Source organism: Oncorhynchus nerka, linkage group LG7 (genome assembly GCF_034236695.1).
Source record: "Oncorhynchus nerka isolate Pitt River linkage group LG7, Oner_Uvic_2.0, whole genome shotgun sequence".
Classification (NCBI taxonomy): domain Eukaryota; kingdom Metazoa; phylum Chordata; class Actinopteri; order Salmoniformes; family Salmonidae; genus Oncorhynchus; species Oncorhynchus nerka.
This window is the reverse complement of record NC_088402.1, coordinates 53,763,278-53,831,907: the sequence shown is the minus strand read 5'-3', so window position 1 is coordinate 53,831,907 and position 68,630 is coordinate 53,763,278. Positions and strand designations below refer to the sequence as shown.

General features: G+C 42.7%; 3 protein-coding genes across 4 annotated transcripts; 1 reads left to right on the top strand and 2 right to left on the bottom strand.

Moving 5' to 3' along the window:
• Positions 1–9,448: 9,448 nt before the first annotated feature.
• LOC115131941 (charged multivesicular body protein 4c-like) lies at positions 9,449–16,350 on the bottom strand. The gene is made up of 5 exons (XM_029664051.2): positions 16,042–16,350; positions 11,179–11,356; positions 10,962–11,076; positions 10,721–10,847; positions 9,449–10,511 (listed from the first exon to the last, which is right to left on the bottom strand). The coding sequence occupies exons 1-5, from the start codon at positions 16,223–16,225 to the stop codon at positions 10,447–10,449; spliced, it is 669 nt and encodes a 222-aa protein (XP_029519911.1). The 5' UTR covers positions 16,226–16,350; the 3' UTR covers positions 9,449–10,446.
• A 1,285-nt stretch (positions 16,351–17,635) lies between these two features.
• Positions 17,636–22,158, top strand: LOC115131940 (vesicle-associated membrane protein-associated protein B-like). The gene is made up of 6 exons (XM_029664050.2): positions 17,636–17,910; positions 19,087–19,239; positions 19,395–19,498; positions 19,811–19,891; positions 20,147–20,323; positions 20,553–22,158. Exons 1-6 carry the CDS (start codon positions 17,823–17,825, stop codon positions 20,715–20,717), a joined length of 768 nt encoding a protein of 255 aa, XP_029519910.1. The 5' UTR covers positions 17,636–17,822; the 3' UTR covers positions 20,718–22,158.
• Positions 22,159–25,192: 3,034 nt separating this feature from the next.
• On the bottom strand, positions 25,193–60,136 carry LOC115131939 (guanine nucleotide-binding protein G(s) subunit alpha). Of its 2 annotated transcripts, none has more exons than XM_029664048.2 (12): positions 58,799–60,136; positions 56,982–57,054; positions 54,165–54,219; positions 53,840–53,959; positions 48,783–48,880; positions 42,476–42,530; positions 33,309–33,382; positions 33,071–33,129; positions 32,681–32,801; positions 27,847–27,977; positions 27,595–27,680; positions 25,193–27,332 (listed from the first exon to the last, which is right to left on the bottom strand). In XM_029664048.2, the coding sequence occupies exons 1-12, from the start codon at positions 58,935–58,937 to the stop codon at positions 27,186–27,188; spliced, it is 1,158 nt and encodes a 385-aa protein (XP_029519908.1). In that variant the 5' UTR covers positions 58,938–60,136; the 3' UTR covers positions 25,193–27,185. The 2 variants fall into 2 exon arrangements, with proteins under 2 accessions (XP_029519908.1, XP_029519909.1); XM_029664049.2 differs by having other exon boundaries at positions 27,595–27,662; positions 58,799–60,134.
• Positions 60,137–68,630: the final 8,494 nt, after the last annotated feature.

Below are 68,630 nucleotides of genomic sequence, written 5' to 3'. Positions count from 1 at the left end.
AGTTCAAATTGACGGACTTATTTATTCAACATGAATAGCAAGGAGATTTCAAGAAGTGTTTCCAATAGCCTGTTGAAATAGGCTACTGAGGATGGGGGTCGTAATTTCCATCACTGATTTAAATATGAATAATGTGTTGGCTATATGAACTTAATATTCTTGTCAACAACAGCCAGTGTAATTTTTTTTAACCTGTAGCCTAATCTGACTGATTGTTACCATCAATCTAATGTGTTCTAACAGATTATCGGCAATTGCGATAGAGCTTTGTTAACTTCCAATTTAATGAACTAAACATGGCCATTAATAAGGCAAAACAACAATAAACTGAAATTATACACAATTTATTAAATCAGTTTGCCCGCTCCAGGTAGGCTACACAAGTGGCACAAATTGATTTGCAATGACTATAGTAATCTAAAATGGCATAGAAATTAATAGGCTACTTCTAACATGCTAATATGCTTTATGGAAAAAGGCTTGGAAAATAAAATAGTTGTCTCCATAATGACAAATAGCCTACCTACAACTGACAAAAAGTTATCACAACATGTGCACTTGCTACTCTGTCTCCTCTCCAGTGGCGATGTTAGCATGTAAATCTTGGTGGGGCAAACCCCCCAAAAGTTTTGGGATGCATGCCAGCAAAGCCACTACACAACACAACACTAAACCATACATTAATTTCACTATAACAGTGACAAACGGTCCCACAAACTGTTAGGACCTAACAGCAGTCCCAACACCTTACCACTGCTACACCTGGCTATCAGCGGAGCTTGGTCTGACAGTGAAACAGTTAGTTCAGCTTAATTTACTGCCTTTAAAAAAACATAGCTGATATGGTTGACTTGCTTAAACAAATGTGGTTTCTACTGACAATTGAGATATACAAACTATGGCATAAGGGGACGACAATCAGATAAGAGGCCATCCGTAATTTTGATTAAGACATTAATGAGCGAGCTAGGACGGCCATAGTCAATATAGCTATTTGTTCAGCACTTTTGAAATATACAGCAACATAATTCAGAACATGTGCTGTTCTTACAGTATTATCCCTGTACACCAAGTCAGAACTGTGGGATAAATAAAGGGGGCATACTGTATAAGCAGACAATGAAAGCTCTTACAACATTCAATAATTACATTTCTCTAAAACAGTTTATAGGCTACATGTGCACCAGCAAGTCAGAACAGTAAGCGAAATTAAGAGGGGAAAATATACTCAATTTTTGGCTGAGGCACATGGGCTACTGAAGGCTTACTACATAACATACAGAGTATTACTTTCTTAGCTACAGTATACATATCTCCCTGGCATATGACATCATTTATGCAGCAGCATACAATACATTTTTGGACTCACCTTGTTGTGTTGTACTCACTTGAACAGGAAGATTTCATCAAACTTTGTTATCAAAGTCTGGCATTCTCTGGATTTAAGGTGCTTTCAAGACAACTGAGAACTCGTGGCCTAGTGTCGTCCGGGTTAGGCCGGTGGGGATATCCTTGTCTCATCGCACACTAGCGACTCCTGTGGCGGGCCGGGCGCAGTGCACGCCGACCAGGTCGCTAGGTGTACGGTGTTTTCTCCAACATATTGGTTCGGCTGGCTTCCGGGTTGGATGCGCGCTGTGTTTAGAAGCAGTGCGGCTTGGTTGGGTTGTGTTTCGGAGGACGCATGGCTCTCGACCTTCGTCTCTCCCGAGCCCATACGGGAGTTGTAGCGATGAGACAAGACAGTAACTACTAACAATTGGATACCACGAAATTGGGGAGAAAAGGGAGTAAAAAATTAATTTAAAATAATGCCATTAAATGTGCTACAGTATTATTTATTTCATTGATGAATTAAATTGTAAATGGGGATGGGTAGGTTACTTAATTTAGTGAATACTGAATGTCTTTGGCTTTTCAGCTGTTGAACTATGGCAATGTCGAACTAATTGCTAAATCTATCTTTATTTTAGTCAAGATGTGATGAACCAGAGCAACTAATCAGCTTCACTGCAGCTGTTCAACCTACCACTCCCACTGCTCTCCCTCCACAAGCAACCACATCCTCTTCTCTTGTTCAACTAATTTGCCGCCACACTGAAAATAACTGTACTGTGTCTGTGCTCATCTCAGTGCAACATGATCCACCCAAAGCTTCAGCTGAATGCCTAAAATGTGAGAAATGTAGTGTGTGCGTGTGTGGAGTTCCAAGAAAATAAGTGAGTGTGATGTGCCCCTCTGTGTCAATGTTGAAATGCCATAAATGCGTATGAAAATAAAGACCCCATGGGATCTAAAATGAGGGTAGAGTGCCCTCTTGTGTCTCATTTTTGTCCGTTTGAGGATGCTACAGTCACCCCTGGTGGAGGATCTTGGAACATGGCTATTTAAGTCAGTAGAGGTTGACAAAAACGTTCAAGGTATTGGTGCTATGTTGGGTGATATCTTGAATACCAGACAGGTGTTGGGGTACAGAATGAAATGGGGTAAACTGAACAGGTTGAACTTGTTGAGCACACTTAAAAAAAGGGGTTCTAAACAGGGTTATTTGGCTGTCACCAAAGGAGAACCCCTTTGGGTTCCACATAGAACCCTCTGTGGAATGGAACCTTGGCACTGAAGGCATTCTACCTGTAACAAAAAAGGGTTCTTTAAAGTGTTCTAATATGGGGACAGCAGAATAATCATTTTAGATTCTAGATACCACCTTTTTTTCTACGAGTGTAGGCCTATATGGTGGTGGTTAAGTTGTTTTCTGTAAAAAATAAAATGGTTAATTGGGGTGGTGAGTTAAGATAATCAGAAATACTATGAAACATCCCCACTTTTAGCACACATTTGCAAGCAGGCAAAGTAGACTACTCCTATGCGTGCTGAGGCATGAGAGATCACTCAATGTTGACAGGACCACCAAAAAAATACATGCTCACATGCAAACAAAAGGCGATAAAGAAATTGACAAAACAATGAAGAAATTGACAACATTCGTAAATGTTATGAGATAAAACAAAACTTGTTGATCACGTGTAGCAGCTTGAATTGCATGAACAGAAATGACCGTAAATCAACATTGTAGATTATAAAAGACGAGTTAACTTTGAACCTTTACTGCTGGTGATATAGATAACGGGGACTGATCAACATGAACAAACAAAGGGTAGCCTAAATAACGATGACACAATAAATATGCACATTTGTCGGGAGACAGAAACATGCCTTTGGTGCGTCTTCACCACACACTCATTCCCTCCCATTTGTTTTATTACACTCAATACATAGCCTAATATTGACAAGGAATAGGCCTAGGGGTAACCTTAACGTTGTGAGGTATAAAGCAATAGTCGTTTGTGGAAAACAAATGAAACATCAAATGGCCCATGCAGGAGCATCGATTTTTATTTTTTTACAGATGCCTGTTTAATTATAAAAACCAGAAGATAGTACATATCATTAATCATAATGGTTAGCCTATGCACACTAATCGGAAAACATTATAACCTTATTAATAGGACTACATTTAGCCTAATTGGGAACACAGGGCTGAGGGGAGAAGTCAAAGGCTATCGTTAGTCAAATCCGGATTAAATATAGGCCCTCGTGTGTATCAAATCTGTGGGCTAAAATGACAAAAATATTCAGGCTTTATCATGATCTGTGATCAAAGTAGTCTGGGATGTTTTTGGTTCCGTTTAAGCTAAGGTTATGCGTAAGAACGCAACTGTACTCAAATGAATAGCCTGATTCAATGCGATTATCCTAAAAAGAATGTGCTCGAATACTCATACCTACTATTTGTGACGTAAATTGAGTATGTAGTGTATTTATTGGTCATAGTATGGCTATATTTAGTATGCCAAAAGTTCCCAGAAATCATACTAAATTCTCCAAGGTAAGAAGAAAACACGCAGTGGACACTATTTCCGTGCTTTTATGGCCCATAATGCAATTCTTCAAAAAATGAACGTGGTTTCACGTTTTCAGATTGGAACAAAATATGCAGCCGAAGTTCCACGAGGGCAGATAAACATTTATTGCTTTAACTAATTATGACAAATGTTAAGAAAATGTTGAGCAATGTTAAAGTAATGTTGGCTGAAAATGGGTTGGCTACGCTATCTTTTACGAACAGCAGTATGTACCGCCTGTATATTACCTATTAATATATCGAACTTGCCAGGCAGTGTTAACTGTGTGCTATCTAACTAATTAACGTTACCCAACGTTTATTGCCTTGATTATTCACGTAATTCTTAGCTAAGTGGTATAGTCGTTTTGAGATCTCAATGGACATAGTTAATTCTGTCTATCTACTTCGATTTCAGAGCACTCTCGTCTGAGTGTGCCAGAGTGCAGAATAACTGATGGATTTGCGTATGCTCCACACCCGTTGAATATGGCGGGTGTCAGTAAACGTCAGCAAAAAAAGCTTAATTAAATTGTTGCCAGCAGCACAGTTACAGTCACCAAAGCTCTGTGAATAACATGAAATCAGCCTAACCAGCTCTGCCAGGGTGAGTAAAATGGTCAGAGTGTTCTCTCATGTGTGTCTGGAAGTAGCTAGCCAATGTTAGCCAGTTAGCTGGGGGTGCTTGACTGCCTTTGTGAGGTCAGAACGCTGAGATCAAAATCTACTCGGTCAGAGCGTCCAGTGTGCGATCCGAGAGCGTACACTTAGTCCATTTAGTAAATTCTATCTGACAACGTTTTGGATTTACGAACGCCCAGAGCTCACTCTGGCACTCTAGATTGAATTTACGAACACACCCGAAATCGTGAAATGTCTAGCTAGTCATTTGTTACGCAAACAAGCTAGCAAGAGGTTGCATAGCAACAGCATCGACTTCCGGGTGACAGGCGAAGCGCTAGTACGCTCAACTGAAATGATACCAATGGTTTACAGTATACTAAACTTAACTAATAGTATGAATTTAGTATGTTAGTATGGGTATTCGAACACAGCTAATGTGTTTATCTGTTAAGATGTTTGGTCTATGAATAGACCCATACCGCTTCTGTCTTGTTGCTATAGGCATAGCCACTAATATTCTACATCGCGGAGCATTTATAACAACCTCATTTTACGTGGGATAATGACACTTGCTTTACATTTAAAAGTGAATGTTTTCATAAGCCTATAGGTCAAAAAAAAATCTGAGTTCCCAGTTGTCTTGATTGCCGAGTTCAGAGTTGTTTTGAACTCGACAGTAGAGACCTAGCCATGTCTTTTTTTAAAGGTGATATGCATATTCTAGCTAAATCGACAAATTCAATTGATTAGATTACTCTGGCAATGAAAAATATATATACAAAATAATGAACTTGTAAACGTTTGTAAGGTGTTCATGGTAAGATATTTAATAATAAGCTAAATTGACAATCAAACTAACACATGATGCGTAAGTGTGGCGTGTACATGACGTGAACGCATGATGTACACGGATATGTTTAAGGCGTTCAAGGTGAGATCTTTCATAATAACACACATACCTACTTGTTAACAAAATTAAGGAAGTTTCCTTTAAAATTATTCATAAATATTATCCTGCCAACCACTATATGAAGAAGTTTAAGGAAAACATCAACTCAAATTGCTCCTTTTGTAATGACCACCCAGAAACAGTTGTGCATCTTTTTTGGCATTGTATGCATGTAAGAAAACTGTGGCAAGACATCAGTAGGTTTATAATTGAACACATTTATGAAGATTTTACACTATTGTGGAGAGATGTACTGTTTGGATTCTTTACATACAAAGAAATAAGCGGAATCATTTTTATGTAATTAATTTCATTATTCTTTTGGCCAAATTTCATATACACAAATGTAAATTTACAAACATAAAACCACATTTTCGTACCCTACAAAAATAAATTGAACTGTATTTTAAGACGGTTAAATGCTCTACTAACAAAAAAGCTGTTAGAATTGTAAGTATATGCATGTCCCTTAAGGTCCTTGTGTAATTGTAATGTGATATTGTACCCCCTAGCTCGATTGTCTATTGTTTGTAATCTATGTATGCTTGTGTTCCCTCATGTGCTTTATGTATTGATTTGATATTAATAAATAAAAAGAGATCTTTCATAATAGACTTACATGCAAACTGACACGTGATGTGTCAGTGTCACGTGATATGAACGTGATGTGAACACGTTAGAAGAAAACTTGTCTCCATTGACAGTCCATGTTAATTCATTGCGGTATCTTATGTCGCTAGGAATAAGTTAGGTGACTTGGTGAGACGTTTCAGTAGCTTCACTAGGCTGAATTCTGGCCTGAGTCACTCCCCATACACACCACTTACTAACACAACCTGATAGTCAGCAGAAGGTCACAGCTAAATACTGTATATATATTTTTAAGAAAAATGCCATGTTGGCCGCGGTGCAACTTTGAAGTCGCCCAAAAACAAGCGACCTGCGACATCTTTTTCAAAGTAGCCAAATTAATCAGGAAAATCACAGACAAGACAACTCTGTCGATTTTACAGTTTTTTTTCAAATACTTTTGTGCAATTTTCACAAGTATGTGGTATATTTCCAAAATGCTTACAACATTCAAAACAGATCTTTACAAAGGCAGTTGTTTCAAGTACAACACACACTATCATGAAGTCAGTTTTTCACCAAACTTAATCAGTTTCATCTAGAAATACATGTTCATATAAGGCAATGATGGGCAACTTTGATGGGAGTGGGCGTCACAAAAAATCTGAACTCATCATGGGCAGCATGAATCTAACACTAGATTTAGTTGTGTTGAAGCCACCATGCCTCCATCTTGGCACTCCCACTTTGTAATTAATTTTTAGGAAGCTATAGCTATGCATTTATTAATGTCTACATTTAGTATATTACAGACACCTTAATGCATACTTTAAGCTAATTTCCTCAATTCCTCTGTGGCTCTCATGCTCTCTGGTGAAGAATTTAGAATGATTTTCTTTCTTTTTGTATAGACAAAAATAATTATATAAATTTTGGCAAATTTATTTCAATTTACTTTAGGGGAAACTTAGCCTATTGGACACACATGGTGTTTGGGAGCGCATGGGCACCACCATTGAGGCCATCTCCGTTTTCTTTGTCTATTCCTATGAGTTGGTAAACAAACTGAAAATGTGCATACTGCCACCAGGAGTGTGTTGTTTGAACAGGTATAAAGCCATGGTTGGTGATGTACTGACACCTGTAGTACTGGGATGTTTGCTCACAAGTATAATTCATTGGCTGGTCCATCATGATGACCTGGATGGAATTATGTGATCCTTCCTTAACCAAAAGGAAATCCCACCCAGTTGACTACTTCAAAATGGAGAAAGTTAATGGCTATGACCTTGCTAAAACAGGCTTTCGGGCACTAGAGTACTCTATCATTCTCTATGATCAGGATTCAGATCCACATATGGAGGTGGTGTAACTCAGAAGCCAAGAGATCAGATTGTGTTTTTGTTGTTGCTGTTCACACATTAGGGAAAAGAAACAATAAGTATCAGATATGCAAATAATTTTCAAAAGAATATCTGAATTGGGCTGCCTGTGTAAACTCATCCCTTATGTGTACATGTGTCAGTGGTATCCACTATCAAGAGGCTGCTACTGCTCATGATCTATCCTGTTGTCTAGTCACTTTACCCCATACCTACAAAGCATTCGGAAAGTCCTTCACTTTTTCCACTTTGTTACGTAATATCTTTATTAAAAAAATTGATTAAAAAGTTTTGTTCCTCAATCTACACACAACACCCCATAATGACAAAGCAATAACAGGTTTAAACATTTTAGCACAAAACAAAAAATCATATTTACATACAGTACCAGCCAAAAGTACCTACTTTTTCCAGGATTTTTCAAATAGGGTTATCTTCTGTACACCATCCCTACCTTGTCACAACATAACAGATTTGTCTCAAACACATTAAGAAGTAAATTCCACAAATTAACTTTTAACAAGGCACACCTGGAACCTCATGAACCTGCTTGAGAGAATGCCAAGAGTTTGCAAAGCTGTCATCAAGGCAAAGGGTGGCTACTTTGAAGAATCTCAAATATAAAATGTATTTTGATTTGTTTAACACTTGGTTACTACATGATTCCATATGGTGTTATTTTATAGTTGGCCTTCTATTATTCTACAATGTAGAAAATAGTAAAAAATAAAAACCCTTAAACGTAGGTGTCCAAACTTTTGACTGGTACTGTAAGTATTCTGTACTTTGTTGAAGTCTTCTTGGGTATGGCGTACCTGTATTTGGAGAGTTTCTCCCATTCTTTTCTGTAGATCCTCTTAAGCTCTGTCAGGTTGGATGGGGAGCATAGCTGCACAGCTATTTTCAGGTCTCTCCAGAGATGTTTGATCGGGTTCAAGTCCGGGCTCTGGCTGGGCCACTCAAGGACATTCAGAGACTTGTCCCGAAGCCACTCCTGCGTTGTCCTGTTGGAAGGTGAACCTTTGTCCCAGTCTGAGGTCCTGAGCACTCTGGAGCAGGTTTTCATAAGGATCTCTCTGTACTTTGCTCCATTCATGTTTCCCTCGATCCTGACTAGTCTCCCAGTCCCTGCCGCTGAAAAACATCTCCACAGCATGATGCTGCCACCACCACGCTTCACCGTAGGGATGGTTCCAGGTTCCCTCCAGACGTGACTCTTGGCATTCAGGCTAAGGAGTTCAACCTTGGTTTCATCAGACCAGAAAATCCAGTCTCAGAGCTCTACGGACAATTCCTTCAACCTCATGGCTTAGTTTTTGCTCTGACATGCACTGTCAACTGTGGGACCTTTTTATATAGAGGTGTGTGCCTTTTTAAATCATGTCCAATCAATTTAATTTACTACAGGAGGACTCTAATCAAGATGTAGAAACATCTCAAGGATGATCAATGGAAACTCAATTTTGAGTCTCATAGCAGTCTAAATTCTTATGTAAGTAAGGTATTGTTTAAAAAAAATACTTTTGGAAAACAATTCTAAAAACCTGCTTTCACTATTTCATTATGGGGTATTGTGTGTAGACAGAGATTTGTTTCATAAATTGTAACATAAGAAAATGTGGAAAAAGTCAAGGGGTCTGGATACTTTCCGAATGCACTGTACATTTCTACCACAATAACCTCGTACCCCTGCATGTTGACTCGGTACTGGTTCACTGTGTATATAGCCAAGATGTCGTTACTCATTGTGTATTTATTCCGTTCTATTATTTTTCTATGTTAAAAATCTGCATTGTTGTGAAGGGCCCATAAGCATTTCATACTACACCTGTTGTTTGCAAAGCATGTGACAAATAAAATATGATTGGACTCAAGAATTCCCTACCTGAAATTACAGCAACATCAGACACATTGCAAAACATTAAACTAAAACATCTTAATGATTTCAAAGTAATACAAAAAAAATGCTTTTCTACTTTGAATTCACTGATCCCTAAGCAAGAAAAATCTCACCCACAATAAAATAATCCAAAACTTTAATGATTTTCCAAATAATGTTCTCATCTGGATAAATAAACCATAGGAATGCAAACATGCTTATCCTTGTCTTTTTCCTATGTATTTTTTGTTTTAATTACATTGCTTAAAAAAATTAACTAATCCTCAAATCCAAAATGTTGATACTATATCTACCTTCTAATCTATTCATTACAAAGCATTATCTTATTTTTTGCTGCAGTTAATATGTAGACTTTTTTTCAACATAAAATAAACTTTTTCCAGAAAAGAGACAACAGAACAGGGTGGAGTTTCTCTTTCTCTAAAGCTGTGCGGTGTATTAAGATTTGCCTCATTGCATGCTTTAGCACATGAAGAAAACCCGTGCCAGCAACAATATAAACAATTTAGATATTTCCTTCAAATCACAAGTGTCACATGATGAGGATGCTTTGGAGTTGGAATAGTCCAAATGTTGTAAAACAAAAGTTTCAGAATAACAATCCTGAAAATAGACCATTCTAAACGTTACCATGCTCATATGTCTTCCTATTTTGGTAGAAATGAAACAAAAAGTAAGTACTAATAAAAACATCTAGACCACACCCACTACGCCACACGATAAATATGTTTAAGTCGGAAAAATAGACATTGCAACTCCCATGTATTAAAATGTAAATTTGTCAGTGATGTTCATAACATCCCACAGACAAAGGCAACAGAACAGTTAAGTGATATTACAATAACTGCCCAAATGCAAGAGCGGGTGTTGATTATGCTAAACTTATTTTGAGAATTTTGATTCAAACATCCTGTTTATAGCTTTTATACAGGTTTTTTAACTTCATCTTTTCATGCAAGGCCATGGTACCCTTTCTCTAGTTTTGGGCGGGAAACAGAACCTACAGCATTGGCCTTTGTAGTGATCGTTTTAGGTGGTTGGTTCTCCTCGGACACAAAACAACCATATTCAATAAGTCCTTTCTTTCCCTCTACAGCAGGTGGTGTCAGTAATGCAACTACATGGCCTCCATCGCCCAGCGCTGTAAGTCATCCATGTCAGCATCGTCTTCATCCTCCTTGGCTAAAATTAAATTAAATAAAAAACATATGCAGATAGTGAATTACTTGAGTAAATGTGGTAAATAAATGTTTTATAGTAATAAAGTGGTAAATTACAATAGATCAATTAGTTATTTCATGTTCTGTTGGGACAGTAACCGTGGCATACAATGTTCCCATGGAGGATTTGCTTGTTTTATTGCATATTATTGTATATTCCAAAAGACTCACCTGGTCTGGAGGGTAATGAAGTAGAAGGCACATTGGGTAGATGGGCATCTTCTGTCCCGCCGATCTCCAGCAAGTTTTTGTCCAATTCCTCTTGTTCCAGCTCATCCAATTCTGCCAGGAGTTCATCCTATGGTGCAAGACGATAAGAACATCCCAGTCTCTGTGATATCTGGTCAACTATTGAACTAACAGCACTGATAAGACAAATAAAGAACAATGTGCAATGAACATTGTCACCTACCTCATCAAACTCCTCTCCAAAGCCTACAGGTTTTGAGATGGCATCTGAGATCTCTTGCGCCAGCTCCTGCTGCTCAGTGATGTCTTGCATCAAGTCATCTACTTTGTCTATGTCCCTAACACAACCGGACAGGGGAACAGAGAGATTTGAATAAATACAAGAGCTGTATGACTGCACCTGACCAAAGCTAATAAACAAGTAGTGTGCCCTTGCTTACATGTTTTCATGGGCAGCCTTCATTGCCTTGGCGGCAAAGCCCATGTTTTTGAGCACTTCAGTATTGGTATTGGCATTTTCCAGCGCCTCCCTCTGGAACTCGATGGTGGACAATGTGCCATCGATCTGGGTAAGCTGGTTCTCGTACCGCTTCTTCCTTTTCAAGGCCTGCAGGGCCGCTGTGCGTAGTGAAAGGGGAATTGAAGTGATTAGTGGGTTCGATTCCCGGAACCATGGACAGCGTTTCTGAATCCCCAGGACTATCAATGTGAGTAAATACATAACCTCTAACTACACTGAACAAAAATATTAAATGCAACATGTAAAGAGTTGGTCCCATGTTCTATGAGCTGAAATAAAAGATCCCCAGAAATGTTCAAAATGCAAAAACAGCTCTCTCTCAAATGTTGTGCACAAATTTGTTTACATGCCTCTTAGTGAGCATATCTCATTTGACAAGATAATCCATCCAACTGACAGGTATGGCATATAAAGAAGCTGATTAAACAGCATGATCCCCACACAGGTGCACCTTGTGTTGGGGAAAAAATGCCACTAAAATGTGCAGTTTTGTCACAACAATGACACAGATGTCTCAAGTTGAGGGAGTGTGCAATTGGCATGCTGACCACAGGAATGTCCACCAGAGCTGTTGCCAGAGAATTTAAATGTTAATTTCTCTACCATAAGCCATCTTCTACATTCAACCGGCCTCACAACCGCAGACCACATTCAACCGGCCTCACAACCGCAGACCACGTGTATGGTGTGTCGGCAAGCGGTTTGATGATGTCAATGTTGTGAACAGAGTGCCCCATGGTGGCGGTGGGGTTATGGTATGGGCAGGCTTAAGCTATGTACAACAAATACAATGGCAATTTAATGCACAGAGATACTGTGACAAGATCCTGAGGCCCACTGTCGCGCCATTCATCCACCGCCATCACCTCATGTTCCAGCATGATAATGCATGCCCCCATGTCACAAGGATCTATACAAAATTCCTGGAAGGTGAAAATGTCCCAGTTCTTCCATGGCCTGCATACTCAGCAGACATGTCACCCACCCATTGAGCACGTTTGGGATGCTCTGGGTCGATGTGTATGACAGCGTGTTTAAGTTCCCACCAGTATCCAGCAACTTCGCACAGCCTTTGAAAACGAGTGGAACAACATTCAACAGGCGACAATCAACAGCCTGATCAACTCTATGCAAAGGAGATGTGTCTCGCTACATGAGGCAAATGGTGGTCACACACCAGATACTGACTGGTTTTCTGATCCTTTTCATGGTATGTGACCAACAGCTGCATAGTCACGTGAAATCCATAGATTAGTGCCTCTTGTTTATTTTGACTGATTTCCTTATGAACTGTAACACAGTTAAAATCTTTGAAATTGCTATATGTTGCATTTATATATTTGACCATTATATTATGTCATATCTATGTTTAAGTCATTCATAGATGCCAACTGCATTTAGTGCCTATTAAAGATAGTATATTCTGGCCGGGAGAACGTTAAAACGCATCGCTTGCGGTACGGTTTTGGAAACAATTTTTAAAAATACTGTAAATCGCAACGGTATTAAAACCTGTTAAATTCGCCTCGAAACAGAACATGTAAGGTCCTTGGACTATAAGGACTAACATCAGGCTCCTTAGCCTGTCATGAACACTACTCAATACTTGGGCGTATTCCTCTGCTCAGGCGTTGCTGACGCCTGCCAGATGTTACAACACCTGGATAGGTATTTTATGTATCAGCTAACCTCATCCAATATTAGGGCACTCTGCCAGTCGATAACACACTCAATGACGTCGCACGCAACCACTGGTTAAGGCATGCAACGTCTGAACAGGGGAATGCAACCAATGACAGGAGTCACTTGGAGCCTCTCTGTTGGCACTCAGTATTAGGTTACTATCCTGGAAGGATATTGACCTCATCCCATCAGTAGAGGATGCCTGGTTGTTCTTTTAAAAAGTAATTTCCTCACCATCTTAAAAAAGCATGCCCCTTTCAAAAAATGTAGAACTAAGAACAGATACAGCCCTTGGTTCACTCCAGACCTGACTGCCCTTGACCAGCACAAAAACATCCTGTGGCGGACTGCACTAGCATCGAATAGTCCCCGCGATATGCAACTTTTCAGTGAAGTCAGGAACCAATACACAGTCAGTTAGTCAAGCAAAGGCTAGCTTTTTCGACAGAAATGTGCATCCTGTAGCTCTAACTCAAATGTTTTGGGACACTAAAGTCCATGGAGAATAAAAGCACCTCCTCCCAGCTGCCCACTGCAGAGGTTAGGAAACACTTACCACCGATAAATCCACGACAAACGAGAATTTTAATAAGCATTTCTCTACGGCTGGCCATGCTCTACTCCTGGCTACCGCAACCCCGGCCAACAGCTCCCACACCCCCCGCAGCTACTTGACCAAGCCACCCCAGCTTCTCCTTCACCCAAATAGCTTATGTTCTGAAAGAACTGCAAAACCTGGACCCGTACAAATCAGCTGGGCTAGACAATCTGGACCCTCTCTAAAATTATCCCCCGCCATTGTTGCAACCCCTATTACTAGTCTGTTCAACCTCTCTTTCGTATCGTCCGAGATTTCTAAAGATTGGAAAGCTGCCGCGGTCATCCCCCTCTTCAAAGGGTGTGACACTAGACCCAAACTGTTACAGACCTATATCCATCCTGCCCTGCCTTTCTAAAGTTAGCCAAGTTAACAAACAGATCACTGACCATTTAGAATCCCACCGTACCTTCTCCGCTGTGCAGTCCGGTTTCCGAGCTGGTCACGGTTGCACCTCAGCCACGCTCAAGGTACTAAACGATATCATAACCGCCATCGATAAAAGACAGTACTGTGCAGCCGTCTTCATCGACCTGGCCAAGGCTTTCGACTCTGTCAATCACCATGTTCTTATTGGCAGAGTCAACAGCCTTGGTTTCTCAAATGACTGCCTCGCCTGGTTCATCAACTACTTCTCAGTTAGAGTTCAGTGTGTCAAATCGGAGGGCCTGTTGTCCGGACCTCTGGCAGTCTCTATGGGGGGTACCACAGGGTTCAATTCTCGGGCCGACTTCTCTCTGTGTGTGAGTAATATTTTAAATACACACACATACATACATACATACATACATACATACACGTTGCTCTTGCTGCGGGTGATTCCTTGATCCACCTCTATGCAGACGACACCATTCTGTATACATCTGGCCCTTCTTTGGACACGGTGTTAACAAACCTCCAAACGAGCTTAAATGCCATACAACACTCCTTCCGTGGCCTCCAACTGCTCTTAAATGCTAGTAAAACTAAATGCATTCTCTTCAACCGCTCGCTGCCCGCACCCGCTCGCCCGACTAGCATCACTACTCTAGACGGTTCTGACAGAATATGTGGACAACTACAAATACCTACCTGTCTGGCTAGACTGTAAACTCTCCTTCCAGACTCATATTAAGCAACTCATTGAGCAACTTAAATATAGAATCGGCTTCCTATTTTGCAACAAAGCCTCCTTCACTCACGCTGCCAAACATACCCTCGTAAAACTGACTATCCTACCGATCCTCGACTTCAGCGATGTCATTTACAAAATAGCCTCCAACACTCTACTCAGCAAACTGGATGCAGTCTATCACAGTGCCATCCGTTTTGTCACCAAAGCCCCATATACCACCCACCACTGCGACCTGTATGCTCTCGTCGGTTGGCCCTCGCTACATATTCGTCACCAAACCCACTGGCTCCAGGTCATCTATAAGTCTTTGCTAGGTAAAGCTCCGTCTTATCTCAGTTCACTGGTCACCATAGCAACACCCACCCGTAGCACGCGCTCCAGCAGGTATATCTCACTTGTCATCCCCAAAGCCAACACCTTATTTGGCCACCTTTCCTTAGAGTTCTCTGCTGCCAATGACTGGAACGAATTACAAAAATTGCTGAAGTTGGAGACATATCTCCCTCACTAACTTTAAGCATCAGCTATCTGAGCAGCTTACCGATCGCTGTACACAGCCCATCTGTAAATAGCCCACCCAACTACCTACCTCATCCCCATATTGTTTTTATTTACTTTTTTTTGCTCTTTTGCACACAAGTATTTCTACTTGCATATCTATCACTCCAGTGTTAATTTGCTAAATTGTAATTACCTCGCTACTATGGCCTATTTTGTGTCGCACTGCTTTGCTTTATCTTGTCCAGGTCGCAGTTGTAAATGAGAACTTGTTCTCACCTGGCCTATCTGGTTAAATAAAGGTGAAATAAAAATCACTACAGGCCGTGTAACTTTGTTTAGTCATAAAATAAAGGTGAAAAAATAAATTAATAAGCAGTAACTTAGTCCCTATGAGTCTAGTGTCTCAATTTTAACTGCAACGTTTGTATTTTTGTTTGTATTTAAATTTTATGCACTTTGAGATTATTCTGTATAATGAAAAGCGCTTTACAAATGTAATACATTTTTAAGTAGATACTGTGTCAATGGAAGGGTGGCCCCTTCCCTTCTCTTGACAAACAGGCAAATTCATGACTCACACAAAATCCCCTGACTTGTTGATGGTGTAGACAGAGTTTTGATAGCGGTCACTAACACAGAACGCACCTATACACGGGGATAATGTAATTTAGCTGTTCTAACACAGTTGTGGAAACGAGATAGGGCGAGCCTGGCAACCTGACATTCAGTGACAGCCGTGGCCGCTCGGAAAGTTAGCTGCTTTGACTAGTTAGCCAGCTAGTTGCTAACGTTAATATACAGGAGAACTTTAAGTAGCTAGCTTCATTAGCTAGCCAAGTTAGACAACCATCGTGAATATGTATATGTTATGTTAGTTGGCGACTCACCTCGTTTGTTTTTTGTGCCGTTTTTCTTTGCAGTTATGAGTTCCTGGTCAATCTTTTTCTCTAGAAAGTCCTGTTTCTTCGCTAACATCTGCTCTGTGTCTCGGAGTTTCTGAATCGCATCTTGTGGACTCGGCCCTTTCCCTCCTTTCCCCCCACCGCCGAACAGCTTCCCAAACACGGACATTCTGGGATCTAAACTATATGGAAATAATGTCCTTTTAAAACGTTTCAGACTAACTACAGCCTATGGTGTCACTCTTCTCGCCGATTGTTTTTCCTACTTCCTGGTTAAGGCTGTATGACGTAATATTATTCCATAGTGGGTGGTATTCCATGGGGCTCCACCTGCTGGATAAGAAATGTAATAATATTTTTTTTGTCAATTAACAGACGCTCCTATCCAGAGCAATTTACAGGAGTAAGTAGGGTTAAGTGCCCTGATCAAGATTTTTCACCTAGTCGGCTCAAGGATTCAAACCTGCAACCACTTGGTTACTGGCCCCACGCTCTTAATCTCTAGGCTACCTGCCGCCCTTATAATAATATATACATTTTATATATATTGGGCTTTTCACAGTTGTGTAAAGTAGTTAAGTAGAACTTAAAAGTATTTGTACTTACGTAGTTTTTTGGGGGTATCTGTACTTTACTAATTATATTTGTGACAACGTTTACTCCACTGTATTCCTAAAGAAAATAATGTACTAATTACTCCTTTTCCATGACAGCCAAAAGGACTCGTTACATTTTGAATGATTAGCAGGACGGGAAATGTGTGTAATTCACGCACTTATCAAGAGAACATCCCTGGTCATCCCTACTGCCTCTGATCTGGTGAACTGACTAAATAAAAATGCATCGTGTCCTCTGGTTTGCTTAATATAAGTCATTTTAAATTATATATACTTTTACTTTTGATACTTAAGCATATTTAAAACCAAATACTTTAAAACTTTTACTCAATTAGTATTTTACTGGGTTACTTTTTTTTTTAAGGAATCTTTTCTTTTACTCAAGTATGAAAATTGGGTACTTTTCCCCACCACTGGCTTTTCATTACAAGTAGATTCTCTCCAAGTCGCTTGTGTTGTTCTGATAGGCAGCTCGGAAAAGTAGTGTATTGAGCGGAGGGAGCACTGATGGTGTATCTGATAGATGGGTCCTGGAGCAGTCACAGGAGGCTGCTGAGGGGAGGACGGCTCATAATAATGGCCGGAACGGAGTGAATGGAATGGCATCACTCCTCTCCCAGCCATTACTCCTCCCCAATTAAGGTGCCACCAACCTCCTGTGTTTGAGCTCTTCATCGGGCACCTCGTCATACGAGACGTTCACAGCTCCTCCTTTGTAGGTAGGCTGGATCGTTCACTACCAGAAGTGAAGCACCCTCCTATTACCTGTGCGGCCCTTGGGGCAAAATCAGTTTGACACCCCTGTTCTAAATTAAATTGACTTTACATTCTCAAATAGTTGCCATATCAGAGCAGAGGCTGTTCGGTTTGCTCTTTCATTTGTCCAGGTCATTTAAAAATAACCCTGCAAAAATGTAACAACTCACAGAAAAGATCTTCGCTGACATTCCACAGACCTGCCCTATCCCATGACGTCACACGGAGCCCTTCCTTCCTGCTCTCTGCTTGCTAGCTTAGCTTCAGCTGTTGTTGGCAGTCCAAGTTTTCTTATTTTTATCCTCAGCTATCCCTTACCGAAGTCAGGTCGTATTCAGGAACATTTACAATAGCCATAATAGAAACAGCTGCGACATATAGTCCAGGTAATTTATGTCAGAAAGGCTTACGAACGTCTGTGACATGGCCAGACAAGAACAAGTCCTCCAGCTTGAGCCACCACACGAACTGAAATTTAGAGGTAAGACTAGGGCAGGGCCTGATAGTTTGGTCTGCAAATATTTGACCATCGTTCCTAGATAATGTATTAACAATAGTGTTAACTTAATTGTGAAAAGATGGGTCTGCACACGGTGTATCATATTTCCTATTTGGTTTTTAGAGTGGTAACAAGTGAAGCGACATTGCATACCGACGTCTTCTACCTACCGATGCTAACAGGCTAACGCCTAGCTGTCATTTTCTAGTTTAGCCTGTAACGAGAAAGCAGGCCCGGGTCATTTCCTCAATCAATTGCATGCTATTCAGTTACTATCATAATCACGATCTCCCTGGTTTGTGAGTCGGCTGTTGCCAGCATAAATAAATACTTATTTCAATAGCTACTAATGAAAAAATATCTAACGTTGGTAGCAAACTAGAGACTTTCTATGCGGTCAGGACATTTCCATAAAAAGAAAAACTACCCGAATGGATACAGAGAATAGTGTTTTTCAATCCGTTCCTGGGGCTAACCCTAAACGTGGGCATTTTTGTTTCAGCCCAGCACACAACAACAATCCCTCTGCCTCGATAAATTGAATCGGGATTCCCTAAGAACACGTCACTTCGATACAGCTAGTACCGGAAGTGACTCTTCGTAGTAAGATTGAGCGCATTTTCGCTGAGACTAACCCCTTTCCTAACCTTAGTAATCCTAACTTGTTCCGTTAATTAGCCTAACCTGCTGCATACATTCCCCTAACCGGTTACGAAAAAGTCACTTCCAGTCGTAGGCTCTTTCAAAGTGGCGTGTTTTTTGGGGAATCTCGAGTTGAATCAGGTATGTTATGGATGGGCTGAAACACAAATGTGCACCCCGTAGGAGGAGCCCCAGGAATTGATTGAGAAATACTGCTGTAGAAAAAGGCGACTGTTGACAATTGTTAGGCACGGATCAGTGAGTCCAAGCAGAATGGTAAGATCCGGAGGTGGACCGTTTTACTTCTTCTAATGGAATTATTGAACAGGGACTATATTGATGATTGGTTTTGAGAATTATATCAATAGTCATAACAAAATAGATTATAACAAAAAATATGTGGGGTCATCTCAATAAAATGGTCCTCCCCAACTTTTTTGGGGGAAAAATAATAATAAGATGAGTCAGCTAGCTAGCATTGATATCTATTGTCTGTTCTCTCTCCGTCTTTTCAAGGTCCATTTACAGATGTTGTCACGGCCACCCTGAAGCTAGGCAACCCAACGGATAGAAATGTCTGTTTCAAAGTCAAGACGACCGCGCCCCGTCGATACTGTGTCCGTCCAAACAGTGGCATCATCGACGCAGGCACCTCAATCAATGTGTCTGGTTGGTGTCTTTTTGGTTGATTGCACATTTATTGTAACTGACAAATCTCAAATAGAGGAACTAAAAGTATGTTGAGCTGGTCAAAGTAAGGTAACACGTTGTGCTGTTGCTAAGAGGTTGCTCAGTGGCATTTATCTGTCTGCTTTTTTTCACAGTTATGCTGCAGCCTTTCGACTATGATCCCAATGAAAAGAGCAAACACAAATTCATGGTGCAGTCCGTGCTTGCTCCGTATGACATGACTGACATGGAAGGGGTGGTAAGTGTCCAAATGGAATGTGATGAATCTGAATGTCACTAATTATGATCTGATGATCACAGTAAGTCCATTCAAGCTGCAGTTCTAGTTCAGAGGGACTGGTACTTACTGTCTCAATCCTCTACTTATTTAGGTGTTGCAAGTGGGACAAATGTGCTGTCAAGATATGCTTGTCTTATGAGTGTCATAAGAGTCCCAAGCTGGGTGTGGTCATCTTGGTGTTGCCTTGTGATTCAGTTTTCCGTCAGCCCTCCCCTCTTCTTCTTTTTCTCTCTCTCATTCTTTCTCTCATTCTATCCTTCCCACCGACAGTGGAAAGAGGCAAAGCCAGAGGAGCTGATGGACTCCAAGTTGAGATGTGCATTTGAGCTGCCGCTAGAGAATGACAAAATTGTAAGTCACTATATCTTGTCATATCACTACATCCAACTGCATGTATTTTTCTTAATATTCCTTCCCTCATATATTTCATTTTAGTGTAAGATGCGTTCAGAGCACCTTCATTCCATTCACAAACAGTTCCTGAATGATTGTCATCTCCATTGCATCTCTGAAGCAGCCATTGCCCTTTTTTTTTTTGTATGTTGTCTTCCTCATCCCCATTGTTCTTCATCTGCATAGTTCTGTCTCCTCCACTCCTCCCCACAGCATGCCAGTGAAAGCAACACAAATGTGTCCTCCGCCCCCGTAAAGCCAGAGCTCTCCTCACTCCCTAAGTCGGCCAGCTCCTCCCTGGATGACGGGGAGGTGAAGAAGATCACGGAGGAGTGCAAGAGGCTGCAGATGGAGGTCCAGAGGTTACGGGAAGAGAACAAACAGATCAGGGTGAGTCTCTAATAGCTCTAGGACCCACAACAGTCAGATCTGTTCCACACAATACATTTATCTGCACCATCTGTAACAATGCAGACTTACTTAACAGGCCTCACCTTTCGTTTCTTATTTGTGATTGGTAATTGACTGATTTGAGATCAGTAACGGCTGTTTCACTGTTATTGCCACAAAAAAAAAACACACAAAAAAAAACAGCTGTTCTATATTCAACTTTACCAAGGAGGACGATGGTCTGCGGAAGAGGAAAGTCACCTCCATGGTGTCCTCCCCCCACTCCTCTTCCTCCCAGGCCATGACGAAGGAGGAGGGCCTAAGTACCCGTGTTCTGGCGCTCTGCGTGCTGTTCTTCGTCATCGGAGTCATCATCGGGAAATTGGTCCTGTAGACAGCCAGTGGCAGCGTGCTCGGAGGACCGAACAAAACCACAACGGGATGTATACTTTTTGTTGTTGCGTAATGCAACATCACAAGTTTATTTGAGTAGTGACATTTTTTTAACATAAAGCGAAGGTAATCAAGAGTCGTCTTGCCTTTTTAAAATCACTCTATTCTCCGTCCTTCCACTCCTACTAGCACAGATACAGTACAAATTATTGTGTGGGGGAAGTGGCAACGTTGTGATCTATAAGTAGCAATGTGTTCCGGTAAGGCCAAGGCTTTTCCTACTGCAGGATTAACGTGACAGTTCTGATGTTGTGTGAATGTTTTACTCATTGCTTTTTTTAAGGGAAGGACACTGTATCTTGTGAGTCGAGAGGCTCCCTGTGAGTTTTAGCAAGAATGGGTAATTATGTAAATCCAGTCATCCAAAATTATTCCTTTTATAAAACAGAAAATGGATTTAGGAGGTAACTGAAAATTAAATGTTAACCATTGTTTTGTCCCAAAGAGACCCCTTTCCAATAGTCAAACTTGTAATTGGTTTTCAATATATCACAGAAGCTGTACTGTCTCACCGTGCTGCAGTGAATTAGTTCTATGCACACTTGTTTAGTGACTGAGGTGAAAGTACAGAATGACCGACTTGTCCTTTTGGTCGAAGGCCTGGGATGTGAGTGATATCCTCAGGGTCAGTATGAAATGGCTGTCATCTTCAGAGAGAACAACAGTGATGCAGCTTTTCCAGATGACGGCAAATGGCTTAACCTTAGGTGAAGCCTGGAAGTGATCCAAGTCCTGTATCTGATTGCAGCTGAGTAAGAGAAATATGCAACATCCATTTTTGACATACAGTACACTAAAATATAACGATGGGTTTGGACTCATGACGCTGTATATAGTTTGATAGTACTTTTATGTTCTTGTGCTTTGCTTCAGTTTTCTTTTTTGAGTATCATGTAAAGGCATAATTGTTTTGTAATTATATTTGTACGCACTGTATTCAAATCAAGTTCTCATATAGTGTCTACAAATAGCATGGAAATGACCTCAATAGTTTTCTTTCTACCTGTGTCTTAAACACAGCAGCAAATATGACTGTCTTCTCAAAAGGGACCATCTCGGAACTAGCTATCGGTTGGGGTGTTTTCTCTCTTGGCTTGGTTTCTACTGTCTTAGCTGTCTAAAGAATCAACCGTCCTGTTTGTATTTAAAATCACTTTTTTTTTGTAGCTTGGGGGGCTTGGATTGTGGACGGCTGGATGGAGAATTGAGCTGTGAACACTATATTAAAAACTGCTTTGGCGCTTCAGACCATCACATGTAACCACAATAATTGGGTACAGTTTTGTATGTACATTAAATAAACAAAATATAATGGATTGTGTAGCATCATAGTAATGAATTAAATGCGTAAACCCAAAACATGTTTTTTGGTGGAAAGTTAATTTGCTTCAGTTTTATTCATGGTGCAAGGACAACCAAGCAGAGGTGTAAAGTGCAGCCTTTGGGAGTTTGGAATGGCCCCAGTCAGTATTTTGCATTATTGTTGGGACAGATTTTGTGTTCGAGTGTGTGGCATGCCTGTGTCCACACAGTCTTTCATGCATGCCCTATTTAGTTGATCTAAAGATTGTATGTAAATCCTTTAGTAATACCTTATTCACTTGCTAACACAGCTGTATTCTACAGGAACAAGGTTTCACAAAGCCCCTGCATTACTGAAAGTTGGACCCTCCCTCTATAACTTGTTGATAATCCTTCCACCTTCAGACAGATTTAATCTCGTTCAACTATAAATGCTTGCTTGAACAACTAAATTATTATTCTTACGGAGATGGGGCTGTAAGATTCTGACATGCATGGATTTGTCACCATCTAGTGGTGTAAAGTGGCAGACTAGAGCAGTGGTTCCCAAACTTTCAGTCACTGTACCACCAACTGAAATATCACATTTACATAAGTATTCAGACCCTTTACTCAGTACTTTGTTGAAGCACCTTCAGCAGCAATTAAAGCCTAGAGTCTTCTTGGGTATGATGCTACAAGCTTGGCACACCTGTATTTGGGGAGTTTCTCCCATTCTTCTCTGCAATTACTCTCAAGCTCTGTCAGGTTGGATGGGGAGCCACTCTGCACAGCTTTTTTCAGGTCTCTTCAGAGATGTTTGGTCGGGTTCAAGTCCGGGCTCTGGCTGGAACACTCAAGGACATTCAGAGACTATTCCAAAGCCACTCCTGCGTTGTCTTAGCTGTGTGCTTAGGGTCATTGTCCTGTTGGAAGGTGAACCTTCACCCCAGTCTGAGGTCCTGAGCGCTCTGAATCAGGTTTTCATCAAGGATCTCTCTGTACTTTGCTCCGTTCATCTTTCCTTCGATCCTGACTAGTCTCCCAGTTCCTGCCTCTGAAAAACATCCCCACAGCATGATGCTGCCACCACCATGCTTCACCGTGGTGCCAGGTTTCCTCCAGACATGATGCTTGGCATTCAGGCCAAAGAGTTCGATCTTGTTTCTCATGGTCAGAATCCTTTAGGTGACTTTTGGCAAACTCCAAGCGGGCTGTCATGTGCCTTTTACTGAGGTGTTGCTTCCGTCTGGTCACTCTGCCATAAAGGCCTGATTGGTGGAGTGCTGCAGAGATGGTTGTCCTTCTGGAAGGTTCTCCCATCTCCAAAGAGGAACTCGGGAGCTCTGTCAGAGTGACCATCGGGATCTTGGCCACCTCCCTGACCAAGGCCCTTCTCCCCCAATTGCTCAGTTTGGCTGGGCAGCCAGCTCTAGGAAGAGTCTTGTTGGTTCCAAACTTCTTCCATTTAAGAATGATGGAGGCCACTGTGTTCTTGGATCGTCAATGCTGGAAACATTTGGTACCCTTCCCCAGATCTGTGCCTTGACACAATCCTGTCGACCTCATTGCTTGTTTTTTTTGCTTTGACATGCACTGTCAACTGTGGGACCTTATATAGTGTGCCTTTCCAAATTGTCCAATCAATTGCATTTTCCACAGGTGGACTCCCAAGTTATAGAAACATCAAGGATGGTCAATGGAAATGCACCTGAGCTCAATTTTGAGTTTCATAGCAAAGGGTCTGAATACTTATGTAAATAAGGTATGTTTATTTTTTATAATTTAGCAAAAATGTCTAAAAACCTGTTTTCACTTTGCCATTATGGGGTATTGTGTGTAGATGGATTGAATACATGTTTTCCTCATCAATTTTAGAATAAGGCTGTAACGTAACATGTGGAAATAGTGAAGTTGTCTGAATGCATAGTATATCATATATCAAACAAAGTATGGAGGTCTCTGTTCAATACCCACACTACGAGACAGGAGAAGCTATTCTGATATGGTTGTCACAGAGCATCACAGACCATGAACCCAGCCCTCACCTAGTCACCAGGAATAGCAAGCTATGTCAACCATTCAGGACATAGATAAAAACAAAGTAGACACCGAGTATACAAAACATTGCCTTTTTCCATGACATAGACTAACCCAGGTGAAAGCTATGGTCACTTGTTTAATCCACTCAATACCAGGAAAGTGTTCATAATGTTTGGTATACTCAGTGTAGTTCATGGGTCAACCACCCTGTAAATCTCACTCAATATCATTGAGAATACTTGTCCATCATGCTACATAGGACACCTACCTTCTGCGCGCAGTTGTGTCAATGGCAGTGTTCTCATGTTCAGGAGCATGGCACTGAACGGTGGTCATATGGGGCGGCAGGTTAGCCTAGTGGTTAGCGCGTTGGACTAGCAACTGAAAGGTTGCAAGTTCAAATCCCCAAGGTACAACTGTCATTTTGCCCATGAACAGACCCCACTGTTCCTAGGCCATCATTGAAAATAAGAATGTGTTCGTAACAGACTTGCCTAGTTAAATAAAATGTAAAAATAATTGTTGGGCAGAAACTATCTAACCAGCAGCACTCCTGCCTCTTTCCTCTACACTTCCATTGACCTTGAACTAACGACTTAACTCGTCAATAGATGCAATTGAAACATATTACGTCCCCTCATCTACATAAAATTACTGCAGTTAATTAGCTTGTAATTCCCTAAGCTACACTCCTGACGAGAAATACATTCATCAACCATTGTCATGGTGTAGGTCAACATCACAATGTTTAGGCAAATACCCAAAGACCCATGTTAATATTTTTCAGAAATTAACTGTGCAAAGAAGCTTTGTGGTGAATGCCTGTGTCTGGGTTAAACTGGGAATGACCGTTCTATCGCCTTGGATGGGAAACAAAGACAGAATTGAATAGAGTCGTGTTGCATGTGATAGATGCAGTATAAATGTTCTCTTTGAAAAGCAGTGAAGTAACAGCGAGGAGTTAATAAAAGAGCTGTCTAAGTAAATACAGTGGGCATAACGAGACATGGCTAACGATGGATGAATGAAATGTCACGGGTGTATCTGGTGTAGCTTTGTCCTTGTGGTTGTGTGTAAGGACGGGCCTGTGGCTGTCTGCACCAAAAACCTTTATTTCGCAGAGCTCCTCTTCTGAAAGTAGAGACCCATTTTTGATGTACACAGTAAATGAAAACTAGGGCACTGAAGTGAAAGTGTAATACTGTACAGTCCGTCTGTTGTGCAACACTAGGAAGGACCCCAAAACAATACAATTGTTTGTTATCTTTAGCAAAAGAAAAAAAATTATGTAGAAACAAGCAATGTTTTGCATTTGGATATTTGTCATTACCTTTTACCTTTAAGCTATAAAAAGAAAAAAAAAGGTAAATAAACTCACCCTTCATGTTGTTCGCTAATGAAACAAAACCTGAACAAAACCTGAACGAAAAGAATTTAAGTTACAGCAATAGGCACACTACAAAATGTGTCAAGGTTCTTTGATACTAATAAAATACTTTTTTAAATCCATAGACATTTCATATATTTATATATTTTTTGGTATATGGATCCAAAAATAGACATTTAAATCATATAGGGGAGGGAAATTAAAAATCCAAAGCTACGAATGGTTGTTCCCCTTCCCTGGAGAGAGAGAGGGGGGAGGGGGCAACTGGCCAATCCATACAGCGCAGTATTAACACCCACTTTAGCTCGTTATACACGTACAGTCGTGATCAAGGCACAGGGATCTTCTTAGTAATTTTTCAATTGTACAAAATAATACATTTTACAGTCTGTACAAGAATAATAGTTCAGCAGTAAATTAAAGAGATACAAAGAGCCTGGGAAGGAAGAGGGAGGGGTAGGAGGGAGGGGTAGGAGAGAGGGGTAGGAGAGAGGGGTAGGAGAGAGGGGTAGGGTAGGAGGCAGGGGTAGGGTAGGAGAGAGGGGTAGGGTAGGAGAGAGGGGTAGGGTAGGAGAGAGGGGTAGGGTAGGAGGGAGGGGTAGGGTAGGAGAGAGTGGGGATAAGGGAAATGGAGGAAACCAAGGAGGGGGGGGGGGGGGTTGACGGGAGAGTGACCATATGAGTAAAGATTAGTGTCCCATTTATCGTTATCTTCCTCTTTTTTTAATTTCAGGATATTTTTTCTTTAAAAACATAACAAAGAGCATTGCCAGTAAAGTAACAGTGCATGGTATGTGGTGAAGTTAAGAGAGAGGATAGGGAGGAGTGAAAGAGGCGAGAGAGTGTGTGAGAGCGCACAGGGCACAACAGTCTACACAGACAAAACAAACCGTGGAGACAGAAACGGGGCTGATCAGACTTCTCTTAACTTATATGGTACTGTACTGTATATGAGCTTTGCACTCCGTTGAGTTCTGTGAACGTTGGCCTTTCTCCTTCCGCTGCTGTACCGACAAGGCAAAGTCATGTGACAATCCTGTGGGTGTCATGGTGTCCAAGCTCCACCAAATTCACATAAATATTCCCTTCCCCCAAACCCCGCTCACCATGATGCTTCTCTGGTTCATTGTCCATCATTGAAATTGCTCCTGGTAGGTATCTTGGCTGTGATTCATTGAAAACACTGAGCCAGTCAATCTGTGGCTGCAGCCAGTAAGCAGCTAAGACTCAGGACTTGCTCAGTTCAGGACCAGTGACCATGCAGTCGAGTAAAAGCGTGTGGGGTTATTTTTCTGTATGCAAGCAGTTATGGGTAAACTGAGATTAAGTGTGCCTAAGAGTGTGTCTGTGTGTGTGTCAAAATATGAACGGAGGTTGTGAAAGAAAGACAGTCCGGTGCCATGTCAGTGTGCGTACTCGCGCCCGTGTGTGTGTGTGTGGTGAAATGGGTTCAAGTCTTGAGCACAGTGCTAAAATGCTGTGGAGTTCAGCTGATCTGGCTTGGATGTATTCTGTGTTTTGCAGTATTTCAATAGCAATTTCCATGTTGCGCTGTAGCTCTCATGTCTAGTTTGACTTCAGGAGTCCCCAAGAGCACACAGAGTCAGGGCGACAGGGGTGGGTTCCAGGGAAGGGGGAGTGGGGGTCAGGGAGGGACCGGAGGTCGGGGTTCCGAGTCTGTGTTGCAGTCCCCTCCCATCACAAGAGCTCGTACTGCCGAAGGTGCATCCGCTGAATGATGTCCCGACAGTCGTTGAAGACCCGGCGGATGTTTTCCGTGTCGACGGCGCAGGTAAAATGGGGGTAACAATAGTGCCTGCCATCTCCGCTGGCTGTGCTGATCCTCTGAAGAAGAAGAAAAAAAATCACAGTGAAGCACAATGAGACAAAATGTGCACTACCACCATTCAGGACATCATCCACTTGACTCAATAACAAATCTAACACTTACTGCACGTTAGCCTTCCGGCTAACTTATTCAATATGAGTAAGAGAAAGTCATCTCATTTGTCATCTTTTGTTGCGATTAGATACTATTTTGTAATCAATACCATAAGATTCCACGTAACATTAGCAGGGGAGACGTCGTCGGAATGTCTGCACTTACCAGGAACTCATCTCGTATGAAGTACTTTGCCCTCGTGACACGTGGATCCTCCCCTGCTTCCGGTGTTGCTATAGAAGCGTGAGAGACTGAATGATGAGTGTTATGATTGGATTCTGGTACACGATCACACATTGTCAGTGCCACAGTTCGCTATGGCGATTACTTATCAGCCACAGGAAAGAACATTCAGGAGCCACCTACTGTGGCTAAAATCAGAAGCAGTCTGTGTGTGTGTGTGTGGGTGTGTCTCACCATCATCCGGTGTGGTGTAGCGTGCAAACTCTGGGAAATACTCTTCGATTTTTGATTTCCCAGCCAACACCTTCTCCGCTAGCAGGTCCTGTTTGTTGAGGAATAGGATGACAGAGATGGTCCGCAGCCACCTAAAGAGACAAACACACAAGAGATGCTGGGTAAATACACTGGCAGAAAGCAGTCAGTGGTCCATTAGAGCGAGCAAATTAGATTAATGAGAGCATTTTAATAGAACAGAGGAATAGAATGAATCTTCATTGTTCGTGGATGTCATGGGTTGTGCACGTTTCTCTGTGTGTGTCAGTGGAGGCTCCTCAGAGGAGGAAGGGGAGGACCATCCTACTCAGTAAATTTCATAAGTAAGAAGGGAAACGTAAAAAATAAAAACATTTATAGATAAAACTAGACTAAATATAATCACATCACCAAATAACTGATTAAAACACTGTTTTGCAATGAATGTCTACATTATCCTCAACAGCACCCTCTAGGGTAGCACTTTCGTGTAGCCGGAGGACAGCTATTTTCTGTCCTCCTCTGGGTACATTAACTTCAATACAAAACCTAGGAGGTTCATGGTTCTCACGCCTTCCATAGACGTAAACAGTAATTATGACGACTTCAGGGGACGTACTTCAACCTATCAAAGCTCTATCAGCTGCAGTATGAACTGACATGCTGTCCACCCAATCAAAGGATCAGAAAATGAATCTACTGAAAGCATAAGCTGCAGCTAGCTAAGACTGCAGTGCATAAAGTGCGGTGAGTCGTTGACTCAGAGACAATTGTACAGTTTTGAACAAATTAATTTGTCAAATTAAGGAGAAGCAGCAGAGACAGCTAGATAGCTATATTGCTTTGTATGTTCTTTTCTTCTTAGTTTACCTTTCTTTTAGTTAGAAAATGCATCTAATTTGGCCTACTCAGCAACCTGACTCAGAGAAGAATGCTACAGTGGGGAGAACAAGTATTTGATAACCTGCAAAATCATCAGTGTTTCCTACTTACAAAGCATGTAGAGGTCTAATTTTTTTATCATAGGTACACTTCAACTGTGAGAGACGGAATCTAAAACAAAAATACAGAAAATCACATTGTATGATTTAAGTAATTAATTTGCATTTTATTGCATGACATAAGTATTTGATCACCTACCAACCAGTAAGAATTCTGGCTCTCACAGACCTGTTAGTTTTTCTTTAAGAAGCCCTCCTCTTCTCCACTCATTACCTGTATTAACTGCACCTGTTTGAACTCGTTACCTGTATAAAAGACACCTGTCCACACACTCAAACAAACAGACTCCAACCTCTCCACAATGGCCAAGACCAGAGAGCTGTGTAAGGACATCAGGGGTAAAATTGTAGACCTGCACAAGGCTGGGATGGGCTACAGGACAATAGGCAAGCTTGGTGAGAAGGCAACAACTGTTGGCCCAATTATTAGAAAATGGAAGAAGTTCAAGATGACGGCCAATCACCCTCAGTCTGGGGCTCCATGCAAGATCTCACCTCGTGGGGCATCAATGATCATAAGGAAGGTGAGGGATCAGCCCAGAACTACACGGCAGGACCTGGTCAATGACCTGAAGAGAGCTGGGACCACAGTCTCAAAGAAAACCATTAGTAACACACTACGCCATCCTGCAGCGCACGCAAGGTCCCCCTGCTCAAGCCAGCGCATGTCCAGGCCCATCTTAAGTTTGCCAATGACCATCTGGATGATCCAGAGGAGGAATGGGAGAAGGTCATGTGGTCGGATGAGACAAAAAAATAGCTTTTTGGTCTAAACTCCACTCGCCGTGTTTGGAGGAAGAAGGATGAGTACAACCCCAAGAACACCATCCCAACCGTGAAGCATGGAGGTGGAAATATCAATCTTTGGGGATGCTTTTCTGCAAAGGGGACAGGACGACTGCACCGTATTGAGGGGAGGATGGATGGGGCCATGTATCGCGAGATCTTGGCCAACAACCTCCTTCCCTCAGTAAGAGCATTGAAGATGGGTCGTGGCTGGGTTTTCCAGCATGACAACGACCCGAAACACACACAGCCAGGGCAACTAAGGAGTGGCTCCGTAAGAAGCATCTCAAGGTCCTGGAGTGGCCTAGCCAGTCTCCAGACCTGAACCAAATAGAAAATCGTTGGAGGGAGCTGAAAGTCTGTTTTGCCCAGCTACAGCCCCAAAAACCTGAAGGATCTGGAGAAGGTCTGTATGGAGGAGTGGGCCAAAATCCCTGCTGCAGTGTGTGCAAACCTGGTCAAGAACTACAGGAAACGTATGATATCTGTAATTGCAAACAGAGGTTTCTGTACCAAATATTAAGTTCTGCTTTTCTGATGTATCAAATACTTATGTCATGCAATAAAATGCAAATTAATTACTTAAAAATCATACAAAATCTGGATTTTTGTTTTAGATTCCGTCTCTCACAGTTGAAGTGTACCTATGACAAAAATTAGACCTCTACATGCTTTGTAAGTAGGAAAACCTGCAAAATCGGCAGTGTATCAAATACTTGTTCTCCCCACTGTATTTATGTTAGCTAGCTGGCTAAGACTATCCAACACTGCAACTCCTTCAAGTCAAGGTAAGCTGTCGTTTTTACTAACCTTTTTACTAACCGTTGTGACTACTAAACTGCTTGCTGTACACTACTGTGTGATTGTACACATGGATTGGATTGAGTATACTAACGCCTTAGTTCTAGTTTGTCGACTATAACATTAATACAGTGGAGAACCGTGACTATAGGACCTAGGCCTTCAGAGGAACCAGAAATCTTCCAATACGTTGCATCAAACTCCAAAATAACATTACCTTTCAAACTTATTTCTGTTTCTTAAAAGAGGATGCTAACAAATTAGCAACAACATCCACCTTAAAGTTGAAAACAGCTGCTGCAGCCACCATCGTCTCACTACTACAATACAAGCTAGCTAACGTTACTAGTGTAAAGGCTCTGCATGGTCAATCCGACATCTGAAGTGGCATTTACTGCGATCATGCAGCCTCCACAGACGTCAGGGCTTTATGTTTGTACAGAACGTACCGCCCCCACCTACCGTCAACCAATCATGTCAATGCGGAGCACTCCACATTGTTACAAAATGTGTGCGATGGCGATGCGGTATGGAGCTTGATTTTGCCTCTACGTGCCTCCGGAGGCTCTGCAATTGCATCACACCCTCCATACGAAGCCTCCGACCACATTTTCAGATCAAGCATAAATTGGCTTTTATAGCATGGGAAACTACTGCTTGCGCCACTGATTACTTTCTCTTGTGCTCGTAGTAGTGACATCAAAGATGTTGTAACTAAAACAAGATGGGAACGACAGGCTGTGGTCTAATTGGAACAAAATGAGTCAAAGTGGGCAAACTGAGCCAAGCAGGAGCTAGCGAGATCATATTGGCGTGTTCTAGTATGCATTTTCATATTTCCTGTTAAGGGAACGCCTATTCTGTGACGTGCACATGTGCAATAACTCAATTCACATTTGCACTCCTAAACACTTTAAAAAAATTAAAAAAACATTTTTTACTTTTGTAATCTGTTCATAACAGATTCTAGTTTGGGAACAGAAAACTGTATTGAGATTTTTTTAAAAATTAAATCTATGACAATGTCCAGAATGTTGGCCAAAATCAATCTCGTTCCATCTTCTCCCACTGCCAGCCATTGGGCTTCCTCTCAATACCATATTTGGTAGTGAGTGGAAACGCCAAACGGATGCCGGTGAAATGTCTGTTTTTGTTCTCTTTTTACGGGCCCACCCATTGCAAGTCAAAATATGATTGTTTAATTCCACTGTCACTCCAAAATTCTGCTCTAATACAGTTGTATGGCAGAGGCCTTCTGTCCTAGCCAATGCCTGGCTGAGCAAGCTAGATTTCTCTACCTAAAGATTACCAAAGAAAATCCTGATTATATATCTCCTTTTTTAATTTATTTATTATTTTAAAAGGTAACCTTTATTTAACTAGGCAAGTCAGTTAATTAAGAACAAATTGTTATTTACAATGACGGCCTACCCTGGGCCAAACCCGGACGACGCTGGACCAATTGTACGCCGCCCTATGGGACTCCCAATCACAGCCGGATGTGATACAGACTGGATTCGAACCAAGGACTGTAGTGATGCCTCTTGCACCGAGCTGCAGTGCCTTAGGACCGCTGCGCCACTCTTCACTACCAACCCTTCTCTTTCCAATACAAACTGAAGAGATGAAATCAGAAGATCTTTAAAATGATTGTAAAGCTGAAATAGAAAAACATGAAGTCCACAAGCGACGGGTAAAGGTGAGAGGAGAGCGTGTAGATGCGAGAACAGACAAGTTCCCTACTTTTTCAGCTCTTCCACAACCAAAACGTGTTTACGTTCACTAACAGTCAATTACCGTGAGACTGGCATTCTTCTGCATGACAATAACCCAGCTTTCAAAATCTCATGACCGCCACAGTCCTAGGAGGGACCTACCTGACTTTGTCCAACAGAAGCTCTTGTTTAAGTGGACTAATGATTAACCCCCAAATTAGTCAGATGCAGGCAACGGTATGCGAGGCGTTACTGAATGTGTCACTCACTGTCTGACCACCCTGATTACTCCGATTTGTCTCTCAACCTGTGCACCTACGTTATAAACTTTCATTTTGTAGGCTAGGTTGTAGCAACCTCATGATGGGTATAGGGAAAATCATGTAGTAGCCTAAACCTGAGCTGGGTGAATGGAATGTGAATGACTGACAGTCATCCAATATGCTGTAATAGAAAAGAAGCACTCCGAACGGCACCGACCGCCACTGGTGTGTGCGTGCATTTGTGCGTCACCTGTTGTTCCAAATGTTCTTGAATAGATTGAGAGCCTCCTGTAAACGGTTGGTCTGATTGTCCTCCCGGATCACCATGTTGTAGCTGCTACTGGCCACCACGAAAATAATGGCTGTTACATCTAGTGGGGAAGACAGAGGGAAGAAGGGCACAGGCAAACTGGTTTTGTAAACGGCAATCAATGACACAGTCAAAAGGCACTTCAGGTTTAAGCCTAAGATCGAAACACACAGTCATAGCAGAAAAGCGATAGGAAAATACGGGAAACCTTTAGAGGAACGATAATACAGACTAAGACCCTTCTAGACTAAAAATTATCTATAAAATGAGATCTGAATTGTGAGTTACTCTATTGGGTTGGCCAGATCAAATGGAAAAACAAAATGTTACCATTAAAGCACTGGATCCATTTCCGACGTTCATCCCTTTGCCCACCAACATCAAACATGCTGTTGAAGAAATGGCAAAGTGAGACAAATGCCACACACTACCACCTTGTGGCGTAGTGATGAATCACATGTTCGCTGCACTGTATGGACTCGTAAACGTCTGCAGGGCCGGGTTGGAGATTTCTCTTTGAGCATTGTACTAATAACCGAATGCGACGATAACCCTGGGTTATACTCACTGGAAATTTACTTTGTCCACCTGAAATCTGGTTTCAAAGATCCCAGAGGTGAGCACTCGGCATCTCAGTAGGTCCTGAGAGATGACAAAAGAAAGACTGGAGTCATTCACCTGCTTTATATTTATCAATATCAATCAATATTCTGAAAAGATGATGATGGAGTACAGTAGGCATCTCTCTCCAATTGAGGTCTCTGGCCAAAAGTAGTGCACTATACAGGGAATAGGGTGTAATTATAATGGCGCCGTAGGGGATGGCTGTCATTTCTACAGGCTCCTAACAAACTGTGCTATTTTGTTTTTTTTCCGCATTGTTTTAACTTATTTTGTATATAATGTTGCTGCTACCGTCTCTTATGACGATTACTCGCCTCAAAACAGGACAAAATTGTGTTATTTAATGAGTCATACGTTAAGGACATACTGCTTTCCTGAAACCAGGCCTAAATTCCCATCATTCCCATGAAGAAAAGACGGAAATACAGGGGTCGGGGTGACTTGTGAGAATTCGTCGGCGAGTGGGTAAACTGCCACTACCATGCGTACTATTGGCCAACGTGCAATCATTGGGGGAGAAACTGGGTGATCTACGATCAAGACTATCCTACCAACGAGACATTAAAAACTAATATCTTATGTTTCACTGAGTCGTGGCTGAACGATGATACGGATAATATAGAGGTGTCTGGGTTTTCCGTGCATCGGCAGGACAGAGCAGCTACGTCTGGTAAGATGAAGGACGGGCGTGTGTGTCTATTTGTCAATAACTGCCGGTGCGTGATGTCTAATATCAAAGAAGTCTCAAGGTATTGCTCACCTGAGTACCTCATGATAAGCTGTTGTTCACACAATCTACCAAGAGAGTTCTCATCTATATTACTCGTAGCCGTCCATTTACCACAACAAACCGATGCTGGCACAAAGACCGCACTCAACGAGCTAACAAGAAAATGCTCATCCAGAAGCGGCACTCCCTAGTGGCCGGGGACTTTAATGTAGGCAAACTTAAATCCGTTTAACCTCATTTCTACCAACATGTCATGTGACACCAGAGAGAGAGAAAATAATTATTAAAACATCCCTCTAAACCACCGTTACTCCACACAGAGACACATACAATTCTCTCACTCTCCCTCCAGTTGGCAAATCTGACCATAATTCTATCCTCCTGATTCCTGGAGGAAGTACCAGTGACTCGCTCAATATGGAAGTGGTCAGATGACACGGATGCTACGCTACAGGACTGTTTTGCTAGCACAGACTGGACTATGTTCCGGGGTTCATCTAATGGCATTGAGGAGTATACCACCTCAGTCACTTGCTTCATCAATAATTGCATCGACGACATCGTCCCCACAGTGACCGTACATACATATTCCAACCAGAAGCCATGGATTACAGGCAACATCTGCGGGACACTAATCCGGACGCTTATAAGAAATCTCGCTATAGCCTCAGATGAACCATCAAACAGGCAAAGCGTCAATACAGGACTAAAATGTAATCCTACTACACCGGCTATGACGCTCGTCGGATGTGGTAGGGTCTGCAAACACAGCCGCGAGCTGTCCACTGACGTGAGCCTACCAGACCAGCCAAATGGCTTTTCTGCTCGCTTCTAGGCAAGCAACACTGAAGCATGCATGAGAGCACCAGCTGTTCCGGACGACTGTGTGATCACACTCTCTGTAGCCGATATGAGCAAGACCTTTAAACAGGTCAACATTCACAAGGCCAGACGGATTACCAGGACGTGTACTCAAAGCATGCGCGGACCAATTGGCAAGTGTCTTCACTGACATTTTCAACCTCTCCCTGACCGAGTCTGTAATACTGGCAGACTACCATAGTCCCTGTGCCCAAGAAAGTGAAGGTAACCTGCCTAAATGACTACCGCCCCATAGCACTTACGTCAGTAGACATGGAGTGCTTTGAAAGGCTGGTCATGGCTCACATTAACACCATCATCCCGGAAACCCTAGACGCCAATTCACATACCGCCCCAACAGATCCACAGATGACGCAATCTCAAATCACACTCCACACTGCCCTTTCCCACCTGGACAAAAGGAAGACCTATGTAAGAATGCTGTTCATTGACTACAGCTCAACACCATAGTGCCCACAAAGCTCATCATTAAGCTAAGGACCCTGGGACTAAACGCCTCCCTCTGCAACTGGATCCTGGACTTCCTGGCGGGCCACCCCCAGTTGGTAAGGGAACGCAACAACACGTCTGCCATGCTGATCCTCAACACTGGGGCCCTTCAGAGGTGGGTGCTTAGTTAGCCTGAAGCTAGCTCGGCCAGGGCTCCTGTGCTACCACCGAAGCCCACTCCTGGGCTACAATATCCGGACCCCTTCCACTGCCGGTACGGGGCAATGAACCCCGACGATCCTCTACGACTGGAATCCCGACATAATCTGCCTGAGGATTCCAACAGGCCCCTCAGGCGCGACGCCCGCTGAAGGCCCATTCTGCTAGCCACCTAGAGCTATTTGGAACCCTACCAATTCCACGACTGGTCTATCGACGTCACTGCACGAAGAGGCAAAAACAGACTTACCCCCATTGTGACGTCCCCCAAAGGCTAACTTGCTAGCCCCAGTCTACTAACTGCTAGCTTGCCTGCCCCGGTCTGCTAACTGCTAGCCCCTGCTTACTGCTTGCTTGCTAACCCGGTCTGCTAACTGCTAGCTTGTTTAGCCCCGGCCTACTAACTGTTAGCATCGGCCTGCTAACTGTCAGAATCGCTGTGGTCCCAGTCAGCCCAACCACTCACTGGACCCATATGTTCACTTGGCTACGCATGCCTCTCTCTAATATCAATATGCCTCGTCCATTACTGTCCTGGTTAGTGATTACTGTCTTATTTCAAAGTGGAGCCTCTAGCCCTGCTCAATATGCCTTAACCAACCATGTTGTCCCACCTCCTACATATGCGATGACATCACCTGGTTTAAACGTCTCTAGAGACTATATCTCTCTCATCATTACTCAATGCCTAGGTTTACCGCCAATGTACTCACATCCTACCTTACCTTTGTCTGTACACTATGCCTTGAACCTATGCTATCGTGCCCAGAAACCTGCTCCCTTTACTCTCTGTTCCGAACGTGCTAGACGGCCAGTTCGTATAGCATTTAGCCGTACCCTTATCCTACTTCTCCTCTGGTAATGTGGAGGTTAATCCAGGTCCTGCAGTGCCTAGCTCCACTCCCACTCCCCAGGTGCTCACATTTGTTGACTTCTGTAACCGTAAAAGCCTTGGTTTCATGCATGTTAACATTAGAAGCCTACTCCCTAAGTTTGTTTTACTCACTGCTTTAGAACACTCTGCCAACCCGGATGTCTTAGCCGTGTCTGAATCCTGGCTTAGGAAAACCACCAAAAACCCTGAAATCTCCATCGCTAACTAACATTTTCCGCCAAGATAGAACTGCCAAAGGGGGCGGTGTTGCAATCTACTGCAAAGATAGCCTATAGAGTTCTGTATTACTATCCAAGTCTGTACCCAAACAATTTGAGGTTCTACTTCTAAAAATGCACCTTTCCAGAAACAAGTCTCTCACGGTTGCCGCTTGCTATAGACCTCCCTCTGCCCCAGCTGTGCCCTTGATACCATATGTGAATTGATTGCCCCCAATCTATCTTCTGAGCTCGTACTACTAGGTGACCTAACCTGGGACATGCTTAACACCTCGGCCATCCTACAATCCAAGCTTGATGCCCTCAATCTCACACAAATTATCAATGAACCTACCAGGTACAACTCCAAATCCGTAAACACGGGCACCCTCGCCCTCCAAATACACCTCTGCTGTTTTCAATCAAGCTCTCAGCGACCACTGCCTCATCGCCTGCATCCGTAATGGGTCTGCGACCAAATGACCACCCCTCATCACTGTCAAACACTCCCTAAAACACTTCAGCGAGCAGGCCTTTCTAATTGACCTGGCCGGGGTATCCTGGAATGACATTGACCTCATCCCGTCAGTAGATGATGCCTGGCTATTCTTTAAGAGTGCCTTCCACACTATCTTAAATAAGCATGCCCCATTCAAAAAATGTAGAACTAGTTGTAGATATAGTCCTTAGTTCCCTCCAGACCTGTCTGCCCTTGACCAGCACAAAAACATTCTGTGGCGTTCTGCATTAGCATCGAATAGCCCCCGTGATACGCAACTTTTCAGGGAAGTTAAGAAAGCTAAGGCTAGCTTCGTCAAACAGAAAATTGCATCCTGTAGTACTAACTCAAAAAAGTTCTGGGACACTAAAGTCCATCGAGAATAAGAGCATCTCCTCCCAGCTGCTCACTGCTCTGAAGCTGGGAAACACTGTCACCACCGTTAAATCTACTATAATTGAGAATTTCAATAAGCATTTCTCTACGGCTGGCCATGCTTTCCACCTGGCTACCCCTACCCCGGTCAACTGCCTGGGATCCTACACAGCAACCCACCAAAGCCCCCACCATTTCTCCTTTACCCACATCCAGATAGCTGATGTTCTGAAAGAGCTGCAAAATCTGAACCTCTACAAATCAGCCGGGCTAGACAATCTGGACCCTCTCTTTCTAAAATCTACCCAAATTGTTGCAACCCCTATTACTAGCCTGTTCAACCTCTCTTTCGTATCGTCTGAGATTCCCAAAGATTGGAAAGCTGCCGCGGTCATCCCCCTCTTCAAAGGGGGTGACACTCTAGACCCAAACTTCTACAGACCTATATCTATCCTACCCTGTCTTTCTAAGGTCTTCGAAAGCCAAGTTAACAAACAAATTACCGACCATTTCAAATCCCACGTACCTTCTCCGCTATGCAATCTGGTTTCAGAGCTGATCATGGGTGCACCTCAGTCACGCTCAAGGTCCTAAACAACATCATAACCGCCATGGATAAGAGACATTACTGTGCAGCTGTATTCATCGACCTGGTCAAGGCTTTCGACTCTGTCATTCTTATTGGCAGACTCGACAGCCGTGGTTTCTCAAATGATTGCCTCGCCTGGTTTACCAACTACTTCTCAGATAGATTTCAGTGTGTCAAATCGGAGGGCCTGTTGTCCAGACCTATGGCAGTCTCTATGGGGGTGCCACAGGGTCCAATCCTCAGGCCGACTCTCTTCTCTGTATATATCAATGATGTTGCTCTCTCTGCTGGTGACTCTCTGGTACACCTCTACGCAGACGACACCATTCTGTATACTTCTGGCCCCTCTTTGGGCACTGTGTTAACTAACCTCCAGACAAGCTTTAATGCCATACAACTCTCCTTCCGTGGCCTCCAACTGCTCTTAAAACGCAAGTAAAACTAAATGCATGCTATTCAACCGATCACTGCCCGCACCTGCTCGCCCATCCAGCATCACTACTCTGGACGGCTCGGACTTATACGTGGACAAGTACAAATACCTAGGTGTCTGGTTAGACTGTAAACTCTCCTTCCAGACTCACATTAAGCATCTTCAATCCAAAATTAAATCTAGAATTGGCTTCCTATATCGCAACAAAGCATCCTTCACTCATACCCTCGTAAAACTGACCATCCTACAGATCCTCGACTTCGGTGATGTCATCTATAAAATAGCTTCCAACACTCTACTCAACAAACTGGATGCAGTCTATCACAGTGCCAACCATTTTGTCACCAAAGTCCCATACACTACCCACCGTTGTGACCTGTACGCTCTTATTGGCTGGCCCTCGCTTCATACTCGTCGCCAAACCCACTGGCTACAGGTTATCAACAAGTCTCTGCTAGGTAATGCCTCGCCTTATCTCAGCTCACTAGTCACCATAGCAGCACCCACCCGTAGCACGCGCTCCAGCAGGTATATCTCACTGGTCACCCCCAAAGCCAATTCCTCCTTTGGTTGTCTTTCCTTCCAGTTCTCTGCTGCCAATGACTGGAACGAACTGCAAAATTCTCTGAAGCTGGAGACTCATATCTCCCTCACTAGCTTTAAGCACCAGCTGTCAGAGCAGCTCACAGATCACTGCACCTGTACATAGCCCATCTGTAAACAGCCCATCTACCTACCTACCTCATCCCCATACAGTATTTATTTATTTATCTTGCTCCTTCCCACCCAAGTATCTCTACTTGCACATTCATCTTCTGCACATCTACCATTCGAGTGTTTAATTGCTATATTGTAATTACTTCACCACCATGGCCTATGTATTGCCTTAACTCCCGTATCTTACCTCATTTGCACTCACTGTACATAGACTTGCTTTCATTTGTTCTACTGTATTATTGACTATGTTTTGTTTATTCCATGAGTAACTCTGTGTTGTTGTATGTGTCGAATTGCTATGCTTTATCTTGGCCAGGTCGCAGTTGCAAATGAGAACTTGTTCTCAACTAGCCTACCTGGTTAAATAAAGGAGAAATTAAAAATTAAAAACATTTTTTGTCCCCTCCTGTACTCAGTGTTCACCCACGACTGCGTGGCCAAGCACGACTAACACCATCATTAAGTTTGATGACGACACAGTGGTAGGCCTGATCACCATGACAACGATGAGAAATTCGATAGGGAGGTGGTCAGAGACCTGGCAGTGTTGTGCTAGGACAACAACCTCTCCCTCAATGTGAGCAAGACAAAGGAGCTGTTCGTTGACTACAGGAAAAGGCGGACCGAACAGGCCCCCCCCCGTTAACATCGACAGGGCTGTAGTGGAGTGGGTCGAGAGTTTCAAGTTCCTTGGTGTCCACCAACAAACTATTATGGTCCAAACACACCAAGACAGTCATGAGGAGGGCAGGACAACACCTTTTCCCCCTCAGGAGACTGAGAAGATTTGGCATGGGTCCCCAGATCAAAATGTTCTACAGCTGCACCATCGAGAGCACCCTGACCGGTATGGCAACTGCTCGGCATCTGACCGTAAGGCACTACAGAGGGTAGTGCATACGGCCCAGTACATCACTGGGGCCAAGCTTCCTGCCATCCAGGACCTATATACTAGACGGTGTCAGAGGAAGGCGAAAATGTTTTGTCAACGACTCCAGTAACCCAAGTCATACTGTTCTCTCTGCTACCGCATGGCAAGCTGTACCGGAGTGCCAAGTCTAAGTCCAAAAGGCTCCTTAACAGCTTCTACCCCCAAGCCATAAGACTAATTATTAATCAAATGGCCACCCAGACTATTAACATTGACACCCCCTCACTTTGTTTTTACACTGCTGCTACTCGCTGTTTATTATCTATGCATAGTCACTTTACACCTACCTACAAATTGCCTCATAACCTGTACATTGACTCGGTACCGGTACCCCCTGTATATAGCCTCGTGATCCTTTTTTTATTGTGTTACTTAAAAAAAAAAAATGTTTTACTTTCGTTTATTTAGTAAATATTGTCGGAACTATTTCTTGAACTGCATTGATGGTTAAGGGCTTGTAAGTAAGCATTTCACCGGTTGTATTCGGCACATTTGACAAATAAAGTTAGATTTGAGATGTATCCCAGGGTCTCTTGACCCTATTCCCTCCTCTCTTCTCCAGACCATTTCCGGAGACCTTCTCCCTTACCTCACCTCGCTCATCAACTCATCCCTGACCGCTGGCTACGTCCCTTCTGTCTTCAAGAGAGCGAGAGTTGCACCCCTTCTGAAAAAACCTACACTCGATCCCTCCGATGTCAACAACTACAGACCAGTATCCCTTCTTTCTTTTCTCTCCAAAACTCTTGAACGTGCCGTCCTTGGCCAGCTCTCCCGCTATCTCTCTCAGAATGACCTTCTTGATCCAAATCAGTCAGGTTTCAAGACTAGTCATTCAACTGAGACTGCTCTTCTCTGTATCACGGAGGCCCTCCGCACTGCTAAAGCTAACTCTCTCTCCTCTGCTCTCATCCTAGACCTATCGGCTGCCTTCGATACTGTGAACCATCAGATCCTCCTCTCCACCCTCTCCGAGTTGGGCATCTCCGGCGCGGCCCACGCTTGGATTGCGTCCTACCTGACAGGTCGCTCCTACCAGGTGGCGTGGCGAGAATCTGTCTCCTCACCACGCGCTCTCACCACTGGCGTCCCCCAGGGCTCTGTTCTAGGCCCTCTCCTATTCTCGCTATACACCAAGTCACTTGGCTCTGTCATAACCTCACATGGTCTCTCCTATCATTGCTATGCAGACGACACACAATTCATCTTCTCCTTTCCCCCTTCTGATGACCAGGTGGCGAATCGCATCTCTGCATGTCTGGCAGACATATCAGTGTGGATGACGGATCACCACCTCAAGCTGAACCTCGGCAAGACGGAGCTGCTCTTCCTCCCGGGAAGGACTGCCCGTTCCATGATCTCGCCATCACGGTTGACAACTCCATTGTGTCCTCCTCCCAGAGCGCTAAGAACCTTGGCGTGATCCTGGACAACACCCTGTCGTTCTCAACTAACATCAAGGCGGTGGCCCGTTCTTGTAGGTTCATGCTCTACAACATCCGCAGAGTACGACCCTGCCTCACACAGGAAGCAGCGCAGGTCCTAATCCAGGCACTTGTCATCTCCCGTCTGGATTACTGCAACTCGCTGTTGGCTGGGCTCCCTGCCTGTGCCATTAAACCCCTACAACTCATCCAGAACGCCGCAGCCCGTCTGGTGTTCAACCTTCCCAAGTTCTCTCACGTCACCCCGCTCCTCCGCTCTCTCCACTGGCTTCCAGTTGAAGCTCGCATCCGCTACAAGACCATGGTGCTTGCCTACGGAGCTGTGAGGGGAACGGCACCTCAGTACCTCCAGGCTCTGATCAGGCCCTACACCCAAACAAGGGCACTGCGTTCATCCACCTCTGGCCTGCTCGCCTCCCTACCACTGAGGAAGTACAGTTCCCGCGCAGCCCAGTCAAAACTGTTCGCTGCTCTGGCCCCCCAATGGTGGAACAAACTCCCTCACGACGCCAGGACAGCGGAGTCAATCACCACCTTCCGGAGACACCTGAAACCCCACCTCTTTCAGGAATACCTAGGATAGGATAAAGTAATCCTTCTCACCCCCCTTAAAAGATTTAGATGCACTATTGTAAAGTGGCTGTTCCACTGGATGTCTTAAGGTGAACGCACCAATTTGTAAGTCGCTCTGGATAAGAGCGTCTGCTAAATGACTTAAATGTAATGTAAATGTCTCTGGTAATGGCGGCATTGAGACCACGGAAACTCACCTGATCAGTGGGAGTGTAGTCACTCTGCTTCACAATATCAATCTTGTCTAGAAAGCTGAGAAGAAAGAAACAGAGATTCAGAATGATGAACAGGACAAAATGACAGAATTCCCATCAACAGTTAGCAGGGGCAGTGAGTGAGCCTTAGGGGAAGCTTTTCTGTGTGGGGACAGGTAGAAACCACTGAGCTCAATAGCATTATATAGACCTGTGTGTTTCTCCAACTATCTTTGTGCTAGAGAGAGACTAACCTGCAGTAAGCCATCACACCTTCCTCTTTGGAGGCCATTTTAGATAAAAACTAGGACTTGCGAAGTAAGAGTTGAGACAGCAATTTTTTTATTTTACCTTTATTTAACTAGGCAAGTCAGCTAAGAACAAATTCTTATTTTCAATGACTGCCTAGGAACAGTGGGTTAACTGCCTGTTCAGGGGCAGAACGACAGATTTGTACCTTGTCAGCTCGGGGGTTTGAACTTGCAACCTTCCGGTTACTCTAACCACTAGGCTACCCTGCCTCCCCACAAAGGCTGTATGTAAAATTAAAGTCGCTTGGGAACAGGTTTTTGATGTCCCAATACATTGGCATCTGGTTTATTTTCTGATAAATAAAACAACTCAGCCATGAATCTATTTGTTTTAATTTAAGCTATTACATAAAATACTTGCTACAAAAAGAATGCTCAATATATGGGTCATTGAAAAGTTAGCCTTGTGCCACGAGGAAACAGAATCAATAGAGCATCTTTTCTGGTATTACTCATCGGTGGCTCGCTTTTGGACTCAGGTCCAGGAATGGTTGTTATGTTATAATATCAGGATTCAGATGGATTTGAAAACTGTACTGTTTGGGGATCTGAAAAACGGTGACCAGTCAAATGGGAAATATCATTATTATACTCTTGGATAAAGTATTTATTTTAGGGCAATATCAGTATAAAATTTTAGAAATAGGGAGGTTCAGGACCCTCGTAAGACATCACCAGTAAAATGGAGGGATGTATTTGTAAAAGGAAATAGCAAAATGGCACTATACTGAGAAAGATGGGTTAGTCTGTGGACATTGTGCTGGAGGTAGGATCACCGTGAATGGTGGATTTCGCCGCTGTGGGTGAAAATCCAGCACTTGCAGAAAGAGTAAATTAGGAATATATGTAGAATTATTTAACTACACGTACATAAAATATTGTTGTCCGTTAGTTAACTTGAAAGCTGATTAAAATCAGTGTCAGCTAACTGAGCAGCCAGTTATTAACATCCTAGGGACCAGTGTTGGTCCAGGTCAGGAACCAGGGGGGTGGAGAGAAACACTAGCATACATTTGTAGAGACACTTACAGATTATAGGAACGGCAATGGTTCCAGTCCTGTAGTCATACAGACTTTGAAACGAATGTCCCATTCCAATGCATACGTTAACAACTGATATTTCACTTGGGTTTAAACAGTCCCTATAGAGAGTGGTAAATACAACTGAACGTCACAAACAGGGTGTGACAGACAAATGCTGGCCTGGTCTCACAGGGCTACTTAACACAGAGGAATGCCGAGCCTCTGGATAACCAGGAATGTGACATGGTGGGGTGGAATGGGGCAGGCCTAACTACAGGTGAGCCATGGCAGGAATGAGTCGGCACTCACTGGGAGAGACCTAGAACCTAGAGGGCTAGAAACTAGGCGATATATCGAATTCATTTTAAATGTATGTTTTTGCGTGACAATCCAAATGCCTGTATCGCAAGAATCGAGATTTTGTTCGTTTTTAGTGTTTAATTGCGCTTGTCCGCTTGTACTCATGTCATATTTTTTGGTCTCGTCCCCTTCGCTCCTCTGTGCACCTTCCCATTTACACCAGAGATCTTAATATGACGAGATGCAATGACGAGATGTCTCCACCCTAACAATGGGAGTCCGAAAGGCAGAGGCGACAAACTTATGTCCAAAATAAGCTCATAGAAAATAATTAGCCTTATTTAAGACTTTGTGCGAGAATGAAACCTCTCGCGTCGCCTCTTCCTCTATGGTTTACACACACACACCAAGTCCCTCCCTCCCTTCGCCTCTCACGGCATCAAGTTTAAGAGATCACGTATTCCTCTCTGACAAGCGTTTTCCGGTTTCAACGGGCTATTTTTGCATTTCAGGTTTGGTCCAACAGAATCGGTTATATGGACACCAAAACACATTGAGACATTATTTTACCGTAATCAAGGTTAAGTTAACTTTTCAAACTACACCCGTTTTATGTCTCAACTACTCAAATTGCGCACAGAGCAGACACTACTAAAACGAGAGTATCAATGAACATTGATTCTGGAAAAATGAATGCGCAGTTTGTCGCGTGTGGCATTGGTGCACTGCTATAAGTATTTTAGTCAAATACTAGTATACTAGCTGTCTAGTCTGTTTTTATAAATATGCAATAAGCATAAAACACAATTATACAAGGAATTGACAACTCCTTCTCTTTTTGAGAAATAAGGTAGGCCAATTGATTTCAACATCTGAACAAAGTGGACAGGCGTTCATAACAATTGTGTTCATACTTCAACTCTTCAACCCTGTTCGCTAGCACATATATCCAAATTGGCTAAACTTGAAATATAAAGATTAGCTGGCTGATCACTAGCTCGGGGGCTTGAGAGATTGTCGATGAGACAAAAAAAAAAGTGAATCATTACTAGTGAATGTGTATTATGCATGGTTCTAGTTAAATGTATAACAAAAAAGGACATTTTCATATACAGACTTGAAAGCCAGATCAGTGATTATTGCACAAAAAAAAAAAAACAGGTTAAACTATTTTGATAAACGAATGACATTAGGTGGTCTTGTAGTTGTGGGAGGCTTATAACTTCACTCTGAATTCAATAGATTATCGCTGACTGTTTGAAATGCAGTGTATTTGACCTTTAAAATGGGACAACAACGCTTATTTAGAGAAAACATTTTAAATCTAGATATGTATTGTGGATCACTCATAAAAGTAAAAAATGTAATTAAAAAAGTTGATTTTTAGGCCATATCACCTAGCTCTAACTAGGACAAACAGAGAGATTGTGTGTGTGTGTGTACGTGCACATTTACCATTCTTTGTTATGGCAACAAAGATGGCCAGAGATAACTATGCAGACTCCAGAAGATTAACGCTCTTTTCCTTTCCTGCTCGTTATAGAATAAAATGTTGTAAAAGCTGTAAACTCTCCTTCCACAAAGGTTCACACTCACAAACTTGACCTGGACCACCGGCCTGAACCCAAAAGACAAACAGAAAGTAGTGACATTACAGAGCAGATTCTAAAATAGCTCCCTGGCCTCCAGCACGGTTGCCATAGAGACAGAACCACAGGCTCTATAAATAGACTATCAGCTCAAAATCTTGTGTGACTAGAGTAGCCAGGGAGAGAAAGAAAAGGGAAGAGAACAAGGGGGGGGAGCGAGTGAGAGAAAGAGGGACTGGGAGAGAGGAAGCAGGAGAGTGAGTGAAAGAAAGAGCAGGAGAGAGAGAGGAGAGTGAATGAGTGAAAGGTAGAGAGAGCAGGAGAGTGAGGTAGTGAGAGAGTGAATGGGAGAGAGGGAGGGGCCAAAACTGGACTGGACTGGACCATCTGAACCACCTGAAGGGGTTGCCCTAAACTGTTAAGTAACACAATCAAATACACAGCACTGTTTCTTCAAGCATTGGCACGTATTTTTTTATACAATCAGCTCAAAATCAAACTCCACTAGGGATGCACTGATGACATTTTTGTCCGATATCGATATTTTTCTTGCCAAAAAAAACAATAATGATATAAAACATTTGAGCGGCCTTTCAAGCATTCTAGTACAGTTAAATAGTTGAAACACGCAACAAAAATATATTTTTGGTCAGTGTGTGTGCAGTTATGCATGTCCCCATTATCAGTAAAACCTCATCAAAACCTATTTCTTTCACTTGCTGTGCCGTTTCGTTGTTCATTTCTTCAGTCGTTCCATTCCCAAAGAGGATTTCATCCTACATGTCAAGCAGTGAAGTTTCAGCTCTGTCTCTGGCCTCTTCTGTTGTGGGTCCTCTTCGTCGGTGCGCACTGTCATTGTGTCCGATTCCATCTTGTCCAGCAGTGTATAACATTTCACGTTAACCCTGTTTGTCTGCATCGAAGTAGCAGTCCTTGTACCTAGCATCGAGCATGGAAGTAGCGGTCCTTGTACCTAGCATCGAGCATGGAAGTAGCGGTCCTTGTACCTAGCATCGAGCATGGAAGTAGCGGTCCTTGTACCTAGCATCGAGCATGGAAGTAGCGGTCCTTGTACCTAGCATCGAGCATGGAAGTAGCGGTCCTTGTACCTAGCATCAAGCATGGAAGTAGCGGTCCTTGTACCTAGCATCGAGCATGGAAGTAGCGGTCCTTGTACCTAGCATCGAGCATGGAAGTAGCGGTCCTTGTACCTAGCATCGAGCATGGAAGTAGCGGTCCTTGTACCTAGCATCGAGCATGGAAGTAGCGGTCCTTGTACCTAGCATCGAGCATGGAAGTAGCGGTCCTTGTACCTAGCATCGAGCTTGGTGGAGACACAGTAAAGAGGCTCAGAGAGAATGCCACCGAATCACTTGTTCACAGCCTCTAGTAGAGTACTTTTACAAGTTTTAACCCCACGGTCTGTCGGCTGTTTTGTTGAGCAGGTGTTTCAATGCCATGACAGAGGGTATCACGTCTGCTGCAGACTCAGTTGATGAGCTTATTTCTCCAGTCAGTTGTTTGAATGGAGCTAGGAGTGTCTTCATGTTTCAAACATGTTCTCAAATGCCATTGAAATGGCAGCAGCGGTATGAGAACCAGCACATTCTTGAGCATGCAATACGGCTTTCCTCAGTACGAAATCCTCGTCCACCCACTGTGCTATCAGACTCAGCATGCTCATGGGGCTGATATCGCTGGTCCAAATGTCAGTGGTGAAGCTAATAGCAGTGACGCCCATTGCAAGTAGCTCAGGGATGTGCATTTCAACAATACTGTGTAACTCCAGTAGGGCAACATCTGAAAAATAGCTCCTACTTGGTAGTGTGCACCGGGGCTCGAAGTGCTCCACCAGTCAGCAAAAGCCAACATCATCCACGACAGAGAACAGTTGATTGTCAAGGGGAATATATACCATTATTTTTGCCGTTAATGGATTTCGCCTTTGAGTTGTCCCGATGAAATGTTCTTACTCGTTCAAAACTACTGTTCCACTTTAGTTGTTGGAAGTGTGCACTTCGGTTTCTTTCTGCTTTTGTTCCAAGTAGCCGCCTTAACGTCTGGGGGTGATGCACGTTCAAATGAGTAATTAGGTTTGTGGTATTGAAAGATTTCACTTTCTCCCCTCTGGAAATAATAGCGGCACAAACGTTGCATATGGCCTTTCTGTTATCTTCCTTTGAAACGTCAAAACAGATCCACACGGCAGACGTTGTGGGCCAGGTTAGGAATGCTGTGTTGCACGCGTAGTGCAGTATGTGTCGTGGCGTCATTACGTCATGTGCCTACGTAATATAGGTGTGCATGTCAGCTTTGACATCGGTTTTGCACATCGGCGTTGAACTAGACATCGGGCCGTGCATCCCTAACACCACCATAACAGATTTAACTCTGAGGCGCCAGTCACTGTGGTTAAGTGGTGTACTCCCCCCCCCCCCCCACCACCTATCCAACCGCTGGTGAAATCTGTGCTTACCCCTACATCCTACATCACAGATGCGGAGATGGAGCCACACAACAGTTGAGAGAGAAAGCATGAAGGAGAGGAAAAGAAAGAAGAGAACGTGTGTGAGAGCGCGCAAGCGAGTACGAGGGAGCGCGTGGAGTGAGAGAGTACTAGGGAGAGCGGCAGAGACACACACATAGGCAGAGAGTGGTGGCATTGTTGATGCAGACAGCTCGGGGGATGTCATACTGTGGTGTGTGCGCACTGAGACGCGATGAGGAGCTGCAGGGTAACTTCCATGACAGAGCTCGCTATCACACAGCACTTCCTGGGTCCTTTTACACAGACCCTCAGCCACAGCAATAGGAACACAAAGAACTTTAAGGGCCATTTTTTCAGGCAGGACCCTTTGCCCGTTATGTTGCCAGGTGTCACAGAAAACCAGAACAGTCTCACAAGGAAATTGCTTTGCACAATAAAGTTGATGAAATTGAATACGTTTCAGATTGGGTAGTGTGCTATACGTGCCCCTAATCTTTGGCCTAAACTGTTTATGTTCAACAACACAGGCCTGTATAAGGGCACTGGAGCTACTAAAGACTGCTGGTCCTCTCTCGGCATGTGGTGCAGTGCATACTTACTACTGCGCACAGTCGATCAGCTGGTACTCATTGGATCTCTCAAAACACACCCTCACGCCCTCGTCCTGCCAGAGAGTCTTCGCATTCTCATAAAACTCCTGAAAGGGAGAAATAAGAGGGAGAAATAGTATGTGAGAGGAAGAGAGAGAGAGAGGGGATCAATTGAATTAAAGCAGGTCGAGAAAGAGGACACTGTCCATCCATGCGGTGTTTGAGGGCACCGAGATGTGCGGCCTCTTTTGTTGACACCACATGCTGTGTGCTTTGTGCGTGGCTAGAGCGTGTGTACATGTAGAATAGGTAAATAGGGGTGGGAAGAATTACATTCCAATGGGGCAGCACACCTATTAGGGATCTGGCATTTATTGACTGGAGAACAGGTTCTGTGGCCAGTGAGGGTAACGGCCAAGGGGAGCTTCAATATAGAAAAAACCAAGTGACATTAGTCAGGCCATTGAAATGACAGATTGTGCCTTAAAGTTAAAAACAAGGCATGTTTTTCAACATTTCCTTCAACGAGGAGAAATTAAAGATTGCGTATGGTCGACAGGCTCAGGAGGGTCATCTTTGACAGGTATCACAGACTTAACCCTAAATAATCACGTTTAAAATCCCATATAAATATTGAATGAAACCTTTTTCATTACTTTGACTCGGCAAACAAAAGTGGTGCAGGTGTAAACAGGAGAGTCAACTCATATCGAATGGCTAATCTGTTACATCCTTGTTTGATATCTTTCGCATAAAGTGGGAATGCCCACATAGCTTATCAACATTCAGAGGGCCAAAAAGCACATGGAAAGGTAGATCGTCTCAAATCTCCCTTCGTCCTCCTCCATTTGGACCTTGAAGGTAAACAGGAAACTGTGTCCTGTATAAAATAAAGGCTTCTGGACAACTAGACTATTGTGGAACAATTGGGCCACACACAAACATAACATTTAGCTTTCGCTGCCCAGCATATTTGTCCCACTTTTTGTCTGGCTTGGGTTACCCGAAATCCCTGCATCCACTCCATAAAAAAAGAGCACTCATTATGTGTCTTAGTAACAGAGTCCTCCTTTATCATCAGTCATGCGCTTAAGAGAAAAATAACTCCCCTGCTAACTCCTTATTGCATTACAGCAGCCAAACCAGAATCCTTTGGGGCCACAACTCAGTGCTATATTGTTTGCCTCCGCTCACCGGCTTTGCAGTGTTCGGGAAGCTACTCTGAAAATACAGTTTACCAAGCTGCCAATTACTTCACTCTGGAAGAAGTGAAGCTACACTAAGGCTACCCTTTAAAAAAGTAGTTTCATTAACTAAAGTTACTTTGGAAAAAGTAGTCCACTACATCCAAACGACTTATCATATCTAAATCTGGAATGTCATAGACTACAAATTGCAAGAATAGATCACTCTGAAGTCAGATGTTAACAGATGATGTGATTTAGCCTATTACACAGAAAAACTCTTTAAGGAATACCTAGGATAGGATAAAGTAATCCTTCTCACCCCCCTTAAAAGATTTAGATGCACTATTGTAAAGTGGCTGTTCCACTGGATGTCATAAGGTGAATGCACCAATTTGTAAGTCGCTCTGGATAAGAGCGTCTGCTAAATGACTTAAATGTAAATGTAAATGTTAAGTGAGAATTAGGCAGGTCTAATGCCTGAAAAAGAAAGGAAATATTTGCCAACTTCAGCCATATTTCCTTTTTTACATTTTTTATCATTTCCACTTCATCCTTTGGGATGGCCTTTCTCAAATACACAAATGTTGTTTTTGCAACAACAAAACCTATCACAGGGAGCTTGATCTTCCTTTAACCATTTTTTTTTGAAGCAAAGGGACAAATTGTCAAGTTGAGGTTTATCAGAAGGCCATGGCTCCGTTTCCATGGCTGGTTGCTTTTACCTGGTTTCTAAAACGACAATCTATAACGTAGCACGTGCTACGCAAAAACCTTGCGCAATATGTGGCTGAATGGGAATCTCCTCACTAGCGTTCCACCTCTATGGTCAACACTACTACAGTATCTTCATGTAGCGAGAGACATGGGAAAGGAAGTTGCCTGGTAGCTTTGCATTTTAGAAAACTGACATTTTATTGGCGTTCAGACAACCTATAAGACTTCCATTATCATCAGCCGAGAAATCAGCTGTCCGAAAATAAAGCCCATACCACAACAAAGACGACATCTTAAAACACGAAATTAACTAGAAGCGAATAGCCCAGACAGTAGATAACTGTACAAACTACCCCCGCTTCTACCCCCACTTCTACCCCTAGAAACACCCACATCTAAAGGCCGCCTCCTTTTCCTCATCCTTTCTTTTTTTCTACGTGTACTCTGAGATCAGGTGACCAGTAGAACCGGTTTCCTCTCCGCCCTGGGGGGTGCCAGAGAGGAGGGAGGGAGAGAGAGTTACACTGTCTGACCTTAGCTCCCGATGGAGGGGAGTTGGGGGGACTCTAAATCACAGAGATCCAAAAACCACAGAGCAAGGCAGCAGACAATCACATCGCCTTCACATGTGGCCCTACACACCCAAACTCAGAGAGCGATGTTATGGCAAGTGTGCTAGGCCCAGAAGACAGACAAAGCAATCTTCAATGACTGTCTACGGTGCAATGGTAGGGATGCAACCACTCAACTGTAACCGATCACTTTGCATCAGCCGAAGACTCTTACGTGGACCTAAATTAACACGTAGCAACAGCAAAATATATGCAAAGCAGTAACCAATCGGTTGTTTTCATTTCGATGAGTGACAACATGTTGTCGTCTGTCCTAGGGTTCTGGATAAGTCGAAAACATAGGCCATTGAATTGCATTTCTAATGGATTTCTCGATGCTTTGGGAAACTTAGTTACACGTTGATCACAGGAACCTTGTAAATGTTTTTTTTGATTGAATAGTGTGCGCCACCGAACACTGCAAGCCGGTAAAACTCACCGTGGCGCACACTATTCAATCAAAAAAACATTTACAAGGTTCCTGTGATCAACGTGTAACTAAGTTTCCCAAAGCATCGAGAAATCCATTAGAAATGCAATTCAATGGCCTATGTTTTCGACTTATGCAGAACCCTGCTACCTGCTTAACTGTTACAGAGTCCTTATGTCCCTTCCGGCGAAGTCCTACCAGAAAGCACTCGGTTTGTTCAGGTGTGGGGCCCAGTGGGACTCTGACACGTGGGTCCCAGAGAGATATTTAGGGGCGTTAAAAGGCAATCAGTGTCAGTGGTACTCAGAGACCTCCAGGCCTTCCCTCAGGGCAGTCCATTAGTTAACAGGCATCCCATAGAGGCCCTAACTGCTAATTACTACTGTACTGTACCACTTCCCAGAGCTACCAGTACCATGAGGCTGGCACCTGCAACAGGGACTGCTGGATAGGCCTTCCTAAGGGAACATGAACAGCATGTACAGTGCCTTTAGAATGTATTCACACCCCTAGACCCCCCCCCCACCCTGCCATTTTGTTGTGTTACAGCCAGAATTTTAAAATGGTTTACTAGCCTCCACACAATATTCCATAATGTCAAAGTGGAGTCAAGCTTTTCGAAATGTTTACACAAATCTAATTATCTGTACGGTAACCTCAGTCGAGCAGTGAATTTCAAACACAGATTCAACCACAAAGACAGGGAGGTTTTCCAATGCCTCACAAAGACAATCGCCTATTGGTAGATGGGTAAAAAATTAAAAAGCAGACATTGTATATCCCTTTAAGCATGAAGTCACTAATTGCACTTTGGATGGTGTATCAATACACCCAGTCACTACAAAGATAGTCGTCCTTCCTAACAATGTTGCCGGAGAGGAAGGAAACTGCTCAGGGATTTCACCATGAGGCCAATGGTGACTTTAAAACAGTTACAATAGTGGCTGTGTTTGGAAAAAACTGAGGATGGATCAAGAACATTGTTACTCCACAATACTAAACTAATTGACAGAGTGAAAAGAAGGAAGCCTGTACAGAATAAAAATATTCCAAAACATGCATCCTGTTTGCAACAAGGCACTAAAGTAATACTGCTAAACATGTGGCAAAGCAATTCACTTTAAGACCTGAACAGAGTTATGTTTGGGGCAAATCCAATTCATTACAGAGTACCACTCTCCCAATTTTCAAGCATAGTGGTGGCCGCATCATGTTATGGGTGTGCTTGTAATCATTAAGGATTCTGGACTTTTTCAGGATAAAAAAAAGAAACGGAATTGAGTCAAGCACAGGCAAAAACCTAGTTCAGTCTGCTTTCCACCAGACACTGGGAGATTAATTTACATGTCAGCAGGACAGTAACCTAAAACACAATGTCAAATCTACACTGGAGTTGCTTACCGAGAAGACAGTGAACGTTCCTGAGTGGCCGAGTTACAGTTTTTAAATATACTTGAAGATCTTTGGCAAGACGGGCTGCAGGGTAGCCTAGTGGATAGAGCGTTGGACTAGTAACCGGAAGGTTGCTGACAAGGTACAAATCTGTCGTTCTGCCCCTGAACAGGCAGTTAACCCACTGTTCCTAGGCCGTCATTGAAAATAAGAATTTGTTCTTAACTGACTTGCCTAGTTTAATAAAGGTAGAATAAAATAAAAATACCTGACAATGGTTGTCTAGCAATGATCAAAATCAATTTGACAGAGCTTGAAGAATGTTTTAAATAATAAAACGGGCAAATGTTCCATAATCCAGGTGTGAGAAGCTGGTTGAGAGAATGCCAAGAGTGTGTAAAGCTGTCATCAAGGCAAAGGGTGGCTACTTTGAAGAATCTCAAATATATTTAACACTTTTTTTGGTTACTACATGATTCCATGTGTGTTATTTCATAGTTTTGATGCCTTGACTATTATTCTACAATGTAGAAAATATTAAAAACAAAGGAAAACCCTGGAAGGAGTAGGCGTGTCCAAACTTTTGACTGGTACCGTGTGTGCACATGCACGGTACACACAAGAAAATAATGTGCTTACTCACACAGGCGTGTATACACTGTACATTCATGAAAAGACCATGACAATCTATAATGTTCTGTGTGTGGGTGGTAGAAACATTGTCATACTCACAGATGTGAATTCATAGTCCTTCTGACTGACTAAATTGAGGACATATTCGATCCGGTATTGGTTGTGTGGACTGGCGAGCTGAACGGGAGGCGTCAGTGTACTCATAGCCGCTACTATGGTCTAAAGAGCGACACACACACACACACACACACGCACACGCACAATCAATACAGCAATACAGATTGAGGTGACAACACAGGATTGTCTTGGGGTATCTTATATTCAATAATCATTGATAAAATATTGATGATTCATGCTTAGCGGTTTAGATTGTATTTATTCTACCTACCCACAGTGATATGAAAGCTTCAAACCGAAAACTTACCTCAATAGCTTCTTTAATATTATTCTTGATGTCGTGAATCTTCTGCTTCTTCTCCCTGCGAAACCCCCCCCCCACAAACACATCAAAGCTCAATCTTCCATGTTGTAAATTACAATATAATTGGCCATACATTGTTGATACAGCAAAACCAAAAACTAAAATGTACGTGGATAATAGTCTATAGAGAAACATCTGGCACATGCACTACACCTCACGATCATCCCTTCTGAACCTGCCATCATTCATGACTGACACACACGTCTTCAACTATGCGAAACTCATACACCGAAAAACAGGTCACAGTCTCCCAGTGTCTACATTGCGCTCCAATGAAAATACTCTACCTGCTACGATAAATACAAATGATCCGATGTCAAACACGACCCCAATTGTAAGAGTGGTATCCGAGCTGCAACAGCGGCCCATTACTAGACTGCTTCAAATGTACGACTAAATTGTAAAACAACCGTTTCGCTGAGCAGCACCCATCACAGACTGTGCACTACCACTGATATTTAGTTTACATCAAAAAACACAAAACAGCAGTCAAGGAGTAAGAGAGGGAATGTAAAAGAGGTACACCGACAGATAGAGAGGGATAGAAAAGGGTATGAGAGAAGGGAGGGAAAAGTCGAGAGAATAGGCAACAGCCACACAGACATCCCCCTAACCCAATAAACAAGAGAGGGATAGATCGAGAAGGCCTTGTTTACATTTTCTACACGACGGTCATTCAAAATCACGTGCTATTACAAAGTAGCATGTGCTCGCTTATATGTGCGTGTGGAGAGAGAGAGAGAATAGGCAATAACTTGAAGTAGAAAGCATGCGTTTAGTGTATACATCCGTGTCCATCTTTGTCAAAGAAATGTACCAAAGAAGACAAAATAAAATAAATACATTTGGTGCAGTGTTTCACAAATGGATGAGCCATCAAGCTATTAGGGCCTAGAACCGTATCAATGAAAGTTACTGAATGCAAAAAAACGTCATCATCCAGGAATCCACCAAACACCTCCAGGAATTCCTTGCAGAGCATCTTTCCCCCAGGACTGACGAGGAAACGTTGCTCAAGAGGTCAGACACACCGCCCTGCCTTTTATCCATTGCAAAATACCATAGAAATACAACCCATACGTTTAAAGTTATATAGGGTACAGCTAACTTAACACAGACACATCCAACTAATCAAATTCTTGTTTGAAATGTCTAGGACAGGGGTGTCAAACCTATCGGTCTTCAACGAGGTCCAGAGGGCCGCACTGAAAATCGGTTAGAATTTCCTCGCCGTCAAAATGAATTGTTTTGGGAATTTTCGATACTCCTCGATTGTCTAGCTTTAGTTTCGGTGATTATTAGCAGCTGGACAGTCAAGAAACGGTAATGTAGGTCCATAATCATTTCTACACAGTTTCAATTTGGTTTTAGTCATTTAAAAGTATATTGATTATGCTTTATCATTATTCAAATGTTTTAGTCAAACTACCCCGGGCCGTATGATTGACACCCTGGATCTAGGATGTGACCAAGCGATGATCTGAGCGCACACACACAATGCTGGGTGCCTTAGGTGCTGATTTGCTCATTTAACCAAAGCCACTCACCACACCAGAGCCTGAACCGTCAAACCTAACCCCACGAACTGGGGACTAAAACCCAAACCAACGCACCGAGGCTGTGTCTAGACTTGACAGTTAATGACGTTTTTGTATTCTGATCATGGAGTTCTGATCATAGAATTCCGAACACGTCATGTGTCTTCACCTACATTTAAATGTGTCCACATTGTGCCTGGATTTAATTTTCCAGCGTTATATTCAAATGCCAGTATCCATTCTGCAATCGGTGGAAAAGGCTAAATTATAACACAACTACTTGATGGCAGTAGTTAACTACTGTAGCTAACATCTTTAGCTAACCAGCAAGACAGCTAGCAAAGCTCAAGGGACTGCAAAGGGGTTAGCGTAACTAATATTAGCTATTTGGCTAGCATTCATGAAGCCAGCAAACACATTCCTCACACACTAGGTGCCTCTCACTACCAAAACAAGTTTTCTTGACACTTGTGGGCGGAGTGCTGATGATGTCACCCATTGTTTGCACTTTTGGTAGCCTGATTGCATCCAGACTGAGGAGAAATATACACACAATGATAACGAGGCGGTCAGACGGATCTGAACCCCAAAAAATGTGACTTTGTCTTTTCAATGCGACCATCATATTCTGATTGGGCACTTACATGGGATTCTGAGGAGGCATAGAACCTCACCCATCTACACATTTAGGCCTAAACCCCCAACCAACCTACTCACCTGGGCTTAGACCTCTACCAACCAATGAACTAGGGTCTTATAGCACAAGTCACCAACCAGGGCTTGAACCCCCACAGAGTTTGTTCCAAAGGAAGTTTGACTTCTCGTCTCTCCATTCGCTTTTCATTTTTGGAAGTCCATGAAATCGGACTGATAATTCTTGAAGCGCAATCTAATATTTCCGTCAATACTTTAAAAATAGCATAAGGACGAGACACCTAGACAGTAAGTAAGTGGCTATTGAAGCACTAATCTTCAAACTGAGGGAACTGTAACTACCCTCCCATCACGTGCTCTTGCACAGGTGCATCTAGTGTGTGTATTATACAATTCAGGTATTGAAAGACCAATACATGAAAGATGCCCATGGGTCAAGTTGGTGTTTTAAATGTCTGTTTTCACTCTGGGTTCCTCCGTGATTCTCCCCCAATCCCTCTGGCCGTCTCAAACCCGGATCTTTATTCGCAGTTGAGGAGCGTCGCCTGGAGAAGAAAACGATACTTACTCTGCATTGAAGCCATTCACATGGAGGATTCGCATCTGCTTCACTATGGTGCTCTTTCCTGACTCACCAGCCCCTGTGTAGAGGTATAGAGTGAAAGAGCAAACAAGAGATAGAGAACGAGAGCGGTGGTTAGACACATTTCAGAGAGTACAGCGCAATGCCCGATCCCGACAGCCAACCGAGGATGGTCATTTGGAATGTGATGCATCAACAAAAAAATTGTTGTAAAGAGAGACATGTTAAAAGGAATAGTCGAGCATTTTAAATCTGTGAAATAAACATGATCAGAACAGTTCTAATTGAATCGGGTTATTATTCCACTTGACTGAGGTCTCACACAGCAGCAACAGAGGCCAGGAGTTAGAAAAAGTTGCCCTTTAACCTCTGGTCTAGGGTCAGATATAGTTGTATTCTCCAGTCGGTTAAGGTCGGGATTTAAGTTGGATAAACTGATGTGGTTCGGGTAAACTTCTACCTTTGAGCGTGATTCCACCCGTGTCTGAAGCAAACAACTTCAAATTAGTGGGATGTTTGGTGAATCCCCCCACACACAGTAGAAATGTCAATAAATGTGTGAAATATTAACCTGTTGAAATCTAATAATACAACAGTATTAACAGCTTCACTGATAACCAGGGGTGTACCGCTAACACAAAGTAAAAGGCGTAAAACCTCTATCAAGTCTGACAGATTATTTTAGATGGGCTTGTCTAGGTTTGTGAACTTTCCCCATGTGAGAATAACTAAGGGAATTCTTTATCACAGATCCTCTCTAACGCCTATGGGGCAGACCTGAGCTGTACTGGCTCTGATATTGTCTTTTAACACTGTCCTTTACCTGCACAGTCCCAGTGGTAGATGCATAACCATCTAGTCCAGTACAGCTCGGCTTGATCCTATAGTGTGAATCAAGCATAAAAAAAGGTGCCAAATATACTCTAAATTTCAAATAGATTTATGACTAATATGTTTTTCCCCCATAGCAGTGATATCAAATGGTAAGAACTGTATCATGACTGGTTAAGGGTCATATGTCTTATCTCCACTGTCTGACAAAACTCAAACTCACAAATGGGGGCCAACATCTGAAAACGGTACAACAACAAAAATGGTAATATCATAGAAAAGTGCAAAGGGCACAGTGCTATATAAAGCAGTATGTAGAAGTCAATGTTAAATGAGAGTTCTGTTCTGCTTACTTTAGTTACCACAACTTCCTCTCCAACGGAAATACTGGTATAGCGTTCAACACACTAGGTCTCAGGCACTTTCTCATCAAATATCCTTTCGAGAGGACATTTGGACTGTTTTCACATTACAGTACCATGAGTAGAGAAGTGTCAGCGGTAGAAATGCTCAAAGAGTGCGCTGCATTATTCCGCACATAGGCCCGCCTCGAAATACACAGGCCTACGGATTTGAAAGTGTACAAGCAGATAGTTGTTCTGAGAGCACACCCACAACCCACATGTAGAGGCTCAACACCCATGTTTCATATAGATTAGGCAGGAGCTGTTATAATCACACAGGCCTACGACATAATGTATCAAAATGTGAAGAAAATAAACTAAATGTTGCAATGAGTAGGCTTCAATTATTCGTTAGAGGATCAAGTCGAACTGCATCTTTTGATACACCGTGTCAGCTTGAAACATCATGCCAGCAACCATGTCACATTGAAAAAGTACAATTACTATGTTGTGTAGCAGGAAGGCCTACAGAGAAAACTAAATCCTATATCACATCAAATATTGGATTAGAAACAATGTCGCCAATGAGGCCTTGCCTGCAACACATCAGATTCCGTTCACATTTACCTAAAAGTAGTAGCCTGTGAGTTGCTCTATATAGCTGTTTGTCCTTCTGAAGCTGTTTCTCTATCTTTTTGTTGGCTTCTCTTTGTACCTTCTCCTCATTTCGCTGATCTTCAGTCTTACTGTTGCCCAAACAACCCATCTTCCCGCAAGAAAGTGGGTCCGGGGAGGGTGAAGAAGAAAAATAACTAACCTAGATCTCTCGGTTGACCGACGGAATTGAGACGAATATTAACGACATGTATACAGGCTGTGGTTTAATGTTACGTCGAACTAACGTCTGTTTTAAAACGTTGTCCTATTGCGTTTGTAAGTATGTGTGTATATAATGAGTCTTTTTCAACTGATATTACTGTCAAAGAGGGCAGGAGACTGTTGATGACGATACCCAGGCCGTCCTCTCAGTTTGGTCAATTCTATTAGGCTTTTTCCTTCTTCACGTACAGCTTTTATATGCCGATATAGATGACCATCCACAGGTTTAAAGGTTGATTGAGGGTTTTGCCTCGCTCACATTCAATTGAAGAGAGGATAAAAAGCCTATTTTCAGCTCACGAACCGCACGGGTCTCACGTCTCACTGTTGCCTGTGACAGAGACCGAAAATCGGTATAGCACAAAAACGCGACTGTAAAATTTGACCCGGATCTTTTTTGACACGGGTTAGAATAAACATCTCTTTGGGAAAAGGCGTATTTCCTGCGGCCTTTCTACGCGCAGAGACTGTAGACTGGAGGAAAAATATATATATATTTACACTTAACGAACTACATGTGTAATATGTCCCTTGCTTCCGTCTTCATTGAACTCATTTTTATATCCACAATATGATCCTCGATCTAAACGGTGAGTCCGGTTCAGTTTAGATCCCCAAAATAATTCAATTTTCGTGATTTTCCCCCGTTTCTGTGATGGCTGTTCCTTGCTGGTTTTTCTCAATCCAAAAGGCCCTTCGCTGTCTTTTCTTTTGTTGCCGAAATTTGTATCCCTCCTCACATCAGCAAGGCTCCTAATAGCGCTCAGATAGCCCCCAATAAATTATTAAATTGGTTCTGATTCTTCTAAACATGACGAAAACACGAAAATCCTTCGAATTATCCCGTTCCTTGCATGTATAGCCCGCTGTCAGTCTCAGTTTTATATTCCTTCTGAACTCGAATGGTAGAGTTTACATGTGCATATACATTCATAAATATGACGAGTGTTGCACTAACACATTCCACTATGAAGACAGTTCCCTCCTGGACTGGTCGTGGAAGATGATTAAACACGCGTATAAGCAATTCTTGAAGGTATAAATGTTCTCTTCGGGAACAGTATATGAGATAGATGGGGTGGGGCAAACGGCGCTCAGTGAACCCTGGGAAGGACCAGCGCTTCATCACATGACTCTACAGAACGTCAGCATGGCGAAATTCTGCAGAGAAAACGGCGCCCTCTTCAAAGAAAGAACATATTGCGACCCAAGACCCTTAACACGGGGCCACCGGAGTCACTCTTTTTATTTTTGAGATGTTTGGACGCGCAGTGGCACTAAATTAGGCGACCGCATTGATTATAAAACACATGTTTCCAGTTGTTAATCATTATTCCAAAGGGACCACGAAAGCATGTTTGTTTATGCTTCTAAAAACCTAGGACTATATGAGGTTGGTAGGCCTTGTCTTTTTTTGTTGCACTGAGTAGACAGGGGTGTTTTTTCAATTGCAGATTATAATCCTAATTTACTCTTTATTACTGGGCTGGAAATGAAATGGTATGCCCTGAAACCTGACAACTTCCTTGTCTTCATCTGTACACCCAGAGGTTACAGATAGGCTGACCAGATGGATGGAGTTCTGCCACTTCAGGATGGAACTATTGAATTAGTATTCTGAATTCCAATCCCAGGTTTATCCAAATCCCAACTGTATACTCCGATTGAGTATGGCGTAGGCTACATTTGGGATTGAACATGTGTCCAATTTTGGGGGTACATTCTTACCCGCATGACAAAGCCTTTCACTGACACCCCCTGGTCACATTCTAAAACTTGATCACGTCAGATCTCCAAATCTGAGTATGACTCATGCTTTCTATAATGAACTAATTTACTGGGCTGTATTTGGAGATGCAAATAGTCTCTTGGGTGTGTCACTGTCATTGTTTGGATTGCTTTATTCAATGTCTTCCTGGAATTCCATTTGGCCAGTTCTCTGTATATAGACTGTCATCCAATATTTCCCGGTCCATTATTCTCCGCATTGACTCAGAATCTCAGTATAAATAGTTCCGTCATCCCCAGTGGTGTTTGAAAGTTATTTGAATCAGAGATGCTCTAGTAGTATGTTCTTGGTGTGCTGGTGTTCCCATTCATCAACGTCTCATGACTTCTATGCCATGGTCACCTTGTGTTGTGATAATGTGTTGCTTTGAGGTCTGTGATGGCTTTAGCCTCTGTTGCTGTCACATCTTCTCAGCACTAGATGGCAGCAGTAACTTGGTTTTAAACAAGGTACTACCGTTCACATCCTTACTAGCTTTCACACGCTTTATTGTACAAATACAGTTTCAGTTTATGATAAAAGTCCATAAACACACCCTATTCTATCCTTACTCCAGTGATTCATGATGTAATGTGCAAATTCATTTGTCAGAGAGTGTATGGAAGACTTGACTAGATATCATGGATTGGGTTGAGAAAGACTGTTTATCGTTTAATATTGAACACTTGTTTACATTAAATTCACCGCATTTTGCATTATTTGTAAATTCATTTTATCCCTCAAAAGTGTATGCCTTGTAGGAGAGATTTGGGCTTACTTATTTCGTTGTTGCGTCTGTAGTTTTTGGGGGGTTTGAATGTTCCACTTAATTTGTACACTAGAGGGCACACTATGTTGGGTCATGGGTCACTGGACACATTAATAGGCACACAGTTAGTTAGCCAGATAGTAAAGATGCATAATTCATTTAGCATGTCCACTGCCAGTTCTGAACTCTTTTTAAATTCTTACATAAGAGCATGTGACAATATACTTTTTTTTTTTAGGGCGATTAGAGTGTTGGACCAGTAAGCGAAAGGTTACCAAGGTGAAACATTTGTCGATGCGCCCTTGAGCAGTGCACTTCATCCTAATATGCTCCAGGGGCACCATAATACTATGGCTGACACATTTCACTGCACCTATGTATGTGACAATCATTTTGTTTCATAATAAATCAATACAAATGTAACACCTTTGGAACTATGATATGCGCTACGGTAACTAGCATGGAACAATTGCTGTATTTTGCTACTAATAAATGGGTAAAAGACCCAACCAAAGATCTAGGTTTGTAAAGCGGTTTGTGCTTCACACGTTCATGAACATTTACAACCGCACCTGTGCTATAGTGGCGATCAGAAAGATTAGCCAATACATGCCTATTGATGCTAACATGAGCATGGGTGGATGGACTTCTCTGGTGGTGAGTGCATGATAAGCTCCAGAGTGGACACTCACTGAAAGGCCCTAAAAGCCCTAGTGAGATCTTATATGTACCCCCCATCCTCTAGGTATTGAGGTGGGCTCTGGCCTGTTCCCTCGGTTGGGCTTTGGGGTCAATTAGAGAAACTGTCATACTAACTGTGGTCCGTCAGCAGAACAGATGGGAGTCCCTTTCTGTAACATTTTACCGCACACATGAATAATGCTGTGCTATGCTCCATATGGATAACATGTAGGATTTATGAACAGGCATAAGTAGTCTATGTAAGTCGTGGTGTTCGTGAAATGATCCAGTTTTATGTCACGTGTTACATTCCCCAGCAAGAAACAAGAAATTGTCGCTCAAACTGAAGGGGGAACTAACAAAGAGCCATTCAAAACCAAAACAGGTGGGGTTCTAGGAGGGGTTCTGAAAAACACTCATGGGTGTGCACTGAACGTTGACTAGCAACAACAACTGGAACCTAAAAGATATACCCACCATGATTTCCCACTAAATTTGCCCAAGAGTTGCGAACAAAATCAAAACTCACATCAAACTTAGACAGGAAGCAAACCAAAAAGTGGAGCAAAAAACAAAAACAGGAAATATGGAATAAAGAAATCAAATAGGGAGAGCCAACTAAAGGTGTTAACCCTCCACATCTCCCCAGCTAACTGGAACACCGGGCCAGCGACTGTTAAATATCCCCTTCTGACTAACGAGATGACAAGCCAGCGGAGTAGATATTCAGGTCCCACTGCGCCGCAGAGAAGTCATTGATCCGGGCAAAAGGGCTCAATCTTTTGAAAAGGGAGTGTGATGCTAGTAGTAAGGGGAGCAGTGGCGACCCATCATTCAGGGCAGGTGGGGCAGGGCCCCTAGCTCAATGCTTTCTGTGCATTCTGTGGCGGTGGGGCAAACCAGCAGAAAATACGGAGCGTTGCGCTGTGATTGGCTCAGTGTTCTGTCACTCATGGGAACTTTACAAATACCTAGGTGTCTGGTTAGACTGTAAACTCTCCTTCCAGACTCACATCAAACATCTCCAATCCAAAGTTAAATCTAGAATTGGCTTGCTATTTCGCAACAAAGCATCCTTCACTCATGCTGCCAAACATACCCTCGTAAAACTGACCATCCTACCGATCCTCGACTTCAGCGATGTCATTTACAAAATAGCCTCCAATACCCTACTCAATAAATTGGATGCAGTCTATCACAGTGCCATCCATTTTGTCACCAAAGCCCCATATACTACCCACCACTGCGACCTGTACGCTCTTATTGGCTGGCCCTCACTTCATACTCGTCGCCAAACCCACTGGCTCCAGGTCATCTACAAGACCCTGCTAGGTAAAGTCCAACCTTATCTCAGCTCGCTGGTCACCATAGCAGCACCCACCTGTAGCACGCGCTCCAGAAGGTATATCTCTCTGGTCACCCCCAAAACCAATTCTTCCTTTGGCCGCCTCTCCTTCCAGTTCTCTGCTGCCAATGACTGGAACGAACTACAAAAATCTCTGAAACTGGAAACACTTATCTCCCTCACTAGCTTTAAGCACCAGCTGTCAGAGCAGCTCACATATTACTGCACCTGTATGTAACGGATGTGAAATGGCTAGCTAGTTAGCGGTGTTCGCGCTAAATAGCATTTCAATCGGTGACATCACTTGCTCTGAGACCTTGAAGTAGTAGTTCCCCTTGCTCTGCAAGGGCCGCGGCTTTTGTGGAGCGATGGGTAACGATGCTTCGAGGGGTGACTGTTGTTGACGTGTGCAGAGGGTCCCTGGTTCGCGCCCGGGTATGGGCGAGGGGACGGTCTAAAGTTATACTGTTACATGTACATAGTCCATCTATAATTTAGCCCAAACAACTACCTCTTCCCCTACGGTATTTATTTATTTATTTTGCTCCTTTGCACCCCATTATTTCTATTTCTACTTTGCACATTCTTCCACTGCAAATCTACCATTCCAGTGTTTTACTTGCTATATTGTATTTACTTTGCCACCATGACCTCCCTTATCTCACCTCATTTGCTCACATCGTATATAGACTTATTTTTCTACTGTATTATTGACTGTATGTTTGTTTTACATGTGTAACTCTGTTGTTGTATGTATCGAACTGCTTTGCTTTATCTTGGCCAGGTCGCAATTGTAAATGAGAACTTGTTCTCAACTTGTCTACCTGGTTAAATAAAGGTGGAAGAAAAGAGGAGACCTCGAAAATTCTAGCCCTTCGGGTATTACATTAGAAGTGCTCATGCAAGAAGGCTCAAGGTCATTGGCCACAGATAAAATGATGTCAAATCACGTTATACGTACAGTAGCTTGGATTGGACTGATCATGTCAACATCATACTTTCACAATCTTAGCTAGCACTCATCATCATGAATCAAGTTAACAATCTACTGGCAAATCCCTTTTAATCTTTGTCATATGAAGAGAAATAATGAAGAGAAATTATAGATAAAACGTATCTCATCGGCCATTGGACATATAAACATTACGCAACAAGTTGGAAATCGCAAATTCAATGAGTGGTTTGGAAGGAATCAGTGACAGTGGCAGTGTGGTCCCAAATCTGGGATTAAGGGGCTTTTTTCCATGTTTAAAATGACAAACATTCAACATTGGCCGTGCTGTCAATGAAGCATGATTTGTGTTGTCGCACTCAAAACAACTTAACTCGGAAATGCGAAATCTTGACTTCACTTCAGTGAGTTCAAGACAACTGGGAAGTCAGGAGTAAACAAGTTCTGACTGGGAAAATACGTTTTGAACGTTCATCCAACTTGGATTTGTTAATCTGGCCTCCAGTTGTGTTGAAAGCACCATAAATACAGAGAATTCCAGACTTTGATGACAAAGTTTGCCCATGAAGGACTGCGCCACATTCCTGTTTAAGTGAGCATAGCACAAGAAAGTGACTCCAAAAATGTATTGTATGCTGCTGCATAAATGATGTAATATGCCAGGGAGATATGTATACTGTAGCAAAGAAAGTAATACTACGTGTATGTTGTGTAGTAAGATGTTAGTAGCCCATGTGCCTCACTCTAATCATTTATTATAATTTACCCCTCTTAATGTCGCCTACTGTTCTGACTGTTCTACTGTAGCCTATAACCTGTTTTAGAGAAATGCAATCATTGAATACTGTAGGTGTAACGGGGTGAGTGACTGGTTGCTGGGAAGTCAGGCGCAGGAGAGCAGAGATGGGTGATAACAGGAGAACTTTATTGTACACCCTGGCCCAAAGGCACAGGCGAGGCAGCACAAAGCACAACCACAATAACATGAACTGGATTAAACAAAACAAACAAACCTAGGTTTGAAACAAACCTAGCGCAAGCCAGCCTGTAGCGTAACACCCTACACAAAGAACAATTCCACACACAGACATGGGGGAAACAGAGGGTAATATACATTTAGTCTGATGAGGGAATGTGAACCAGGTGTGCGAGAAAACAAGACAAAACAAATGGAAAATGATAGGTGGAGCGGCGATGGCTAGAAGACCAGTGACGTCAACTGCCGAATGCCGCCGGAACAAGGAGAGGGACAGACTTCGGCGGAAGTCGTGACAGTAGGAGTTTTCATTGTCTGCTTATATGTTCCCTTTATTTATCTTACGGTTCTGACTTGGTGTACAGGGAGAGCACTGTAAGAACTGCCCATGTTCTGAATTCTGTCGCTGTACATTTCAAAAGTACTAAACAGATAGTTATATTCACTAACCTTATGTCCGTCCTAGCTCGCTCATTAATGTCTTAATCGAAATTACGGATTGCCTCTTATCCGCTTGTCGTCCCCTTATGCCATAGTTTGTACATCTCAATTGTCATTAGAAACCATATTTGTTTAAGCAAGTCAGCCATATCAGCTATGTTTTTTTAAAGGCAGTAAATGAGGCTGAATGAACTGTTTCCCTGCCAGACAAGGCTCCGCTGATAGCCAGGTGTAGAAGTGGTAAGGTGTTGGGACCGCTGTTGGAACAGTTTTATGTAGGTTTGTGGGCACCGTTTATCACCGTTATAGTGCAATTAATGTATTGTTTAGTGTTGTGTAGTGTAGTGGATTTGCTGGCATGCATCCCACTTATTTTGTTTTTTTCCCAACCAAGATTTACATGCTAAAATCGCCACTGAAGGGGAGGCAATTCTATTGTCAGTAAAGGCAGAGGTGGGAGTATGGGATGTAGTCAGTGGTGGAAAAAGTAACCAATTGTCATACTTGAGTAAATATAAAGATACCTTAATAGAACATTTGAAAAGTCACCCAGTAAAATCCTACTTGAGTACAAGTCTACAAGTATTTGGTTTTAAATATAGGTAAGTATCACAAGTAAAAGTATAAATAATGTCAAATTCCTTATATTAAGCAAACCAGACGGCACCATTTTCTTGCTTTTTAAATGTACAGATAGCCAGAGGTATGCTCCAATACTCAGACATAATTTACAAACGAAGCATGTGTTTAGTGAGTCCGCCAGATCATCAGTATGGATGACCAGTGATGTTCTCTTGGTAAGTGTGTAAATTACACAATTTTCCTGTCCTGCTAAGCATTAAAAAACGAGTACTTTTGGGTGTCAGGAAAAAAGTACATAATTGTCTTTAGGAATATGGTGAAGTAAAAGATGTCAGAAATATAAATAGTAAAGGACAGATACCCCAAAAAACTACTTAAGTTGTCATTTTACTTCAATACTTTACACCACTGAATGTAGGAGAGAGGAAGTTGTGTGTAGTACACTCCGATTAGGGCATACATGTTTGAATGCCATGTTGTGGATGATAGGGAGACATGAAACAGGTCTGTGTGATGAGTGTTCAGTGGAGAAAACAATGGAGCATGTGTTGATATTTAGTGAATTCTATGACATAGATAGGGAGAGAGGCTGGATGAGTTTGGGGTTTGGTTGGTGTAGTGGCGGGAGAAAAGGGGAGGGATGTGGTGTCTTGGCCTGCATTTCACTTTCTTTGAGCAACAGGACTAATGAAAATAATTTAATGTAGTTAGGCTGTGACTGGCCTCACACTCCAGTACAGTAGGTGGCGGTGTATGCACCTTGAACATTGGATGCTATCTGCCAACCCAATCCCAAAGAAGAAGAAGACAAGCCAGCACAGGTGTAACACATACTAACGTGATGTGACAGATGTGACACCATGCTTCTACATCTGCATTGCTTGCTGTTTAGGGTTTTAGGCTGGGTTTCTGCTTAGCACTTTGTGACATCTGCTGATGTAAAAAGGGCTTTATAAATACATTTGATTGATAGACCAATCGATGTGCCTAACTTGCTAACGTCCTACCTCAAGATATAAATGGGAAAACCAAATCCTCTAACACATACAATGATTAGTAATGACCTAAATCACACTGTCCTGTGAACTTCCATAGCGCGGGAAGTAGTTTGGGGGTGGGGGTGCTGCGTTTTTGTTTCTCGCTGGAGGGGGGGGGGGGGGGCTGGACAAATAGTTTTGCCCATCCTGGCTCTGTAGACGGCTTTATCGGTCCAGTAATACAGGACTATTAAACTATTAAAGGCCCAGTGCACCACTTTTGTAAAAATATACACTACTGGTCAAAAGTTTTAGAACACCTACTCATTCAAGGGTTTTTCTTAATTTTTACTATTTTCTACATTGTAGAATAATAGTGAAGACATCACAACTATGAAATAACACATGGAATCATGTAGTAACCAAAAAAGTGTTAATAAAATATATGTGTTATATATAAGTGTTAAATTCTTCAAATAGCCACCCTTTGCCTTGATGACAGCTTTGCACACTCTTGGCATTCTCTCAACCAGCTTCATCTTGAATGCTTTTCCAACATCTTGAAGGAGTTCCCACATATGCTGAGCACTTGTTGGCTGCTTTTCCTTCGCTCTGCGGTCCAACTCATCCCAAACCATCTCAATTGACGCCGACAGAGCTGGTCGCCTCACTTCAGGTACTTAGGAAACTATGCAGTTATTTGTTTTTTTAATGCATTATGTCTTACATTGTTAGCCCAGAAAATCTCAAGTGTTATTATATACAGCTGGGAAAAACTATTGGATATAAAAGCGATGTCAACTTACCAACATTACGACCAGGAATATATCTTTCCCGAAGCGGATCCTTCGTTCGAACCTCCCCCCTGGACATGGGATCTTATCCCAGAGGGCGACCCAAAACAACGCGGTCGCCACAGGAGAGGCAGACGGAGCGGCCTACTGGTAAGACTCAGAAGGTGAGCACACCATCCACCGCTTCCGAGCATATTACTCGCCAATGTCCAATCTCTAGATAACAAGGTGGACGAAATTAGGGCACGAGTTGCCTTCCAGAGAGACATCAGATATTGTAACATTCCCTGTTTCA

Bases quoted from the DNA above. Each gene is read 5' to 3' on its own strand.
- LOC115131941 (XM_029664051.2), bottom strand. From the start codon at position 16,225: ATGTCCGTGTTTGGGAAGCTGTTCGGCGGTGGGGGGAAAGGAGGGAAA. The intron at 11,077-11,178 runs GTAAGCAAGGGC...CGGTTGTGTTAG, and splicing joins AAGGCTGCCCATGAAAACAT to GGACATAGACAAAGTAGATG. The intron at 10,848-10,961 runs GTAGGTGACAAT...CTTGCACCATAG, and splicing joins TTGGAGAGGAGTTTGATGAG to GATGAACTCCTGGCAGAATT.
- LOC115131940 (XM_029664050.2), top strand. From the start codon at position 17,823: ATGTCAGAAAGGCTTACGAACGTCTGTGACATGGCCAGACAAGAACAA. The intron at 19,240-19,394 runs GTTGGTGTCTTT...TTTTTTTCACAG, and splicing joins CACCTCAATCAATGTGTCTG to TTATGCTGCAGCCTTTCGAC. The intron at 20,324-20,552 runs GTGAGTCTCTAA...AACTTTACCAAG, and splicing joins AAGAGAACAAACAGATCAGG to GAGGACGATGGTCTGCGGAA.
- LOC115131939 (XM_029664048.2), bottom strand. From the start codon at position 58,937: ATGGGTTGTTTGGGCAACAGTAAGACTGAAGATCAGCGAAATGAGGAG. The intron at 48,881-53,839 runs GTGAGTATGACA...TCTCCCTTTCAG, and splicing joins AGGACTATGAATTCACATCT to GAGTTTTATGAGAATGCGAA. The intron at 33,130-33,308 runs GTGAGTATAACC...TTTCTTCAACAG, and splicing joins GTGGACAAAGTAAATTTCCA to CATGTTTGATGTTGGTGGGC.